The 72,089-nt window shown below is 39.0% G+C and overlaps 1 protein-coding gene, 3 long non-coding RNA genes and 1 pseudogene across 4 annotated transcripts; 3 read left to right on the forward strand and 2 right to left on the reverse strand.

The window, feature by feature from the left end:
- Positions 1 to 290: 290 nt before the first annotated feature.
- Positions 291 to 1,121, reverse strand: LOC114295676 (F-box protein CPR1). Its single transcript, XM_028239975.2, has one exon. It carries the CDS (start codon positions 1,119 to 1,121, stop codon positions 291 to 293), a length of 831 nt encoding a protein of 276 aa, XP_028095776.2.
- Positions 1,122 to 9,752: 8,631 nt separating this feature from the next.
- LOC145797138 (uncharacterized) lies at positions 9,753 to 27,317 on the reverse strand. Its single transcript, XR_014338278.1, has 2 exons — positions 27,189 to 27,317; positions 9,753 to 10,220 (listed from the first exon to the last, which is right to left on the reverse strand). It is a non-coding gene; the product is annotated as an uncharacterized LOC145797138 (long non-coding RNA).
- Positions 27,318 to 45,718: 18,401 nt separating this feature from the next.
- Positions 45,719 to 47,662, forward strand: LOC145797139 (uncharacterized). The gene is made up of 2 exons (XR_014338279.1): positions 45,719 to 46,032; positions 47,300 to 47,662. It is a non-coding gene; the product is annotated as an uncharacterized LOC145797139 (long non-coding RNA).
- Positions 47,663 to 49,412: 1,750 nt separating this feature from the next.
- On the forward strand, positions 49,413 to 61,070 carry LOC114307292 (G-type lectin S-receptor-like serine/threonine-protein kinase SD2-5; annotated as a pseudogene).
- Positions 52,595 to 57,392, forward strand: LOC145797135 (uncharacterized). The gene is made up of 3 exons (XR_014338259.1): positions 52,595 to 55,851; positions 56,320 to 56,368; positions 56,446 to 57,392. It is a non-coding gene; the product is annotated as an uncharacterized LOC145797135 (long non-coding RNA).
- Positions 61,071 to 72,089: the final 11,019 nt, after the last annotated feature.

Consider the following 72,089-nt stretch of genomic DNA (forward strand, 5'->3'; position numbering starts at 1 on the left):
ACACCTAAAATATACCTAGAAGACAGCATGGCAAGAGAAAATATCAAGCAAGTTCATCAAACCTTCATTGGAAAAGGGCTCTCTTTGTTTAATATGTAACTAGTAAGCAAAAAGGACATTAGCCATCTATTTGTCAAAACACTCCACTGTGTATCAAAACCTAAGATACTAGTCACTGGTGTCAAACACAGAGACCAGGATTACTAATCTATTCAGAGAAGAGATAGTCAGATTATGCAGCTTACTACTACCAATACTTACATGTCTATGGCCCAAAAACTAGATTGATCCTAATTCCGAAGTAGGAACTCCAACAGGCTACCAGTCATATAAGAAGCTGCAAAAAGCAAATTCCTCTTCAAGGCTATTTCGAGTGTGCTCTCATCTACTTCTTCCTCATTTGTAACTTTAGGCAAAACAGGATCAGTGCTCACCTTCCCCTGCAAGTCCCCATTTGATCCGTCGAGCAAAACAAGGCTCTTCACATAGGGACTCGCATAAAATGAGCCTTTGACACCACGCAATCCATGTTTCTCAATGCGCTTGCTCTCAGGCTGATACGAAACCATATCTCCACCTCTAGTCCCCATATGCAATTCGCCACTCTCCCTAAAACCAAACACCAACGTTAAACTGCCCTGAAAGTCAACATTATATTGCTTCGTCCACGACTCCACAACACCATAGTCTTTCATCACCCATATGGAAACACATTTAGAGTTTGCACTATTATCAATAAAACTCACCGCGATCATAGTCCCAACTAAATGAACTCCCAAGTGCAACGGGAAAGTAGGAGCCGCTGTTTCCGGGAGCTCAAACTCATGGAACAATTCATCACCAAAACCAAATGATAAAATCACATTATGGAATTTACCATCCCCAACTCGCTTGTATGCAATCCAATGTGCAAAACCATTCAGAAAAACATGTTCCCAGAAATACTCAACCATATTATATGAAGGAACACCACAAGTCAGGGCTTTCCAAGAACCGGTTTTAAGCGAGTAAACCTCAACTTTAGGAAGAGGAATTGCATTTTTTCGCCTCTCAAAGTGAGAAATTCTAACTACCTTATAGTCATTGGTTCGCAAATCGAAGCCAGACCCTAGAACAGACATGTAAGGAACATAGGAATCGACAGAAAGACTGGGTTTTGGAAGGGCCACATACCTGCGAATCACGGGGTTCCAAAGGATTATATTGTGTTTGTCACCAAACCGATCGTCGGAGAGACAAACCAAGCCATTACAAGTACCAACAACCCTGAAATAGAAGTGGGTTTTGAATGGAGAAGTGAATTGGGCGTAGTGGTTGAAGGTTTTGTTGTCGAAACGCAATGAGTAGTGTTCTTGATTGGGATTGAGACAAATGTATCTGAGTAGGAGCAAGCGAGTGAGAGTGTTGTTGGTGGACTTGTTGAGGTGGGTGTTGATAAAACTAGGGCTGGTGATGAGAGATCGTCATGGTTTCGACACACAAGTGAATCGAAGCAAAGATTTTACAGGTAATCTGGAGAGAATTTCGATCAATACCTCTTCGGGAAAGTAGTCCGACATTGTTGAGGCTATCAGAAAGAGAGTGTCTAGCTTTGACTTCGCCTTTTATTTACCCTGATCATTATTTTATTTATTTATGATTATTTTCATGGAGTTGGTTATTAATTCTTTTATCAGCATATTATTTAGGTCAAGTTTGGGAAGACTATGGGTTCGTTTGGAAATAGATTATTTTAGTAATATTTTAGTTTTTTATAAAAAAATGTGTAGAAAAATAAAGAGGTGATGTGACAACTTTTAGTAACTTTTTGACATTTTTGCTAAAATAGTCACTCCCTAAACGAGGCCTAAATAAGTGTACTTTTTGACTTTTTATAAAAAGATGTGTAGAAAAATAGAGAGAAAATATTGATTGATGTGACTCAAAAAAGATAAAAAGATAAAAAATGTAAACTTATTTAGTCTTCCCAAACTTTGCCTTAGTATAGTTTTTTTATTAGAGAAAGTTGTTGAAAAATCTAATTTAAAAAGAGTATAAAGTATTAAGTTTATCATTTGTGAAATAGTTTGGTGAGATGTCATTTTGTTAGTTTTGAAGGATATTTTGTTTTTAATTTTACCTATTAATTTATTTGTTGACTGTTTTTATCTATTGACTTATGTTGAATATCTGTTCAAAATTTTTCTATTTGTTCAAAATTTTCCCTCTTATCTATTCAAATATCTGTTTAAATTTTATTATCTATTTAATTTTTTCACTTATTTGTTCAATTTTTTATTTGTTTAATTTTTTTTTATCTATTTAACTTTTTTATCTGTTCAAATTTTTAACATATTTTATTATTATCTGTTTCTCACATCCTTATCTGTTCAACACAAAAATAAAACAAACAAAAAAAAAATTATCTCTTTAATTTTGACCGTCATAGTCATAGTCGTTATTATCATCATCATCATCATTATCAATAACAACAACACAACCACAACCACCCTATCTATTACAATACCAAGCCAATCCAAACCTACTTGTTCAATTTTTCTTTATCTGTTAAAATCTCTCTGACTCTCTTTGTCTCTCTTCCTATCTGTTACAATTTATTTCATCATTATCTTTATCAATAACTACAAAAAAACAAACAAATAAATAAATAAACATTGAAGATCTGTTTAATGGTATTACAGATTTGTTTCATCATCACCAATAATATTCATCAACAACAACAATAACAAAAGATCAACAACTATAAAAAAAAAAAAAAAATTGTAAATAGAGAGAGAGAGAGAGACAATGCCATCTAGAGGCTCACAAGCAACCCAAAAGCCCAACAATGGCTTCACTCGGCTTTTTGTCGACTTCTTCACTTTTCCTCAATATTCAACACGTCTGACTACTGTATTAACAGTTTGCTGGTGGATACAGCCAACGAGCCGGCGAAAGAGAACCAGTTGATGGCATTAGTCGAGATAGTGGTGAGTATGAAGATACTGCCAAAGCTCAAATGTAGATCTACAAAGTAGAAGTGCAGATCTGGAGACGCTGTTCTAAGCAAAGCCAAGGCTGATGATCTGGTGCCGAGATGCCGATGATAGCGGTGAAGCCAAAGGAGGCATAAAGGACGGCGAAGAAAAATGTCTTCGGTGGTTGTGGTGGTCGTTAAAGCCACCGTTGTTAGCTGCAACAATGTCGAACTCTCTGCTGTTCAGATAGGCGTAGAGGTGAAGTCGAGAGAGAAAATAGGCGAGAGAAGAGAGAAAGGTTTGGGAGAAACATAGATAGAGAGAGAAAGAGAGGTTTGAAGTAGGGGTGAGTAGTGGATATTCCGATCTGCCCAAATCAACCGAACCGAACCGATCCGTAGCATTTTGGACAGATGCTTGATGACGAGTGGACAGTTGCAGATTGATTTTTATCAATCCGCCTAGTTTTGGATGGATGGCGGATTTGAGGTTTCTTTGGACGCAACTGAATCGCCAAACCGCGAGCACATCTAGTAATTTGTAAAACTCTATGTTTTCAATTTGTTTAGATATTCTGTTTATGTTTTCAATTAAAAAGAGTTTAGATATTCTGTTGTATTTTCAATTTGGAAATCCTTTTATCAAATGACAAGTGTCGATATTTGGTATTTTTGTGTGGAAAATATAAAGCTTAATTTTGTCATTAAAAAAAAAAATCAAATTAAATAGTTTTTGAATAAAAAAAAGTAATGAAATAGTTTTGATAATGCATGGTTTTCTTATATGTAATTATTTTTGGTATTTGACAATTTACTTGATAATGTTTTGGTTATGTTGAGTTGGATTGTTATCCAAAAAAAAAAAAGTTGTATTATATTCAAAATTTGTAAAAGTTTAAACCGCCAAACCTGTAATAACCCACATTTATGTCCTAGTCATGTCTGCATGCATTTATATGTTTTGCCATGTTAAGTTGCTGTAACAACCCACATTTATGTCTTAGTCATGTTCATGAGCATTTGTATGATTATGACTCGTTGAGCTTGCATTTGTATGTTTATGACTTGTTTTGCCTAAGTAAGGTCCATGCCTTGTTTTATGTTTATGTGATTTGCCTAAGCGTTGTGTACATGCTTTGTTCCTTCCCTGCTATGTTAAGCCTAGGTCATGTTACGCCTAGATCATTCTAAGCTGAGGTCATCTTCAGTCTAGAATTATCTTGGAACCACTTTGTTTGACCTCCACCTTCGCCCTGACATATTGGCCGAGATGTCATTATCTAGGCCGAGATGTGTATTATCTAGGCCGAGATGTTACCTTTGCACCTAAGTGATCTTGTCCTGGAGTGGTATGACCTAGACCGAGGTGTGGCACATCTAGGCCAAGGTGTGGCATAGCTTAGTTAAGTGTTGTCCTTCCTAGCCAAGGTCATTGTCACCTTAGTTGCCGAAGCTTTGTCCTTAGCCGATGTCATCACTTGCCGGAGTGCCTTACCGGGTAGCTTGTTAGATACACTTTGTCTTACACATGTCTTGTCAATCTATCACCTTTTTGAGGAGAACCAACCAGCCGTTGCCAAGTGTCCGAGCTGAGTGTTAAGTCAGCCAACAGAGAGAGAAAACCTATCATTTCTATATCCTTGTTTTGAAGAGGAGAGAGAAGCTCTAGGAGAGGAAGAGGAGTTCTTGAGGGAGAGAGTGGATTTCTAAGCTTGATCCCTAGAGATCGAACCGTTAGATCCGTGTTCTAAGGTTAGATTCTTGATCTACCCATGTTGTTCTTTATGTTCATGTTATTGCATTGCATGATTGAATATGACTTGTAAGCCATGCATTGCTTTGAAGTTCGGTTTTAGAAAGAGAAAATGGTATTCATGTGTTCTTCAAGAAAAGTCATGTTTTGATCCGAAAGCTCATGCCAAGATCCATGTTTTTGTGTTTGTTTTCACATGATCTTCAAGTATGGGTACCCAGGTCCATGTTTTCGAACTCATAGCATGAAATCCCAGATTTTTGTAATAAAGAAGTTATGATTTTAGCATTTATGTTCTTCATGATCTTCATGTTCATGTCCTTCATGTTTTTCACGAGTGGAAACCCAGATCTCCAGACCTCACTTCCCTAAGTGTAGTCGCTGAGATCACTCTTACCTAGACCTCACACTTAGGCCGAGCATCGTATCTCACCTTAGCCTACCTTGCATGATCACTTACACCTTTAGTTTGTCTTGTGCGCACCTCGGCATGCAGCCGCACGCTGAAGCCTAGATAACCACACCTCGGCCAGGAGGTGTGGGACCTCGGCAAAGACCTGGTTAGTACCCAACATGTCTTCCTGACATGTAAAACAGTGTTTTGACTTCCAACATGTTTCCTGAGATCATTTGCATGTATGTAAGACTTATTTTGAGAAGTACGTTCAGTAGACTTTGCCATGTATTTGTAGGACTTGGACCTTTGCCTTGATCCCGACGTCCCTAGGACTATGTGAGTGGTATTTTTAATAAAACTATGTTATACGTTTTGATAAAGGCTTTGTTTTGCTTTGTTTTGAAAGTATTTGTTAAGCATGAATGATATCCCTATTTTATGTATCAAGTATAAGCTTTGTTTTGGATGACATTCTTGGAACCGTCCTTTCGTGTTAGGGGACGTTAAGCCTAAGTAACACCACCTTTTCGTGTTAGGGGACGTTAAGCCTAAGTAACACCGTCCTTTCGTGTTAGGGGACATTAAGCCTAGGTAACATAGTCCGTACGTGCCAGGGGACTTTAAGCATTTGTGGCACAAGTCCTTCCGTGCTAGGGGACTTTAAGCCTAAGTAGCATAGTCCTTCCGTGCTAGGGGACTTTAAGCCTAAGTAGCATAGTCCTTCCGTGCTAGGGGACTTTAAGCCTAGGTAGCACCGTCCTTTCGTGCTAGGGGACGTTAAGCCTAAGTAGCACCCTTGTTAAGATATCGGCCACCGACAGACTATGAACGGGTGTGCTCGATGCCGAGGTTATGCTTTTGTTTTGCCGGGAATGTCATCACCCCATGTTTTAAGTTGACGTATGTTAAGTATCCCAAGCAAGTTTTGAAAGACCAAGGTTCGATTGATGTTTTATTTCAAGTCAAGCTAAGCTATGTTATGTATGGTTTTGATAAAGATATACTATGTATTGTTTGGAAAGATCTCGGGTATCATTCATTAAAACCTTTATTATTTATACCATTCACTGAGTATCCAAGCTCACCCTCCCTATGTATATATGTAGGTAACAAGCAAGAAGTCGGCTACGCCGAGATGTGTGTTTTGCATGTATGTTATGTCGGCAGTAAGGATGTCGGCAATCTTGAAGATTATGCTTCTTACTTGTATTTCATGTATTTTGTATATGTCGTCTTGAGAAGCCTTTTAGTCAAGATGTAATATGTATTTTATTTTGCTTATATTCAAGTTGTAAAGCTATGCAAGGATGTATGCCATTTCATTTGATCTACGCACTGCTCTTATGGACCACTTGTATTGTAAATTATTGCTTCCGCACTTGTTAGCCCCATATGTAATACTCTGATTGTGTGTGAATTTTTGAAAGTTGGCCTTCGGTAATCTCGGATTACTGGCCATCACGGCACCATTCTACTAGGGGCAGAATGGGGTCGTGACAAAACCGATTCGCATCCATTCGCTAATCCGCTCAATCCGCATCTGTCAATCCGGTGGACGGATGTGAATTGATTTTTTCTAACTCGCCAATCAGGTGGACGGATGGCGAATTGGAGATTTTTCGGCCACAACTGAACTGCAAACACCCCTAGTTTGAGGTAGAACAAAAGGCATGGTTTTAAATGTACGGTTAGTTTAGTAATCTTGTTCTTATGGACATAGTGTTTTAGGGGTAATTTTATTTTCACACACTAATTCCATTCAATTTATACACTTATTGAAAATTTTCATTAATATAATTTTGTCTTAGAATAAAAATGTCATAATTTCATCATCTTCTTCTACTCAAACCCTATTTTTAAAATGCCACAACTATCCTCTATCGCCAGCGCCACCTTTCTCATCCGTAATCCCCTCCCGTCGTCTCTTTTCTTATCTACCTATGATCACTTTTCATCATGAACCATACACTCCCACAAGTCTCTCACCACGAATCACTCAATGTTGACTGTGGATGTCTAGGATGAAGGGGGATGAGCTAGAAATGGCGATGGTTGTGGCGATGGATGGTTGAAAGTGGCGGCAACAATAGTAAAAGATGAATGGATGCATGAAGAAAATATATATATATATATATATTAGACTCTGTTTGGTAAAAAAAAAAAACTGTAAATAGAGAGAGAGAGAGAGAGAGAGAGAGAGAGAGAGACAATGCCATCTAGAGGCTCACAAGCAACCCAAAAGCCCAACAATGGCTTCACTCGGCTTTTTGCCGACTTCTTCACTTTCCCTCAATATTCAACACATCTGACAACTGTATTAATAGTTTGCTGGCGGATACAGCCAATGAGCCGACGAAGGAGAGCCGATTGATGGCATTAGCTGAGATAGAGATGAGCATGAAGATACTGCCAAAGCTCGAATGTAGATCTACAAAGTAGAAGTGCAGATCTGGAGACGCTGTTCTAAGCGAAGCTAAGGCTGATGATCTGGTGTCGAGATGCCGATGACAACAGTGAAGCCAAAGGTGGCATAAAGGACGGTGAAGAAGAATGTCTTCGGTGGTTGTGGTGGTCATTGAAGCCACCGTCGTTAGCTGCAACAATGTCGAACTCTTGGCTGTTCAGATAGGCGTAGAGGTGAAGTCAAGAGAGAAAATAGGCGAGAGGAAAGAGAAAGGTTTGGGGGAAACATAGATAGAGAGAGAAATAGGGGTTTGAAGTATAGGTGAATAGCGGATATTCCGATCTGTCCAAACCGACCGAACTGAACCGATCCGTAGCATTTTGGACAGATGCTTGATGACGAGTGGACAGTTGCAAATTGATTTTTATCAATCCGCCTAGTTTTGGACGGATGGCGGATTTGAGGTTTCTTTGGACGCAACTAATTCGCCAAACCGCGAGCACATCTAGTAATTTGTAAAACTCTATGTTTTCAATTTGTTTAGATATTCTGTTTATGTTTTCAATTAAAAAGAGTTTAGATATTCTGTTGTATTTTCAATTTGGAAATCCTTTTATCAAATGACAAGTGTCGATATTTGGTATTTTTGTGTGGAAAATATAAAGCTTAATTTTGTCATTTAAAAAAAAAAAATCAAATTAAATAGTTTTTGAATAAAAAAAAGTAATGAAATAGTTTTGATAATGCATGGTTTTCTTATATGTAATTATTTTTGGTATTTGACAATTTACTTGATAATGTTTTGGTTATGTTGAGTTGGATTGTTATCCAAAAAAAATAAGTTGTATTATATTCAAAATTTGTAAAAGTTTAAACCGCCAAACTGATTCGCATCCATCTGCTAATCCGCTCAATCCGCATCTGTCAATCTGGTGGACGAATGTGAATTGATTTTTTCTAACCCACCAATCAGGTGGACGGATGCGCGAATTGGAGATTTTTCAGCCACAATTGAACCGCAAACACCCCTAGTTTGAGGTAGAACAAAAGGCACAATTTTAAATGTTCTTGTCCTTATGGACATAGTGTTTTAGGGGTAATTTTATTTTCACACACTAATTCCATTCAATTTATACACTTAATGAAAATTTTCATCAATATAATTTTGTCTTAGAATAAAAATGTCATAATTCCATCATCTTCTTCTACTCAAACCCTATTTTTAAAATGCCACAACCATCCTCTATCGCTAGCCCCACCTTTCTCATCTGTAATGCCCTCCCGTCGCCTCTTTTCTTATCTACCTATGATCACTTTTCATCATGAACCATACACTCCCACAAGTCTGTCACCACGAATTACTCATTGTTGACTATGGATGTTTAGGATGAAGGGGGATGAGCTAGAAATGGCGGTGGTTGTGGCAATGGATGGTTGAAAGTGGCGGCAACGGTAGTAAAAGATGAATAGATGCACGAAGAAAAATAAAATAAAAAATATTAGACTCTATTTGGTATAGTTTTAGAATATGTTTTCAAAATTAAACAAATAAAATGAAAATATTTTATTTCAATATGGTTTCATCTTTTTAGGGGCAAAAAAAATTAAAAATTAAAAAATAAAATAAAAATTGGTATTTATTTTTGTCAAATTAATTTATATTTTTCTCATAAAAATTTCAAAAAATTGATTCAAAAATTGAAACCAAACATAGCCTTAGGGTTTAAAAATTGAAAATGAGGGTAATATTGAAATAAAAAGATGTGTACTGAGAATTTATATTTTTATAATGTGTATATTGAGAAAGTGTTCATTAAGTGTGTATACTGAGGGGAATTAATGTGTGGAAATAAAATTGCCTTATATTTCTTAAAATTTATTTTACATTTTTTACCCATTGATTTAATAAAAATAATTAAGATAATATTGAATATATAGTATATGTACTTATCATATTATCAACAATTTTATTGATGGCTTAGTGATTAAAGTGTTTACTTCTTATGTGATTGATTCCATGTTTACACCCTCTCCACAAACTTATTTTTGTCTAGCAATAGAGGAATCGATCACTAGTGATATTATTCCATAAATGCAACACTCCTGACTGTAAACAGTATCTTATTGTAGGACTTGAAAGGAGAATACCATGAAAAATAATTTCACATGCCAAAATCCAATTTAGAACCAACAAGTGCGTTCGGCTTAGATTGGCCTAATCCAAGTTGAACACTTTTGCCAATTTCTCCTAATAAAAATCATTGCTTCATTTTCGTACCAAAGAAAATCCTTTGCAGATACAAAATGGAAACACTTTCAGACAGTTCCTAGAATGTAAAGGAAAACACATCAATTGAGGCCAAAAAAATATATAGTGGACAGCAAAATGAAGGTAGAATCAGAGTAGGGCACAACACTCACTAATCACAGAAAGCATCTTTTACAAAGATTAGGATATGGGACAGAGCACATGATGTTGTAGTGTCTATGTTCTTCCATCATCATCTCTTGTAAGCATTGTGATTTGGCGATTTGCATTTGAATAACAAATCTCAATAGGAAATAACAAAGTTTACCCGCTGAAATTAGAGGTGCATCCATGGTAAATCAGCAATTTAGGAGCTTGCACTTCCGGTTGTAGCGTGCAACCAAAAGGATATCTTCAGATAATGCAATTTCACAACTTTGTATTAGGCTTTCATCAACAAATCTGTAATTATAACCAGAATTTTTTTTTAAAAAATAAATCATTATCCACACTCCCATATGTTTCCAGGGTACAGTTCTAACTAAAAAGATCACAATTTTTCACATTGAAGAAACAAGACAAATGATTGCAATTCCTAAAGTTATGAGATTTTAAGCAACTTCTGAATTTCAACTAGTGGTTTCTGTTTCAATGAATTGAGTTTGCAGAAAGGACCAATTTTTACAAAGAAAAAGAACAGAGCATCGTAATCTCAGCTATCGTATTCATTAATGGAAAAGAGATGACATACTAGACAACAACTCTCCTCTACCCCTTTTCCTCTACATATATCTTCAGTGGGAACATGTTTTGTGAATGACAGCACGTGGCCAAGGTGACGCCGACGTGTCATCCGGAGTGCTACGTGGCTTGTGGCTTGGTTATGTGCCGAGATGACCTTGGTTAGGCCGAGGTTATCTGCGTAGATATCGAAATTCGAGATGATCGGATAGGGGACAAGAGTCCTAGAATAGGGGAGGATCTCAGTTTGGATAAAGATAAAGCTCTTAAGGAGTTTATCCCTATCTAGCTGAGGGTCCAGGATAGGCATTGAGCCTGAGTCCATTGAAGCTAGGCTTCTATAGGGATCAGGTTAGTGTTGGCTATAAAAGTAAGGCACCCTCGTGCGTCTAAGGTATGCTTTTTGTATTCTGGCTAGTGAGTTAAGCATTGTTTGCTATCTTTCAGAGATAACTAAGTATTGACTTGACTGTCGGAGTGTCCCCGGGTAGACGAACCACCGCCGAAATCTTATCTTTTTGTAATAGGTAGTTCGGGCGTGATTTATTCTGCATGTGCTCTCCTGTTGAGTTCCTATTTGGCAATGTGGTCGGAAATCAGCACCCACAATTTGGCGCTGTCTGTGGGAAAGTAAGGAGAATAGATGGCCAACGACGGACAGAAAGAAAAGATTCGAGGCGACATACCTAGTGGAAGCAGTAAAAACACCGATCCTAACGTTGAGGAAGACAACTGTAATGAAGAACCTCGGGATAAGAATATCGGAGAAAAGGACGTCGGCTAGGAGGGAGACGCACCGAAGAAAGCATGTCAAGGCGGGTATTACAACGAAAGCGACCTCCAAGTATGGAAAGATAGATGCCTGAGGAGGGACGACGAGACGAAGGGAATGACAAACAAATTGGTAGACCTACAATCGGTTATCAACTTCATGATGCAGAATAACTTCATGCAGCCACCGTATCCATTGGAAGACACACCGATTCTAGCGACCAAGAACAATGCCCAGAAAGATGGGTAGAAAGCAATCCTTGCAATCCCTCAGCATAACGGGGCAAAAGAGCAGTTGCATCGGCCTTCACGGGAGGTCGGGAGAGGAGAGTCGAGGAGAGGAGAGTCTTAGAAGATAGCTCGTGCCAAAGAAGCTTATGTCAAGGAACATTGGCATGTTCAAGGGAAAGAACTTTGTTTTGGAATGATGGATGAAGGGAGAACTGGGAGCAGTGCACCAAAGAGGTTGAAGTTCGTTGATAGTCGAGCTCCTGGTCGGACTAAGGAGGATCTGAGGGACTACCTCCAGAGGAAGAGGCAAAATGTCGAGGTCATATCTCCCATGAAACCGAAGACATCGTCCTCAGTAGAGTTGGATAGGTTCGAGGCCCCAAAAAGGTTTCGTACTCCAAAGCTCCAGATACATGATGGTAAGTCCGACCTTAACTTTCACGTCAGCTTGTACCTGAATTCAATGGTGTTGTACACCAGGAATGAAACTTTGCTGTGCAAGGTATTCCCCTCATCCTTTAAGGAAATCGAATCAGATTGGTTTTACAAGTTGCCAAAAGGAACTGTGAAGAGTTAGGAAAGCCTGGCCGAGATGTTCGTGGCCAGATTTGTCACAAACAAATTGCAGCCATTAAAGGACTCCCTGATGGCTTTGAAGATTGGCGAGGGTGAAAGCCTTAGGGCTTATGCCAAAAGATACTACGAGGTGTTCAACCGAATACTAGGATGTAACCAGGAATTAGCGGTCGTGTTTTTTAAGAACGGCCTGGAGGATGATTACATGTTATGGAAGTCATTGCCGAAGACTCTACCAAAGAGTATGAAGGAGCTCATGGCAAGGATAGAAAAAATACGCTAGAGCGGAGGAGGATACGCTAGGAGTAAAGGCACCGAGGCAAAAGTAGAGAAACGGCTCGCCGAAGCGAAGCCGAGGTAATGCTGGATTTAACAAGCAATAAACAGGGCTGAGAGCTGCACAGACAGTCACCACTGTGTTCCGGATCTCGGTTTACAAAGTCCTGGAGAGGATCAGGAACCAACCGTATTACAGAGCACCAGAGAAGGTTCCTGGCGAATTTATGGGAAGAAGCCTTGGAAAGTACTGTGCTTACCACAATGAAGATGGACACCTGACACAGGGCTGTAGAGCCTTAAAAGCACATTTGGAAGATCTGGTAAGACAAGATCACTTAAGGGACATAGTAGATGAGGTCAGAACAAGGGAAGAGCAAGCAAGGCTGCCCCAGGCGCCGGCAGCACCACCTCTATTAGCATCGCAACTACAAGCAAATGGACTTCGAGTGATCAATGTGATCCACTCGAAGGTTAATAAGAGCGAGGTACGTGTGAAGACCTAGAGGGTGAAACATTTACAGCATGTGTATTAGGTCCAGCAAAAGAGGCCTAGGGCAGACGAATACCAAGGACCAATGGTGTCCTTTATTGAAGCTGACCTAGACATGGTGCAACATCCACACAACGATGCGCTGGTGATATCCCTTAAGTATAAAGTTCATAGTAATTGACACCCCCTCCCCGTACAATGTTATCTTGGGGAGGCCATGGTTGCACGCAATGAGGGCTGTTCCCTTAACACTGCACCAGCTATTGTGGTTCCCAACAGAGCATAGAATTGAGGAGATCAGAAGGGATCAGGTGCAGGCAAAGAATTGCTTCATGGCAGCAATGAAATCCACCTGCAACGTACGAGAAGCAGAAATAATAGAGATTGAGGACGAGGACATGGAGGCCCTGGGTGACGTCGGCAAAGAACCGGTCAACAAAAGCGAGGAAGCCTTAAATAAGATCTTGTTCCAACAATGAGATGAAGAACAATTCTTCCTTCTTGGCTCAGGTTTGGTCGAGGAGGAGGAAAGGGAGTTAGAAGCATTCTTACGAGGCAACATTGAGGAGTTTTCTTGGATGCCATACGAGATGCCTGGCATTGACCCCGAGGTCACTTACCATAGACTGAATGTGGACAAGTCGGCTAAACCTGTCATCCAACGAGCAAGAAGGACAACATTGATGCATGTTGAGGCAGTAGAAGATGAGGTGGATAAACTACTGGAGGCCAGAGCCATTCGAGAGGTAAACTACCCAACTTGATTGTCAAACACGGTTGTTGTGAAGAAGAAGAATAAGAAGTGGAGGGTCTGCGTAGACTTCACTAGCCTAAATAAAGCTTGTCCCAAAGACAGTTTTTCACTTCCCAAAATCGATTAATTGGTGGATGCCACTTCAGAGCATGGAAGGATGAGCTTCCTAGACACATGCAGGGGGTACCATCAGATAACAATGTACCCCCTGATGAGGAGAAGACTGCATTTATCACCCCAAAAGGGCTGTATTGCTACAGAGTGATGCCTTTTGGGTTGAAAAATGCAGGAGCAACCTACCAGAGGTCAGTGACCAAGATGTTCAAACATCTAAATGGAAAAACAGTGGAGGTATATATTGATGACATGGTCGTGAAGACCAAAGAACCTAAGAATCACTTGGCCGACCTAAAGGTAGTTTTCGACATCTTTAGAATATATCGGCTCTAACTCAATGCTTCTAAATGTGCATTTAGAGTTGGGTCGGGTAAGTTCTTAGGATACTTGGTTACCAGAAGGGGCATTGAGGCGACCCAGATCAAATCAAGGCCATCCTAGACTTGAAAAGCCCAACATTGGAAAAACAAGTACAGATGTTGACTGGAAGGGCCATAGCCCTGAATAGGTTTATAAGCAGAAGTTTAGACAAATGCAAACCATTTTTCAGTTTAGTAAAGAAGGCCACAGATTTTTTGTTGACAGAAGAGTGCGAAGTCACCTTGGCCGACTTGAAAAAATACCTGACCACTGCTCCGGTTCTCTCAAATCCTGTACCTGGAGAGGAACTTTTCTTATACTTGGCAGTTTCGGAGCATGTAGTGAGTGCAGTTGTAATTAGAGAAGAGAAAGGGGAACAAATGGCAGTTTACTATGTGAGTAAAACCCTAGCGAGCGCAGAGACCAGGTACTTACCCCTGGAGAAATTGACACTTGCCTTATTGATGGCTTCCAAAAAGTTGAATCATTACTTCCAATCTCATAAGATCGTGGTATTAACTGAGCACCCCTTCAAGTCCTTGTTACAACAAGGAGATCTGACAGGCAGGGTAGCTAGATGGGCAGTGGTGTTGGGCCAGTACGATTTAGAGTTCAGATCTAGAACGACAATCAAAGGCTAGGTTTTGGCCGACTTTGTGGCCGAGTTCACACCTAGAGCCATTTCACGTCGGGCTCTAGTGAGTCGCGGTTTAGAATGTCCAAGGGAGCAAGAAAAGACATAGTTAGGAATGAAAAACCCCATAGTAGAGAGGAAGAAAGAAGAGGAACTCAAGCCCTGTGATATTTATATTGGCGATTCCTTCCGCTTGTTTGTAGATGGGAGTTCGAACCGTCAAGGAGCGGAGGCAAGAGTAGTGCTAGTATCGCTAGATGGGCAGATGTTTGAACAATCTATTCGATTGGGGTTTAAGGCCTCAAATAATGAAGCAGAATATGAAGTACTGATCGCAGGATTGAAGTTGACAGTAGAAATGGAAGCCGATGAGGTGGTAGTCTTCTGTGACTCCCAGTTTATTGTTAACCAGGCAACATGTAAGTATGCAGCCCGAGATGAAAGAATGGTAGCCCATATAAAAGAGGTTGTTAGACTGCTAGCCTTATTTCAGGACTGTCGACTACAGTAGGTTAGCCGAGATGACAACAACCATGCTGATGCCTTGGCTAACCTGGCTAGTGTAATGAAATCAGGAGAGGCAAGGACAATAATGGTTGATTATTTGTCTGGCCCAAGTGTGGAACCACTAATCATAGAGTACGAAGCAATATGTGTAGAGATGGGCCCAAGTTAGATGGATGCAATAGTAATGTTCCTTAGAGATGGGAAGTGTAGACGTCCCCGAACACTCCCGGGAGGAACGAGCTCCCGTTCCGTTCATTTGGGGTCACTACAGCTCAGGACTCTCAATTTGTCACGGTTCTTATTCTGAACCAAAGAGTCCAAATCCGACAAATCGTTTTGAGAAACAGATTTTTGAAAAGAAGTGCCAAACATGGACTGCTTTGCGAGATACAGAGTCGCCACCTAAATATTTTTTATGGGGGAATTTAAGAAACCCTGACTCAGTGCCAAAGGCCACGTGTCCGTCATCACCAAAGTTGCCTCGGCTCGGGAACTTGGGTACGATTGGGGAAGGTCACTTCGTGAGCACCCCCGCTCGCCCGATCAAAGATCGGCCTCTACTAACCATGATATCTATTTTTGAAAACATTGTGTGTTCTTATTCCGGTTATTAGCCTAGATTACTATGTGATGCGCACAGCATACAAGTATAGACTGGATCGCCTGAATTGGAACAAAACATTTCATGTTTGTTTGTTTGAAAATGGTTTGATGGTGCTACTCGCAAGTAGGCTGAGACGTGGATTTGCCACCCTCAGGTGGGCTTAGAAAACATGATTTTTGCCACTATCTAGTGGGCTTAAAACACACATTTGATGATTTGTTCCAATCCAAATAACCCAACCTTCACCCACAGGCATTCAGGCAGTTATATCACATAAGCAAATAGACTCATGGTAAGCATGCTATTCATGGCAGTCACTCACACGCATGCAAGGATGCTAAAGCATAAAACTTACCGAGTACTCCAAGCCAAAACAGAAACTATGTTAGAAATCATGCATGGTCCTAAACATACAGAAATGCCTAATGCAACACATGCAAAATGCAACTATAGTAGGCTCGGCTATTCTAAACATGGCATATGGAATGCTACAGCTAACATATATTCAACTTGGAATTGAAAATACAATGCAGTTAGTATGATGCGCCGAGCCCGGTGCATGCAATACAGATGAATGAATGCAAACATGCTGTCATACTGTATGCTAATTGAAACATGCCCTAATCTAACCATCATAAGCGGATAAATAAAAGGGAAGAAAGACGTGGGGTTAGAAGACATACATCACACTCACGCACACTTATTACAGTTTTGCCCTCGCTCGGAGGGTCCGAATAAATATACGGTCCCGAATAAAAGAATAGTACAGTCCAAATAATACAATCCAAATAATGTACAAATTTCTAATTAATTAACGAATTAACTAAAAAAATAAATAAATAAACTGGCATGCAAGCCAGGGACTGCCTTGACTCTTCTCCGGGTGATGAATGATGCATGTGCGGGTTGCCTTTGCGCGGAAATCCATGGCGATGCCCCGATTAGCCTCTGTTTGCACTTTTTCTTGAAATGCGCGCCAAACTCCGAAAAGTTGCTGATTCTTGATTTTTGCTGCAACAGAGAGCAGGAAAGGGGCATAGCAATGTATTTCACAAATATATGCATGCCTCGATCCTCGTGCCACCAATCACACATATCGATGCATGATGGCCGATGAGCCGAATTGCGCAATTCAATGTAGAATGAATGTACATGAAAACACAACAAAACCTAACTCCATCATGGATGATCCGGAGTGTCGGTGATTGGGGAATTGAGACGCGTTCCGTCACTCGAAGTACGAAACGCACCTCGTTTCCCGCGCCCGGGCTAACTCCTATTCCGAACACAATGCAATATGCATGACATGCATGAATGCAACTAAGATACAGCCTAGCATGCACAATGCTATGAAAATGAGATGCCTCGAAATGCGTGCACACGGGTACGCAAATTGAGGAAATGCATGAATGCGATCTAAGATACAACCTAGTATGCACTATGCTGTGAAAATGAGATGCCTCGAAATGCGTGCACACGGGCACGCAAACCGAAAAAATGACATACGCAATGCAAATGACATGGAAATATGATATGGGCTTACACTAACATGAGAGAGCCTTAGCCACACTCACATAAGAGGCCGATGGATGAAAATGAAGTGCCTCGAAATGCGTGCACACGGGCACGCAAACCGAGGCAATGGCATATGCAATGCAATATGGCTAAAATGACATATAGAATGCAACATGGACTTATACTAACATGAGAGAGCCTCAGCCACGCTCACATAAGAGGCCGATGGATGAAAATGAAGTGCCTCAAAATGCGTGCACACGGGCACGCAAACCGAGGCAATGGCATACGCAATGCAATATGGCTAAAATGGCATATAGAATGCAACATGGACTTACACTAACATGAGAGAGCCTCAGCCACACTCACATAAGAGGCCGATGGATGAAAATAAGGTGCCTCGAAATGCGTGCACACGGGCACGCAAACCGAGGCAATGGCATACGCAATGCAATGGCATGGAAAATGATATGCAAACATGCTAATGGAATTTCAGCACTGAAATGTGGGGGAAAACAACCCCGAAATGAGGCGAAAGTGCACCCGATGCATGGAATCTCTCCCGAAATGCAAAATTAGGCACATAGAATGAACTACAGCTATACAAAGCATGCATAATTGGTACATGGAATGAAAAGACAGAAGAAAGGCAGCCCCAAGATAAGCATTTTTACAGTTCAAAGCATGGCCAAACAACAAACATAAATAGGGCAAAACTAGCATGCAAAAATGGCCCTAAATATGAGACAAAGAAGCAACTCACAGCTGCTGACCCCAAACAGGTTAGGGGCCTTCTACAATATTGAAGAGGGGACAAAAATATGATGTTTTACAGAACTATAAAAAGCCCAAAAACAAATATAGGTATGGCTAAGCTCTTATGCAAGAATTGGACCGAAAAATGGACAAAGAAGCAAGTGGTAGATGCAAAGCCCAAACAAAAAAATACTCTTCTACAACACTGAAAAGGGGCTAAAAATATCAACATTTACAGTAGATTGCAAGCCCCAAATCAATATACAAACATGCCCAAAATGCAACGCAAGATATAGGCCAACAAAGGGGTATAACATGAAGTATGCAAAATATTCATCAAACAGCCAAGGACCCTTAATGAAACATGACAAGGGGGTCAAACTATGGCCACTTTCAGTTCTGATCATGTCCGAAAAACAGAAGCAAGATAAACTAAAAAAACATGCAAAAACGAGGACCAAAGAGGGGTATAATGGTAAGTGATACATGGAGGTCCCAAACAAGGATGAGCCCTTCTTCAATGTTGAAGAAGGGCTCAAAATAAGCCTAACCACAGTTTATATCATGCTCGAAAACAGATCACACATAGGCTAAAAGAATCATGCAAAATAATGGCATACAAAGGGGTAATGAAGAAAGTGCCAAAAATAAGCTTCAAACTGTAATAAGCCCTTAATGAAACATGGAATATAGCTCAAAAAAAATGGCATTTTATGTTTTGGTCGGAGCTCAAAACAGTAAGCAAAGAGGCTAAAAAAATGAGGCAAAAATGAGCTAGAAAGAGGGAGAAGAGTGCTCACCCTTGAAGACCCAACCTTTGCTGCCTCTAGGACTGAAAAATGTTGCCTCTTAGCTGCTGGAAATCCACTCCTATCTGCTGGAATGGAGTAGTGGTGGTGGTGCTTGGTGGTGGTGAAGAAATGGGTGTAGGAACTTAAGGATTTTGAAGCATAGAATTATAGAGAGATAGAGATACAACATAGGAGCTCCAAATAGTTTTTTTCTAACCCTTAATACAGACCTGGGGTGCTGTATATATAGGCAAAAGGGGTGGAAAAAGAGGGGGAAAAAAGGGGGGGAAATTCGGATTCAAAATTCCCCCCAAAAAGGCCAAAAGGGTGAGACAAAGGGGGAGGTGGTAGCTGCGGCTCCCAAATGGCCAAGAGCCCTTCAACAAAGTTGAAAAGGGGTTCAAAACAAGGAACTTTGTAGTTTACATCAAGCCACGAAAATAAATACACGTAGGCCTAAACTATCGTGCAAGAAAAGGGAAAAAAAGGAGGGGTAAAGAAGCAAGTGATAGATGGAGATGTCAAACATCAAGAGGTCCTTAATCAAACATGAAAAGGAGCTCAAAATATGACTATGTCAAGTTTGGGTCAAAGCCCAAAAATGCAGAATGAAGGTTCGGGAGCCGAAACACGCAGTTCGGGGCCCCGAAAGTGGGCTGTTAGGCACCGGAAGTGGTGTCCGACCACGAAGTTGGTCTCTCGGACCACAGTGTCCCTCAAAAGGGAGCAAAAAAGATATGTGCCAAAAACTGGGACAAACGGAGGTGGTTAAGCAGTCCCGAACCGAGACACACGGCCTGACGGCTCCGAAAACCGGGAACCGAGCTCCGAAACGGGCAAAATGGCCTACGACCACGAAATGTAGCCCACGACCACTGAGAGATGGTCTACGGGACCTCTCCCTTCCCTCAGGAAAAGAAACAGAGAAAACCGAGTCTGGTTCGCGAACCGAGGCAAGGTACAAAAGAAGGTTCGGGAGTCAGGAGGCAGGGCTCACGGCCGCGACTCTGAGACTTCTGAACGAGCGCGATATGCAACATCACCAAGCACTCAATTGGTGACGTCTGAGTCTTAAGGTCGGTCAAAAATGGGGTGTCTACAGGAAGCTGCCAGATGATCGCAAAGAAGCACACAAAGCCAGACTGAAGTCGGCTAGGTTTAGCCTGACAGCAGAAGGACATCTCTACAGAAGGTCCTTTACTAGTCCCTTTTTGAGATGTGTGCATCCCTCCTAAGTTGAAGACTTCTTGTATGAGATACATGAAGGAGTATGTAGAAGCCATGCTGGGGGCAGATCGCTTGCTCATAGGGTCATTACTCAGGGGTACTGGTGGCCCCACATGCAGAAGGATATTGAAGCCTATGTCAGGAAGTGTGAGAAGTGTCAAAGGTTTGCACCTTTGATATATCAAGCAGCAGCTGATTTGAACTCAGTATCCAGCCCTTGGCCATTTGCCTATTGGGGCATGGATCTTGTTGGACAGCTGCCCCAAGCAACTAGGCAAAGGAAGTTCCTGCTGGTAGCAACTGACTATTTCACAAAGTGAGTAGAAGTTAAACCCTTGTGAAGATTTGGTATATTATTGTGAAGAACTTCATATGGAAGAACACTATCACCAGGTTTGGGATCCCAAGGACAATAATAGCAGACAATGGTATGCAGTTTGACAGCAAGCTAATCAAAAGCTTCTGTGCAAAGTACAAAGTCAAGAATTATTACTCTACTCCAAGCTTCTCTTAGAGTAATGGTCAAGCAGAAGCATCCAATAAAATGATCTTGGATGGGATCAAGAAGAGGCTGAAAGCAACAAAGGGAAAGTGGGTAGAAGAGTTGCTCAATATACTCTGAGCATATCGGACTACGCCGAGAAGATCAATTGGGGAATCCCCATTTGCCATAGCTTATGGCACTGAAGCACTCATCCCCCTAGAAGTCGGCATCCCAGGAATTAGAACCCAAAGAGTAGAGAATGGGACTAATGAGGCATTCATGGCTCGATATCTAGACCTTCTGAAGGAGAAAAGAGAAAGAGCAGCAATTCGGCTGGAGGCATACCAGCAACAACTTGCTAGGGCTTACAATAAGAAGTTTAACCTAAGAGAGTTCAAAATTGGGGACCTTGTGCTGAGGAAAGTGGTCGGCAACAAGAAGGATCCTAGAGAGGGAAAGCTAGGCCCAAATTGAGAGGGACCTTATAGAATCATCTCGGTTGCCAGTAATGAGGCATATCGGCTTGAGGATAGTGATGGCAAAGAGTTGCCAAGACCCTGGAATACTTGCAACTTGAAGTTTTTTCTATCATTAGATTTTTGGTTTTTAAAGTTTATGTCATTAGTCGAAGTAATAATAAAATTCTAGTTTGATTTTTATTTTGGAACTTGTGTATTAGGACTAACCAGTCCTTTGGCGATGTTTTCGATTGAAACATGATGAATAACTTAGACTTATTATATCGCAGAGTTGAATTATACTTGCATATAATAGAGTTAAACTAAGTTGGCGATGCTTCCGATTGAAACATGACAAATAACTTAGACTTATTATATGGCAGAGTTGAATTATACTTGCATATAATAGAGTTGAACTAAGTTGACGATGTTTCTGATTGAAACATGACGAATAACTTAGATTTATTATATAGCAGAGTTGAATTATACTTGCATATAATAGAGTTGAACTAAGTTGGCGATATTTCTGATTGAAACATGATTTGGACTTGTCATATGGCAGAGTAGAATTATACTTCCATATGATAGAGTTGAATTAAGTTGAAAAAAAACCTAGACTTCCTACGTCGACAGAATTAAACTTGGAATGAAACTAAGTACATTCCAGTTAGATTAACAGAGAAACCAAGGTTGAGAACCTCGGTTAATCTTTGTTTGAATATAACTTCGGCGAAAGATTATACATGTTTAATGTGAACATAAGTGAAAGTTAGGTTCACATTAGGGGGCAGAGAGCTGGAGAATGCTAAATAAAAATTTGAAATGCTTGGGACTTGTTGAAATTTTATAAACAAAATTTACAAGTCAGAATGGGCTTAATACTTGTTGAAATTTTAGAAAAATTTACAAGCTGAAGTTAGCCGAGGTTTTATTGAAAAAAGTATCTGAGATACATAATTGCCGAGACGGCCAACCAGGTTGCCAAGCTTGGAAAGGGTAGAAGACAGAAGTCTTGATAAAAGACAATAAGTGAGAGTGAAGTGGCAAGTGTAAAGAAACAACACTTGCAAAATATTTTTAAGTGTTAAGCCAAGGCCAAGATAGACAATAAGAAGATATATCCGAGGTACGTTACTCCGAGGAGATTATACAGTTAAAGGTATACTTTGAAGACAGGCAAAATTATTCTAAGTATGAAAGTGGTAAACATACATGAGAGAAATGAAGGCATACAACACTTTGAAAGAGAAATCAAATTTGCATTCAAAAGGTAAACTTGTTCGAGTACAAAAAGGCACATCGGCCAGACTGAAATTAAAACATTGTTGCAAAGACTACATCGACAACTATTACAAAGTAGAAATAAAGAAAAGCTTCTAAGTAGACTATTCAGCATCATCGGCTGGTTGGGTTTCGGTTTGAGAAGACAACTGGGAGATCTTCTCAGTAGTCTTGTCAGCCTCGATGTCGGCATTAATCTCAAGAAAAGTTCGATCAAGACTCTTCTCAGCGGTATGCACCTCGGACGTAGTCTTCTTGGTGGAGGCACTTTTTGAGACCTCGTCCTCCTCATCCTGAGTCAAGTCTAGGACTTGCTTATTTAGAGTTGGGGACTTGGCCCCAATAGCACCAACTCCATCAGACTTATTGGCTTTGACATCCTCCTCTGTCTCAGCCTCATCCTCGGATTGGCTTGGAGTAAGGGGGAGTGGTAAAACAAGTTAGCTGGCATCGTACAATGGTGAACCTTCAGGGACTGCCAACTCCTTCAGGGCAGCCGTCCAACCAAGGGTGTAAACCCTTGTTGCATGCCTACTTCACTTACTTTTTGTACTTGTCACGTACATCGGCCACCCCCTCGGTGTAGGCCTTTTCGTCGGCTGCCTTGATTTCGACCTCCTTCGTAGCCAGTGCCGTTTGAAGCTCAGTTTGGGCTTCGGCCTCTTTCTCTTTGGCCTTTTTTGCCTCGGCTTGAGTGACGTTGGTGACATTCTCCGTAGCCTCAGCATGGTCCTCGGCTGTTTTCAAGGCCAGCTTGGTAGCCTTGGCATTGTCAGGAAGACCTCGGATGCGGGCCTCGGCTTTATTAAGTGGCGCAAGAAGTTTGGCTGCCTCCTTGGTCTTTTTGGTCAGTTCTTTTTTAAACTCATTGGTCTTGACTACAAGAGAGTGAACCTACTAGATAGGTTGCAAGAATGCAAAGGAAGTTAGTTAGGTATGAAAACCAAAGTTAAAAGTTAGATAAAAAGATGTAAGTATTCAGACTTACCAAGACGCAATGGTGCATCATCATCGCGTAATTTTCATACTCCGATAGCTCAGCCATCCGATTGATGTCTGTAGGGAGCAGAACGACAGTAGAGATGGCGGCACCGACTTCCAGGCTGTCGAGTGCGCTGTCCTCGGCTACACGTGGTCGGTCTCTGACCATAACAGACGGATTCTAGAGAGCATCGGCCTGAAATTTAGAGGGATTAGAAGACCCACTAGACCTCAATTTTTTTGATTGTGGTTGGTCGGATGCCTCGGCCTCTGCAGGCCTCTTCTCGGCCGAGTTCTCTACTTCTGCTAATTTTGAGATGGGTATTGTGTCCTCTGACTCCACCTCAGTGGCGCTGGGCTTGGCCTTGGCCCTTTTAACCCTCTTGGCCTTGGGTTTTGGCTGTGATTGGGAAGGATTGGAGGAGTTGACTGACACCACCCGCGGGATGTCGGCTAAAAGGTCATCCGAAATGATCTTGGTGCGGCTCATTTCTCCAATGGTGGAGGCAACAGTGACCTTGGTACCGAAGCGGATTACTGACAGTGCAACAGGTAGGTGGGTTTGTTAGATCGTTAGCCGACGCCTCAGAGGATTGACATTTTCGGCTACGAGTTCTGCCGGTAGGAGCGGAGATTGGAGCTCGGCGTCAGCGTTGGCGCTGGGCAAGAAGAATCAGTTATGGAGCAAATGTTGATAGGTACCCCGTTGGATTAGAAGTTGAGGCTTGGTCAGGCCGTGGTGATGAAATGGCAGGGGGAGTTATTGCTGAAGGTGGAGACTTGCTCTTCTTGGGGACGTCGGGCAGTGCGGATTTGTAGGTTGGAATGTAGTTGAGTAGTAGAAGGGCTTTGTGATGGTCAACTGGCAAGCCCAGTAGCCTTTTAAAGTCTTTGCTGGGGAAGAAGGTTTTGCGAAAATCTTTTGATGGCTGAGAGAGAGAGTTGCAAGTACAAAATTCGGACATTAGAACATATAAGGGGAATAAAGTGATAAGACTTAAAAGTAGAAAAGTTGACACTTGGTTCTTACCATCACCCTCTTTAAACACTGTTCGGCTTAAGGATAGAGATGGAGGCCGTCATCAGGTGAGAACTCCCAGTTGCCCGAGACGATAAAATAATAATCTTCAGCACTTTTGTTGGAGTTTGGGAGGTCGACTATGAGTTTGTAGGCTGTGGATCTCAGCTTGATGTAATAGATGTAGCCTTTTTCGGATTTCAGGCCACACATGGTATAATAATATTAGATATCGACTAGTGTTATCCTAGCGTTTTCTCGGCTAGCTAGAGCAATTACTCCATTAATGGCTCTATAGGAGTTAATGGCCAGTTGTATTGGGTTGAGCTTATAATAATGAGGGATTTGCCAGAAAAGGGTGTCTAGAGGGAACCTAAGTCCACACTCTATGAATGCAACTACGGAGAAAGGCATGGAGTCCTCATTAGGCATGATGGAATCCTCCTCCCCAACCAACCTAAGATGGACATCGGCTGGGATGGAGAACTCTCTCCTAAAGTACTCAAGTTTCTCTGGGGTATCTACCCTCTACCTGAACATACCCATGATGTCGGCTAAAGGAGTAAGGTGCAAGATTTCAGAGAAGAGTGGTTGATATGGGTTTTAAGGACCTTGGCTGAAACCCTAAACATGAACTGGGGCAAGGGTTTTTCAAGATCTAGGCGAGTTTGTTTCAATTTTCCTAAGTATGTGATTTCTATTTCAAAACCTAAGCCTAAATCTATACGGAAATAGAGAATCAATGGCAAGAATTTGGAAATAAGCAAGAAAAACATAAAAGAGCAATGATTCAGACTCAAGAAAACAAGCAGAAAGTCAAGAACACTGTGTAAGCGTGTGCAGACGTGCAAAAACCAAAGAACAGTGGCAAAAATTACTAAAACATCATGTGCACAGTGTGTGCATATATAAACCTAGAGACAGATTGAACAACACAGTATCGCAAATAAGCATGTTTTACACCCAAGTAATTTAATAGCAAAAAATGGATAGATGATAAGGGGGGAAACGTATTCAAAATCATGGAAGATTGAAACTGAAAATTGAAAAAGAACGAAGAACTCACCAGTTAGGTCCAAGGTTGAGGTTCGCCGGAGTCAGACGGCGGAAATAAGTGGAGCAGAAAGGTGAAAGCTTCGCTGGAGAAGATGAGCAGAGTACAGTTGCAGAGAGCTTGATGAAAACAGCAATAGAGGTAGATGATTTGTTAAGAGAAAGAAAATCTTGAAACGCATAAAGAAGGCAAGAACGTAAAGTGAAGAGACGAAGATGGAGGGAAATGTTTTGTTAAAATGCGAGAAGGTGGCAAACCATAATGATATGCCTTGGACAACATGTCTGTCAGGTAGCGTACGCAGAAGCGACGCGACTTGATGGCGCGTGTCAGGTACGAATCAATGGGAAAAGGACGCGTGACAGAAACGGTTGAGAAAACCATGCGTGACAGCTCATGCGCAGATAGAACTCTTGGAGTTCTTGATTTAATGAAGCAAGAACCTCAGCTAGAGAACTTGAAGAGCTTGGTTCTTAGTTTTTAACCGTTGATCAAGTGGATTGCAGAGTCTTGGTATATTAAGCTGATATGTAATGATATCGGCCATAAAGGTTAGAGTAAGCCAAGGTGCTATGTAGACAAGCGATGTAGGTTTCATCACCTCAGGATGCCGAGGTAATAGAACCTAGGGGGCAATTGTGGGGACATGTTTTGTGAATGACAGCACGTGGCTGAGGTGACGCCGACGTGTCATTCGGAGTGCCATGTGGCTTGGTCATGTGCCGAGACGACCTCGGCTAGGCCGAGGTTATCTGCGGAGATATCGGAATCCAAGATGATCGGATGAGGGACAATAGTCCTAGAATGGGAGAGAATCTCAGTTTGGATAAAGATAAAGCTCTTAGGGAGTTTATCCCTATCTAGCTGAGGGTCTAGCATAGGCATTGAGCTTGAGTCTATTGAAACTAGGCTTCTACATGGATCAGGTTAGTGCTAGCTATAAAAGTAAGGCACTCTCGTAGGTTTAAGTACGCTTTTTGTATTCTGGCTCGTGAGTTAAGCACTATTTGCTATCTTTAAGAGATAACTGCGTACTGACTTGATCACCAGAGTGCCCCTAGGTGGACGGACCACCGCCGAAATCTTATCTTTTTATAACAGGTTGTTTGGGCGTGATCTATTCTGCCTTTGCTCTCCTGCTGAGTTCTTGTTTGGCAGTGTGGTCGGAAATCAGCACCCACATCTTCTATAACCTCCCTCTCCACCCATTTACAAGAATCAATGAGGGCATAAACTATCTTTATAACTAATAAATGATGCTTGAACCAATACAAATGTACCATGTGGCTTATTTATCCTAGCTCAGCACTTAAGCCAAATTATCAGCCACATGTTTTTTTTCCCATTTCAAAATTGCAATGGTCCTTGACCTGTATCAGGCAAGGACCTACAAACTGAATAAAAATCTCACCAGGCTACATATAATTTTGCCAAAATCTATATAATTTTTACTTTGGCCCCTCCAAAATCAAGGTAATTTTAGAACAACCCTCCTAAACTTCATAAAAATTTCCTTAGCCCCATACAATTTTTACTATTTACAAAATAAAATAGCAATTTGGTCTCCAAAATCTATAATATTCTTATTTTGGCATATCCAAAATCTAAATAATTTTATATTGGCATCTTCTTTTGCAAAATTTATGAGTTCATTGTGTGTGTGTGTGTGTGTGTGTGTGAGAGAGAGAGAGAGAGAGAGAGAGAGAGAGAGAGAGAGAAACTTGTGTCTTCCTTACATCCTATAAGTTACAACATACAGACAGAATAGTATCACTTAAATTTGGTTAGACTTTCACCTTACCTTCAATTACGAACCCACAAGGGTTCCAAAGACACAGGCTTCTCATTTCGTGTATGAACTGGTGGAATGCCTAGAGGTGGTGCATGTACAGTTATTGGAAGCACCCACTCGCATTTGTCTCTTCCATCCGTTAGAAGAGGATGCTCAAATCTGGCATAAAAGAACAAAAAGGAGTCGTGGACAAGAATTGAGTGACAGAATACTCAACTACAGCTAAAACAACGAGTGCTTACCTAAATACCAATCACAAAATAGCATTTCAAATTTTAAAGAAACTCAAAATGGTTGAAGTTTTATAAACACTTTATTTTTTTTTCTTTTTGAAATTTTGGTAATTCTTACTGGATTACCCAGCTACTAGTGTTCAGGGAACTGGACTAGTTAAGTAGGACAATTTGGATCAAGATCAAACATGTTTGTCCCTGAGAAGGCTTTTGGCACTAGGTGAACCATGAAAAAATAAAGAACTTGTGAGTGGAATGTAGTGATGACAAGGTTGATCTTCTGAGTTCAACCCAATACACAGGAGCTTCATTGGCAAGACTGATCTGTTAGTAGTAGCTCAGCAACCAACCCAAATGCCACAAAAAGGTTATGATTAGACCCTAGGTAGAACCATTTTTTTGGTACATCAGAGGCTGTAGCCGGGAGAGGGGGAAGTTGTGCCTATGACAAAACTCAAACCCTTAACCTCCTAGTAAGGTGCAAGGGTTTTTTGGCTAACTGGGCTAGCCCTAGTTGGTTTAGATAGAATATATAACCTTTAATGTCCCTGTTTAGTTTTTTTTTTTTTTTTTCCCTCGCTAAACTTTCCATGAGGCATTTGGGAGGATGTCTTTTCCTTTCTTTGTACTCCTTCATCTCTTAATAGTCACATTCATATAAATGAACAAAACAAAGAATTTTCTCCAATTATCAAAAACACTAATATCCTAGCGAATTACGTTTCAAAATGGTAAATTTAGTGATCCGAAGCGATCTAAAAAGTTTTTTCCAATATATTTCTTTAAATGTTGTCTTAGGAGAAAAAAAAATTCAAATATATGAACTAAAATCACTTGATGCAAACCAATACCTTTCTTTAAACAACACCCATAAGAACCAACCACCTTCCTTGACCCCCATTCCCCCCCACTCAAACCATACATACCAGCCACCACCCGTCTCCATACCCGGTTCGGCTCCAAGGCAAAACGCCATAACCACTTACCCAACAAAGCTTTGTTGAACATAACCGACTTCGAACCCCCAATCCTCCTCCCTCTTTTAGTTAGAAAATCTGCTCCCAATCTACCAAATGATAATGGAAAGCATCTCCCCCAGTACCCCACAAAAAATCTCGCTGGAGCATCTCTATCCGCCGCGCCACCGACACCGGAATAACATGCATGGACATAAAGTACGTCGGAATGCTACTCAGCACACTTTTAATCAAAGTCAACCTACCTCATTTTGAAAGATATTGTCGTTTCCAACTTGCCAGCTGGCGTTGAATCCGCTCTAACACTCTATCCCATACCCCTTTGGCCTTAAACGTTGCCCTCAAAGATAAGTAGCTGGCAAAGCTGATTCCTTACAACCCAACACCGCCGTTAAAACTGATAACCTGTCCACAGTTCCCACTAGGATCATCTCCGACTTCCTCAAATTCACCTGAAGGCCTGAAACTACGTCAAAACATAACAGGACACATCTCAAATAACCCACCTGCTTTGTCACCGCCCCACAAAAGATCAAAGCATCATCGACATACAAAAATATATTTGATTTTTTTTTTCTAGGGGAGGGTGAGGTTCCGGGTACGTGATGGGGGAGAGTGTGTTTCTGGAAGGATAGGTGGTGTGGTGAGGCTTTGTTGACGGATCAGTTTCCTTTGATTTTCAGAATTGCAGGGGAGTAGGTGTAGACGCGCCCGCGGGCCTCGCTACAGTTCGGACTCAATTTGTGTCACGGTCCTTAATCTGAACCAAAGAGCCCAAATCCGGCAAATCGTTTTGAGAAACAGATTTTGAAAAGAAGTGCCAAACATAGACTGCTGTGCCAGATACAGAGTCGCCACCTAAATATTTTATTTTGGGAGAATTTAGGAAACCCTGACTCGGTGCCAAAGGCCACGTGTCCGTCATCACCAAAGTTGCCTCGGCTCGGGAGCTTGGGTACGATTAGGGAAGGTCAGCTATGAGCACCCCCTCTCGCCCGATCCGAAGATCGGCCTCTACTAACCATGATATCCAGTTTTGAAAACGTTATGTGTTCTTATTCCGGTTATTAGCCTAGAATTACTATGTTATGCGCACAACAAACAAGTATAGACCAAATTGCCTAAATTGGAACAAAACATAGCATGTTTGTTTTGAAAATGGTTTGCTACTCGCAAGTAGGCTAAAATGCAGGTTTTGCCACCCTTAAGTGGACTTTTAGAAAAAATGGTTTTGCCACTATCGAGTGGGCTTAAAACTCACAGTTTTAATGCATTATTCTAATTTAGGTAATTCAACCTCCATCTACAGGAATTCAAGCAGTTATATCACATAAGCAGCTAGCCTCATGGTAATCATGTTGGTATGGCAACACTCACACGCATGCGGTATGCTAAAGCATGAATGCTTACCAAGTACTCCGAGCCAAAACAAAAACTAGTTAGTAATCATATGCATGATCCTAGTTCATGTTAAGATGGCTAATGCAACACATGCAAAATGCGACTAAGATAGGCTCAGCTAATCTATAATGACATGTGAAATGCTACAACTAATCACGTATTCAATTTGGAATTGAAATACAAATGCAGTTAGAATGATGCGTCGAGCTCGGTGCATGCAAGACATATGTATGAATGCACACATGCATAGCATAAGGTATGCTAATTTAAATATGCCCTAATCTACCATCAAAGCAGGTAAGTAAAAGGGAGAAAGAAGTGGGGGTTGGAAGACAAGCACATATGCACCCACACTTATTACAAATTCACCCTCGCTCGGAAGGACCAAAAGAATAATACAAATTAATTAACCTACAAGCTAACTAATTATTACAGACCACCTAATTAATTAAGCAAATTAACTAAGCTAAGAAAGCAGTAAAGGCCTCGGGAAGAGGATCCAATGCGCGCGTGCTCGGGTTTGCTCGGAAATCCAATGCCATGCACAAGTTTGCCTCTGCTTTGACTGTTCTGCTTCTCTGAAAATTGCATAGCTCCCAAGGTGAACTCTCTGGACATTGGGGAGCATCACCGGCCAAGTGGAATTTTAACCGGCCATTTTGAAGTGGTCATCGACCATAAATTGAAATCTCGGCCAAACATTCTTTGCCGATCGGCACTCAACACTGCCGGCCGGCCAATTCTTCCTGCTGAATCTGTTTTGACAGCAGCAGAGGACAGAACTTGGCATGGCAATGTATTTCAAGCAATGTATGCACCAATCACATCCCTTATCATATTCATGACTCAAAGGGATATGATTCTCGATTCTCGGACCACCAATCGCGCATTTCCATGCATGGTGGCCCAAAGAATCAAGTGTGCATTTCGATTTCAAATGAAATGCAATGCACATAAACAAACCAAGGGGCTTTCAACCTCTATCATGGCTTGATCAAGAGGTGAAGCATGCATGCCAATGCAATGCAATCCTAAGCATGTGAGCCTAAGTGTGCAATATCGGCATGCAAGCAAGTAATGCAAAGGTGCAACTAACCAAGCATGCAAAGTGTAACAACAACAAGCACACATGCAAGGTGCAATATGGACAACATGTTAGATACAAAGCATGCCAAATGCAACAACACAAAAGTGTACAACAATGTGTCATGAGCCAAGTATCTACATATATAAGCATGCATGCAAACATGGCTTAAGACTTTAAACATCAAAAGGTAACTCTCAAGCACACTTAAGAGGATGCAATCATGGACAAATGGCATGCACCATAAGCTTTGAAAATCATGTTAAGAATGGTGCTAAGCCAAGTAAACAAGGTAAGCATGGCATGCGACAATGGTCCAAGATTCAAGGCAAGCCCAAGGGGGATTGAACTACACATAATGCAACCACACATGGCATGAATAAGTGACCAAAACCAGAGTTTTAGCATGCTAAAACAAAGTCAAAAGACCACTTAGATGGCATCTAAATGACTTACACATGGAAGCATACACAATGACCAAACATGGAGCATAGGACACAACCTCTTGGAGCATCAAAGGGGCCATGAAATGCAAGCATACAAGCATGCTAAGTGGACTGAAATGACATGGAAAATGGCTCCAACTCACTAAATCAAAGCAAGTAAAGCATACTCCACACTCACACACTTGGGGCTAACAATCCAAGATGCAAAGGGACTATGCAATGCATGTCTTGGTCGGCCAAAACAACTAAGGACAGGCCTTAAGCATGGCACGACAAACATAAAAGCTTCATAAAGCTCGGCCTAAACATGCTTGAATAAGGGCTCAAAGCATAGGACATGTTAAGGCTAAAATAAGGCATTACAAGGCATGTATGCTAAGAAAGCATGGTGTACCAAAACCAACATACAACAATGCTATATTATGACATAATAAGCATGAAAATCAGTCAAGGCATGGTCAATACACACTCAAACTATATGCTCCCTCAAGAGGCTAAAAATGGCCATTTTCAAGGACAAAAAGGAGAGGGGGTGGCCCTCTCCTTCCTAGGACCTCAAGACACCATCCTCATCACTGAAATCCCTCAAGATTTCAGTGGTGAGGAGGCCCAAACACAATGGTCCCGAAGCTCAACCGAAATGGCACAAAATAAAGGCCAAACAAGCCTTAAGAGGGGTCAAACAACCCCAAAGCTTAAAACACCCTTAACAGACTATTTAGAGCACTAAAAAACAAGACTCTTCTATGTTATATGTTAAGCTCAAAAACAGTTGCAAATATGGAAAAACAAGCTATGAAAACAAGGCTTAAAAGAGGTAAAAGCTCACCCTTGAAGCACAGCAGCAAATCAGCAACTTTTGGACCAAGAAAAGGCTTCAAATCACCCCAAAAATCACCTTCAAGGACCTCAGCTCAATAAAAGGAGTAGAGAACTAGGTGTTTGTATGCAAAAGTGCAAAGAAAATGCACTTTTGAGCACAAACAAGCCCTAAACCTTAGAGAGAGAGGCAGAAAAATGTAGAGAGAGAGGGAGATTTTTGCTCCTTTTTTTATTTCTCCTCCTCTTCCTCTTGTATATCTATTTCCTCTTGAGAGAGCTTGATTGATATAGATATATCAATTTGCAGCCTCTTCAGAAGTCCCACGTCCAGGCATGGGCTTGGGTATGGCCTGGAATGACAGCTGCCAGCTGTCTGCAGAAATATCTGTTGAAAACCACATTTGGCTGGCCGGCCATCAAAGTGGCCGAGCGGCAGTCAAAATGGCCGGCCGGCCATCACACTTGGCCGATTGAAAATCTAGGTGGCCGGTAGGCAGGAGACTTGGTCGACAAGCTCCCCCCTGTCCTCAGGAACACATCCACAAGCTCTTGGTGAAAAACCAGACACAAAGCAGTCGAGTCGAGAGATTCTGAGGCAAGGCGTGCAGCCGAGGCCTCCTGGAACTCAAGACGAACACAAACATGGATGATCACCGAGTGTTCACACGGTGACGTCCAAGTCTTGAGGACGGTAGAAAATGGGGTGTCTACAGTTGCCCCTCTTTGACAGAACTCGAAAGTCATAACAATGACGGGAGTGAATGTCAAAGCCCAGAGACGACCCATTTTTGACAAGGCCGAAGACTTAGACAAACATGCAAGATAGACAAGATATGCGCCTGAAGGCAGGGGCAAAATGCAAGACAATGCACAAAGTCGAACATAACTCATGATCATGCAAAGAAAGCTGTAACGAAGCATAACATGCGACAGTTTTAAGCTAGCATACACCAAACTACACTACCATGCAGAAAGGATGTAAGAGAATTATGTAATTCTCGATACGTCTCACTCGGAGAATACAATACCTGCGTGGTTCGTCTGGTTGCACCAGCTTCAAATGAACCATACATACAATATCATGCCTGAAAGAAAGAAAGCTTAACAGGTACAGATATTGTTAGCAGTATGCAAAATGAATGCAAAATGATATGCGATATACAAAACTATGTATAGTAATGCAGATGAAAATGCAATGCAATTGAATCATAATCAAATCATGAGCGGTTCAAAACCACACAAATGTCAAATAGATTGATGGAAGTAACAAGTCCGTCTACCGTAAAAAAGGTGCCGTAACCCTTAAACCAACATACCAACGTGGAATAGGCGCGTACACATGCAGAACTATGAGTGATGTAGACGGACATAAGAACAAGTAATTGGGTGGAATGACATAGGTGGGGAAATGACCCGCTGAAGAAAGACCAATGATCCTAATGCTGGATGCAAAAATTACACTACAATGTAATATATATAATGGATATGGCAAGTAGCCAAACCAAATCTTGCCGAGGAAAGGCATGGACACACACAAACCACGTCTAACATAGAACGGTCATACATAACTATAAGTGTATAGATGTAAAAAGTATGGGCACATACCAGACCAAGCTCAACATGGAAAGGCGCAAGCCCCTAGATGGAGGTGATGCAATGAATGCATGCAAGCTATAATGCAATATATACAATATGCAATGGAATGGAATATTTACAGTAAAATGCATGACATATGCAATATTTACAGTGATGCATGACATATGCACTATTTACAATGGTATGCATGACATATGCACTATTTATAATGGTATGCATGACATATGCACTATTTACAAAGATGCATGACATATGCACTATTTACAAAGATGCATGACACATGCACTATTTATGAATTTGAATGTGCGATGACGCGAGCTGCTTGAAATGCATGACAATGCACGTGATCTGTGCATATCAACGTACCAAAGGTCTTGCACCTTTCGAGGATTTAAGGTCTCCTAGACCAAGCGTATTTAAGGTCTCGCCAGACCAAGGAGTGTACAAGACAGTGCGAATGATGAAAAAATACAATGTGTACAAGACAGTGCGATGCAGAGTGAATGCACAAAACAGTGCTAAGCAGATGCACAAAATAGTGCGATGCTAAAGGTGTACAAAACAGTACGAGCATGGTAAATGCACAAAACAGTACGAGTATGGTAAATGCACAAAACAGTGCGATACAGATAAGGTGCGCAAGATAGCGCGATGCAATGCACTAACAAGTGCAGGTAAGGTGCGCAAGATAGCGTGATAGAATGCATGCAAAATGCAAGTAAGGTGCACAAAATAGTGCGACGCAATGCACTGACAAATGCTACAAGCATTTTTTATGCAAGATGAGAGAGAGCATGTAATGAAATGCACAAGATAGTGCGATGCCCAAGAGAGCACGAGTGTAAACTGCACAAAATAGCGCGAATGAAACAATGTGATGCACAAAACAGTGTGATGTGCAAGAAAGCGCGAGTGATTTGAAATGCACAAGACAGTGCGATACGCTGACCAGCGCGATTGATTTTGAAATGCAAAAGACAGTGCGATACGCTAAACAGCGCGATTAAAATGCACTAAACAGTGCGATACGCTAAACAGCGCGATTGAAATGCACTAAACAGTGCGATACGCTAAACAGTGCGAGTGATTTGAAATGCACTAAACAGTGCGATACGTTAAACAGCGCGATTGATTTGAAATGCACTAGAATGTGCGATACGCTAAACAGTGCAATTGATATGCAATGCACAAAATAGTGCGAGTGAGATACAACCACAAGATGCACAAGACAGTGCTAGTGAGATACAAAGTGTAAGTGCACAAGATAGTGCGAGTGAATGCATGCTCTATGCAAATGAGGTACATTTTCTATGCAAGTATAGAAGAGTGTATTTTCTATGCAAAAGATACGAGCATTTTCTATGCAAGAAACAGGAGCATATTCTATGCAATATTGAAAGCAAATTCTATACAGAATCGAAAGCAAGCATATTCTATGCATGAATCATAACAATGCGCGGCACGCATGTAACAAAAGTGTATATGAAAGTGTACATTCTATGCAATGGAAGGGCATCAAACACGTACTCTGGTGCCTCTGATTTACCCTTCAGAGGACTTGGCAATAAGCTCAGCTAAAAAGGGGACACCCTGTTTATATTGGCGAGAGATAATATCTGCATGTGAAACCCTCGGGTGCTGCTTGGACTGCCATTTTGACTTGAAGCAGGCTTACACTTGGGGTCGAGATACACTTATACTCTAGAGAAATGGCGAGGCCTGAGAAGGTGCACCTGGAGTGCACTCTCGGAATTTGCCGAAGTTGAAACAAACTAAGATGCTCCAAATTTTCCCTCTTTTCTTTTGCTTTGCAGTCCGGAACCTATATAGCTTCAGATAGGTCCTTGTTCTACTGTTCTCACATGACCTGGGTTGAACCTTGCGGTTTATGAAAGAAAGAATCTTGTTTTGCATAAATGTGCAGAATGACACAGCACTCTGAGCACAAAACAATTTTTTGAAAATGAGAAAAGGGTTCTCAACCGGGTATTGAGCCTACAACTGAACACAGCATACTATGACTAAACAAAAGGTACACGACCTAAACACATCAAGTAACACTAGAAAAAGACTCAAAACAAAAGTTGAGGTAAACAAAACAAAAGACACGACACATAGACATGTTACAAAGACAAGAGACCTCTCAGTTCGCGAGGAGCCAGTTTCTCTGGGTAGTGTTTCCCACATTTTTCTCATTTGTGATTCTCACGTCACTCTGGCACTCAATCTCTGTTTTTCTGAAAAAAGCCATTTTCTCACTTTTTCTCTCAACGCACATCTCTCTATTCTTCAATCTCTCATTTTTTATCCCTCCCCTGGGTGGTTGGTGGATAAACAGAAAGTTGCGGGGTCTTGCCCTTTGCATTCCACTAGATTCTTCTTCTTGTTCACAACAGTGAGTTTCTTCCACAGAGGGGCTGCGCTACAATTGGGTGTGTAGCAAACCTGCAACTGACATTGGTTGATGATGCTCTACTAGAGGGTTTGGACGTGATCAGATCTGTCCAGATGAGGGAGTGGAACATCTTGCTCCATTCCGGTTCGTGCTTCACACTTGGTTTGATACCTTGTTGCTTGGAGGATGTGAGAGCTTTCTGCCCTTTTGCGGTTAGCTTCAGTGGTGCCTTTTTCTAGCAGGTATGGTGCCTTTCTTGGCAAGCATGTTAATAATGGGGAAAAGACAGAACACCTAACTTAACTGTGCCCCTAGTTCATCATTTTGACCATTTTTTGTTTTGGTTTTCTATTAAAACAATTTTGACCAGAATGAGAGTCAGATTAACATACTTGTTCAATTTTCTGATTTAAAATCATGCAAGTCCGACTATGAGCACTGAAAATTTTCCTTTTTTGGATCCAAGAAATGGTCCAGTTTAAAAAAAAAATGGAATACTTTTCGAGAAAATCAGTCAACCTCTGTAAAAATTCTCAAAAACTATTTTTGCAAATGGCTAATGCTCAACAAGCACGGAACCTACTCTTGAGATGCACAACCTCAGATTCGAAGGAAAATTGCCCCTTGCTTGAAGAGAGCTGCACGACAACGGAAAGTTGCCCCTTGTTTGAATGGCTCCACGGCACACTGTATGGCAACGGAAAGTTGCCCCTTGTTTGGATAGCATCGCAGCGCATTGCAATCAGTTCTCAGAGTGACAATGACAACCGAACTCTCGGATACAGAGAAGGCAAAGATGATCAAAACCATTACATGGACACAGTTGATTTTAAAGTGTTTTACGGCTGGACTTCGGAATGCAGTTGCCTACGTATCCCAAAGATGGGAATCAAGCCTTACGTAGTTCGGGGTTAAGGTACACTCGGGTATTTAACCTCTCCTTTTGCGCTCTAACTTTTGCCAAGGCCACCCTTCCGGGTTTTCAATCTTGCGAGCTCTGTTTTTCTTTTCTTTTCATTTCTTTTCTTCTTTTTTCATCTTTTTCTTCTTCTTTTTTTTTTTTTTTTTTTTTCATTTTTTGCATTTTCTTCATTTTCCTTTTTGCATTTTTCTCTTTTGTTTTTGTTTTTTTGTTTTTTTTTTGTTTTTTTTTTTTTTTGTTTTTTTTTTTTTTTTTTTCGCTCTAACTTTTGCCTGGGTCGCCCTTTCGGGTTTTCGGCCCAGCGAGCCTCTCAAGGGTAAACGTGTAGCTTGGTCCATGTCAAATGGTTCTGAGATCTCAAATCCGTCTGAATCTAGGAGAGTGACTGCTGTTCGCTGACAATGCAGGAGTCTATCCCATGGGGGCTGGATTTGCCCCTAGTGTTGTGGATAGGAACTCAGTTGTTCTTCAGCAATACTTTCTTTTTTCTTCTCTTCTGGGGTTTGGCATTCTTACCGATCTTTGTTGATTTGCAGGATGATCCATCTTCGGCTCTTCGAGCACAATTTGGCATCTTTTGCCCCTAGTTCAAAGGGGTGCTTCTGATCTAGCTTTGCAAGCTTCTTTTGGTGACATCTGATCTCCTTGGTCTGACTTTTCTTGCCCCTAGTTCGAGGCTTGCTTTAAATATGGCCACACAGGCCTCCTTTGATAGTTGACCATTGACCATTCTGAATTTAAGTCCAAGGTTTGAAATTGAGGGGTCGAGTCCCGAGGCTGAGAGCGATCCTAGGCTGCACAATCTCAAGAGCGATTCCACACAGGTTTTCGCAGGACTGTGCAAAACATTCTGTTTTTGAAAGTTTTTTTTTTTTTAAAGAAACGACAAATCGCTCGCGCTGAAGATAGTGTGGAACCAGTCTGGATCAAGCCAGGGTCCTTCTCAGTACTCATGCCGACAAGCATGATTTCAATCATTAAAGGCTTGGCATGCCTCTCTTTCTCTCAATTTGATCAAAGTTTGCAAAACCCGAGGAATTCCTTCCTCTTTGTTTTCACCGCAGTGTTCAAAAAAGTTTTGAAAAACTTAGGTCAATGTAATGATTTTTAGGGCACAAGAGAACATGTGGAATGTACTGCTGTTCCATTCAAGCCCCCTGGCACAACTAATTCAGAATAGTAGTAAGCATGGAGACATGATAGCTGCAGCCGTTTCATTCAGATTCCCTGGTTGCAACTAGCTCTATGACAGAGACAGACTCAAAAGAAAGCAAAAGGGTAATTACAAAACAAAACGGTGTTCGAGGCAACAGCTCCGGAATCACCCGACATTCTATACAAAGGGGACTGACTCGCTACAACAAGACAGACCCATAAGCAAAAGGACTGACTCAAGACAATGAGACAGACTCAAAACAAAACAAAAGACTAACTCGACACGCAAGCCAGGATTTACAAAACTAGCATTCGCAGATGCTCCAAAAATGCGTGCCAAACGCCACATCCAAAATACACCAAGTGCCGCCCGCAGGTGGTCCAACCCCTGATCACAAACTTGCAGTATCCTCGAAGTCCAACAGCTCAGTGGTAACAGACTTTGCTGAGGTAAGCGGGAGGATGACCTCATTGTCGATCAAATCTTATACTTCATGACGAAGGCGAAAACAACCATCGGTACCGTGACCGGACTGTTGGTGGTACGCTCAGTACAAGGTAGCATCATGCGAGAGAGGGAGATTCTTCGGAAGGGGCCGAGGCTCGAGGGGTTTAAGATGCCCCTTTTTAGCCAATATTTGAAATGCCCTAGACAGAGGCATGTAGAGGGCATGAAAGGCTCTGCGCCCTCGAGGCAGGTACTTTGAAGTCTGAGGGTTCTTGCTAGACGCACTAGCGAAAGGGTCGGCAGGCACTGCCTTGGCTTTCTGATCTTTTCCTGGTACAGGGTTAGGGATGACAGGGACTGTTTTGGCATGACGGGGCCCATCCCGATTTTCTGCCGGCTTGAACCGCCTTCGGTTGGAGTGGGGAAAGCCTCATCCACAGCTTTAGTCATGACTGCGAATACTTGTTGCTTATTCATTCCCCTGGCTTTCAGAGCCTTGGCTGCCCACAGCAATTGTTCAATGGGATCGACATCTGCCTTCATTTTGTTCTTGTTTCTGGCCTCAGCCTGATCGGGGGTTTGGGTTACTACATCAGAGCGAAGCCCGATTGTTGCTGACACGTCGTTGCCGTAGCTGGAGGCAACCTCTGGTTGGCTAAGCTTGATCACAATCCGCCCCAGTAGCGGGGGCTCCTGTGGTATGAAATTCCCGGCATACGGTGCAGCTGGCGGTGAAGCCGACATTCTATAGGCCAGATCGGCCACGGATCTCTGGAGGTCACTTATCATTCCCATCAATTCGAATGTGGTGGGCTCACGAACCTGATACAACTGGGGGGTCCAGACCGGGTGCGCGACAGGCGACCTGGGTGGATGCGGTACATCGACATTGGTCTCGCTTTGTAGAGTGATTTCTTGATCTGATGCGGCCGTCATAACCACAATCTCCTCTGAATTCTGCGTCATGATAAGCCCGCTGTACTGAACGGTGACTGACGGATCAGATATCTGTCTTGTTTCAGCAAGGGGGAACACTGGCTATTCTGTATCAACTCTCTGAACCTTGAAAGAGAAAACACGCAGCATTTCGGACCAATCAGAACAGACGCTATTATAGCTGAATAACTGTACTCTACTACTGATCACTTTTGCCCGAAATCATTGCCCCCAAAATACTGAATCGGATACCCACAGATATAACTGATTCTCATAAACTGACACTGATGCCCTCAGGTCTGATACTCAAACTTGTGAACTGATATGTGTGTTCCCCTGCATAGATACACTCTAAAAACACATAGCAAGTAAAGAGAGCCAAAACACCCCTATGAAGGGGTAGTGTTTCCTTGTCCAATTTTTCCAAGAGCTAGGGTTTCACTATGCACGTAGCAGTTTTCAAACAACCTAACATCGGGTAAGCAACCTGTCCTAGTTTGGAATGGTCACTATGGATTTCGATATGCACTAGGTCAAATGGTTGAAAAGGGTGCCTCGGTAAAACCGGGGTTTGTGTTCCCATACTGTCAGAGCCCACAACCGGTCAGCCTTATGGCAAGCTTTGACAAAGTTAAGCCTCCGACAAACCGTTCAGGAATGGCAGATGGCAAACACGGTGTCCTAGGCGCACCAATGCACATGCAATGCAAAGAGACACATAAATGAAATCAAAACAGGATATCACGAGTTCAAGTCAAGCTCTCTAAGTCCCCAGCAGAGTCGCCAAAAACTGTAGACGCGCCCGCGGGCCTCACTACAGTTCGGACTCAATTTGTGTCACGGTCTTTAATCTGAACCAAAGAGTCCAAATCCGGCAAATCGTTTTGAGAAACAGATTTTGAAAAGAAGTGCCAAACATAGACTGCTTTGCCAGATACAGAGTCGCCACCTAAATATTTTATTTTGGGAAAATTTAGGAAACCCTGACTCGATGCCAAAGGCCACGTGTCCGTCATCACCAAAGTTGCCTCGGCTCGGGAGCTTGGGTACGATTAGGGAAGGTCAGCTATGAGCACCCCCTCTCGCCCGATCCGAAGATCGGCCTCTACTAACCATGATATCCAGTTTTGAAAATGTTATGTGTTCTTATTCCGGTTATTAGCCTAGAATTACTATGTTATGTGCACAGCAAACAAGTATAGACCAAATTGCCTAAATTGGAACAAAACATAGCATGTTTGCTTTGAAAATGGTTTGTTACTCGCAAGTAGGCTAACATGCAGGTTTTGCCACCCTTAAGTGGACTTTTAGAAAAAATGGTTTTGCCACTATCGAGTGGGCTTAAAACTCACAGTTTTAATGCATTATTCCAATTTAGGTAATTCAACCTCCATCCATAGGCATTCAAGCAGTTATATCACATAAGCAGCTAGCCTCATGGTAATCATGTTGTTATGGCAACACTCACACGCATGCGGTATGCTAAAGCATGAATGCTTACCGAGTACTCCGAGCCAAAACAAAAACTAGTTAGTAATCATATGCATGATCCTAGTTCATGTTAAGATGACTAATGCAACACATGCAAAATGCGACTAAGATAGGCTCAGCTAATCTATAATGACATGTGAAATGCTACAACTAATCACGTATTCAATTTGGAATTGAAATACAAATGCAGTTAGAATGATGCGTCGAGCTCGGTGCATGCAAGACAAATGTATGAATGCACACATGCATAGCATAAGGTATGCTAATTTAAATATGCCCTAGTCTACCATCAAAGCAGGTAAGTAAAAGGGAGAAAGAAGTGGCGGTTGGAAGACAAGCACATATGCACCCACACTTATTACAAATTCACCTTCGCTCGGAAGGACCAAAAGAATAATACAAATTAATTAACCTACAAGCTAACTAATTATTACAGACCACCTAATTAATTAAGCAAATTAACTAAGCTAAGAAAGCAGTAAAGGCCTCGGGAAGAAGATCCAATGCGCGCGTGCTCGGGTTTGCTCGGAAATCCAATGCCATGCACAAGTTTGCCTCTGCTTTGACTGTTCTGCTTCTCTGAAAATTGCACAGCTCCCAAGGTGAACTCTCTGGACACTGGGGAGCATCACCGGCCAAGTGGAATTTTAACCGGCCATTTTGAAGTGGTCATTGACCATAAATTGAACTCTCGGCCAAACATTCTTTGCCGATCGGCACTCAACACTGCCGGCCGGCCAATTCTTCCTGCTGAATCTGTTTTGACAGCAGCAGAGGACAGAACTTGGCATGGTAATGTATTTCAAGCAATGTATGCACCAATCACACCCCTTATCATATTCATGACTCAAAGGGATATGATTCTCGATTCTCGGACCACCAATCGCGCATTTCCATGCATGGTGGCCCAAAGAATCAAGTGTGCATTTCGATTTCAAATGAAATGCAATGCACATAAACAAACCAAGGGGCTTTCAACCTCTATCATGGCTTGATCAAGAGGTGAAGCATGCATGCCAATGCAATGCAATCCTAAGCATGTGAGCCTAAGTTTGCAATATGGGCATGCAAGCAAGTAATGCAAAGGTGCAACTAACCAAGCATGCAAAGTGTAACAACAACATGCACACATGCAAGGTGCAATATGGACAACATGTTAGAGACAAAGCATGCCAAATGCAACAACACAAAAGTGTACAACAATGTGTCATGAGCCAAGTATCTACATATATAAGCATGCATGCAAACATGGCTTAAGACTTTAAACATCAAAAGGTAACTCTCAAGCACACTTAAGAGGATGCAATCATGGACAAATGGCATGCACCATAAGCTTTGAAAATCATGTTAAGAATGGTGCTAAGCCAAGTAAACAAGGTAAGCATGACATGCGACAATGGTCCAAGATTCAAGGCAAGCCCAAGGGGGATTGAACTACACTTAATGCAACCACACATGGCATGAATAAGTGACCAAAACCAGAGTTTTAGCATGCTAAAATAAAGCCAAAAGACCACTTAGATGGCATCTAAATGACTTACACATGGAAGCATACACAATGACCAAACATGGAGCATAGGACACAACCTCTTGGAGCATCAAAGGGGCCATGAAATGCAAGCATACAAGCATGCTAAGTGGACTGAAATGACATGGACAATGGCTCCAACTCACTAAATCAAAGCAAGTAAAGCATACTCCATACTCACACACTTGGGGCTAACAATCCAAGATGCAAAGGGACTATGCAATGCATGTCTTGGTCGACCAAAACAGCCAAGGACAGGCCTTAGGCATGGCAAGATAAACATAAAAACTTCATAAAGCTAGGCCTAAACATGCTTGAATAAGGGCTCAAAGCATAGGACATGTTAAGGCTAAAATAAGGCATTATAAGGCATGTATGCTAAGCAAGCATGGTGTACCAAAACTAACATACAACAACGCTATATTATGACATAATAAGCATGAAAATCAGTCAAGGCATGGTCAATACACACTCAAACTATATGCTCCCTCAAGAGGCTAAAAATGGCCCTTTTCAAGGACAACAAGGAGAGGGGGTGGCCCTCTCCTTCCTAGGACCTCAAGACACCATCCTCATCACTGAAATCCCTCAAGATTTCAGTGGTGAGGAGGCCCAAACACAATGGTCCCAAAGCTCAACCGAAATGGCACAAAACAAAGGCCAAACAAGCCTTAAGAGGGGTCAAACAACCCCAAAGCTTAAAACACCCTTAACAGACTATTTAGAGCACTCAAAAACAAAACTCTTCTATGTTATATGTTAAGCTCAAAAATAGTTGCTAATATGGCAAAACAAGCTATGAAAACAAGGCTTAAAAGAGGTAAAAGCTCACCCTTGAAGCACAGCAGCAAATCAGCAACTTTTGGACCAAGAAAAGGCTTCAAATCACCCCAAAAATCACCTTCAAGGACCTCAGCTCAATAAAAGGAGTAGAGAACTAGGTGTTTGTATGCAAAAGTGCAAAGAAAATGCACTTTTGAGCACAAACAAGCCCTAAACCTTAGAGAGAGAGGCAGAAAAATGTAGAGAGAGAGGGAGATTTTTGCTCCTTTTTTTTATTTCTCCTACTCTTCCTCTTGTATATCTATTTCCTCTTGAGAGAGCTTGATTGATATAGATATATCAATTTGCAGTCTCCTCAGAAGTCCCACGTCTAGGCATGGGCTTGGGTATGGCCTGGAATGACAGCTGCCAGCTGTCTGCAGAAATATCTGTTGAAAACCACATTTGGCTGGCCGGCCATCAAAGTGGCCGACCGGCAGTCAAAATGGCCGGCCGACCATCACACTTGGCCGATTGAAAATCTAGGTGGCCGGTAGGCAGGAGACTTGGTCGACAAGCTCCCCCCTGTCCTCAGGAACACATCCACAAGCTCTTGGTGCAAAACCAGACACAAAGCAGTCGAGTCGAGAGATTCTGGGGCAAGGCGTGCAGCCAAGGCCTCCGGGAACTCAAGACGAACACAAACATGGATGATCACCGAGTGTTCACGCGGTGACGTCCAAGTCTTAAGGACGGTCAAAAATGGGGTGCCTCCAGCAGGAAGCTATGGTGGCATCATATTTGCGGGGTGGGGATGTGGTGGTTTAGGATATTCGTTTGCGATGGTCAGTCCAAGATTGGGAGGTGGATCAATCGTTGGATTTATGGGGTTTCTTGTATGGGTTAGGGAAGACTGGGGTGGGAGAATATGTTTTGGAGTGGAATGTTGTGGGGACTAAAGTGTGCTTCTCTGTTTCGTGTTATTACTGAAGCCTAGTGGGGGAGGTGAGGCGGGATTTTCCTTGGAGGAGTATTTGGGTCCCGAGGGTTCCTTCTAAGGTAGTTTTCTTCATGTGAATGGCGGCTTTAGGACGGAATCTTATGATTGATAATCTGGTGTGACGCTGTCATTTTTTAGTCAATCAGTGTTGTATGTGTTGCACTGACGTTGAGTCGGTGAATCATTTGTTTTTGCATTGTCCGGTGGCTAGTTGTCTGTGCGGACTCATGTGCTCTCTTTTTGGGATGGCTTGGGTTCAACCGCGAAGAGTGGTGGATATGTTGTGGAGTTGGCGTGGAGCTTGGGTTGGTTGATGTTGGCGGCGAGTGTGGTTATTGGTGCCTTTCTGTTTGATATGGTTGGTTTGGTTGGAGTGCAACAGGCGAACTTTTCAAGAGGTCCACCATAGTGTTTCATGGCTTGAGAGTTGTCTTCTTACAGTCTTGTATAGTTGGATGGAGGAGAAAATTGATTTTGATTTGTTTGATTTGTTAGATTTTTAGATGATATCATTGGTTAGGAATTGGTAGTTTCCTTTGCAGTTTTGTATTCTTTGCATCATCTTAATGCTTCATCAATAAAGTTAATTTATTTATCAAAAAAAAATTATGGTGAGTTAAGTTTTGACAAGACAAAAACATAAAAAAAAATGAGTCATAATTTCCATAGGAATGATTTGCTACATGAAAATAAATAAATAATTATTGGATACCTAATAGTTAAAAGAAAATTATTCTAGAAGTATCTTAAATTTTTAAATGTAATATATGTAAGTCTACTCCTCTCGTACCACATTTTAAAGCATGTGGCATACCACGTTCCCATTCCCGTTCTATATACCAGAACGATTCATGTTTTAGGTAACATAGCTCAACAAAAAAAGGCAATTGAGAGATTTGACATTTCTCAAACTCTTAGTAGTAGGAATCATTCAACTTGCTCACGATTCTTCTTCAAAAGCGTGATTCTGCACTTCTAACTCAGATTTGTAGAAGAATCGCGAGTTTGATACGAGAGAAGCGCAATTCTGAGCTATGTTTTGCCCTAAATACAGAATAAATGAAATTTAATTTGAACACTGCATTCTCTATCATTCAATTTTAATTTGAACACAGAACTGTTTTGTTCAGCTGAAATTTAATTCAAATTATCGGACCAGAATATATAAGGGTAAAATTTCTTTTGTAGTTAGTTGTTATGTTGATGGTGAATAATTTTCACCTAAAGCGCTATTATAGGATTGTCAGTATTTTTGAACATTGAAAATTGATATTCATCTTGGCAATTCTAGTTGATTAGCTCCTCACTTAACACTGTTGGCTTGTTCTTCCTAATAAGTTAATATACAACTTTATGATATTCTACTTTAGAAAGTCAAATTGGCTCTTTTAGCTTTGATTCATATACTTCTAGTGTGCATTATGCCAAAGTCATATAATTCCATGTGAGTCCATTTTCAATTTTTTTTTTTTTTTTTGGTTTTGCAATTCTTAGATACCAAAAGCTACAAGAGGGTGAATTTGGTGAAGAGAAGGTGGCAAGGTCATTGACAACCAATCCAGCTGCAAAATATGTTATTATTGAGGTGATGGATGATCAAGATGATGGCCCATGGGAGCTTGGTAATCATATAGTTGAATCTGATAAATAAACTTCGGTAGGCCTGTCAAGCCATATCCTCTTTAAAAGAATGTGATGGTGCATTAGTTGAGCCTTACTCTTTTCTAATCTATTGGTTACTGTAACATGTTTGAGATCGCAAGACTTTTGTGTGCTTTAGGTGCACGGAGTCTTCATTCTTTTCATTTGATAGAAGCTTCAAATTATGAAGAATGCACAGACTCAGTTTCATTTCCACTTTCTACTTCTTATGTACCTGTCTGATTTCGACATACAAAGTAGAGAATGCATCTGTGTTGTCTTAATTTGGTCTTCTCATATACTTTTATATTGTTTCTTTTTTTACTTGTTTGCACTGTGTCTAAAATAACTAGAGATTGGTAGGTGGAACATATTCTGCTCCAAGGATGGTTAAATATACCCACTATAGCACCAGATTGGTGAGCCTCAAACAGCCAAGACTGAGACTCGAACAATTGGGGTCATCTTTCACAGTAGGTCGAAGACTAAGATCCAATTCACATTTTAGCATATTATAGCCATTTTAAAGGGACTAATGTCCAAACAGTCTTGGCCAAACTCCCTTACAATAGAAGACTAACGACTCAAACTGTAATTCATTTGAAGCCTAACCACCTACCTACACTAGGAAAAGCTACCTTCAGTCAAAACAGTATGGCTCATTATGATTTAACGAGTGACAAAGTGGGGCAATCATCGCCAGTGTAAGAAATTGTCTTTTTCTGGAATTGGGAATGTCAGGGGTTCTTTTGAGCCTCAACAGTCAAGAGTTTGGATTTTGTTATTCCTCTTTCTATTTTTGTAAAGAAGGGTGAATAAGAAAGAAAAAATATGACGATTTAAAAAATATATTTGTATCTGAAACAAAAGAAAAAAGAATAAGAATGGAACAAAGAATAGTTTAAAGGAAGGTATTTAAAGTAGAAATTCTTGTCAGAGTGTACATTGAAAAAGTGGATAGCTAAAATAGAAAGTGAGATTTTTGATAACTATTTTGACTAGCATTGCTGGAGTTTCTCAGCATTAGGCATCTAAGGAGATATCCTCACTCCTTTTCAGAGGCTTTAACTGAACCTCAGTCACTCTAATGCTTGGGGACAGATCAAGAGATGCTTTGGACATGGCAATACCCTCTCTTCTCTGAAGCCTTAATAATATTTGATACATATATTGATTTTATTTGTTTTCTGTGGCTTTTCTATGCTCTTTCTCCTAGGCAAGGTTTTTAATGTTTACTTCATTGGTTGTGTGACATTTAGTGATATGTTGTTTTCACTATATAGGACCATACAGACAAAATGTTATCCGGAGGGGGCCGATAATTGTCAGGTTGGCTCAGTGGAGAAGCTTGTAAGATTGCACCGGCATATTGATATCTTCATTCTTCAACCTTTTTATGTTCTGTTTCTGCGGTTCTTCTATCAGATTGGTGGTGGAGGAAAGGAAGTTGTAGATTTAGAGTGTCGAGACAACTTTTATTCAACCATCTGTCCACAGTTAGCTGGTCGAGCCCATTCATTATGGGATAGTTTACTTTATATGCTGTTGATTGTACATTTTATTTTACATTGAGATGCGAAATGCACACTATGATGTTGAGAACTTTTAGATATAGGAATACCTTAAGTGCACTTTTTTTTCCTTTTCCTTTTGTCCTAAATGTTGTTTTGGATCTTGGATTTGAGGGATTTGTGGAGGTTTCTATGTATTTTGCTCATGATATTCTATTGATAAAATTGAAGTAGGGTTAAATGCTATACTCGAAGGCTAGAATTTTTGAATGAGATGTTTTAATTATACAACAAGTAAAAGGTATTTTAATATATGGAATTTTCGAATGAGATGTTTGATATATGGAATGTAAAAGATATTTTTACGAAAGGAAAAAGATAGGAAAGAAAAATTAAAAAATAAATAAAACTGTTTACTTTGTTTGGTTAGATTAATTGAATTTTAAAATGCATATAAATTTTAGTTGTTTATATAACTAGTTAATAGCTGAACTTATAAATAACAGCAAAGAACATAATAGATTGACTTCGGGGTTAATTATACTAGAGTCAATGTTTTTACATTTTTACTTTAACAGAGGACAACTGAATTCCAATTTAAACCTGGAATAAAATCAAGCATTAGTATTAGTCTTTAGAGTAATGAATAATATCTCCTATAAAATGTTATGGTAGCGTTTGCAAAATTCCGTTTTCAGTAGATGAGAGAATAATGTTTGTTTGTTTCTTAATTAGGTTAATTATATTAAAATTCTTTAGCGAATGCCATTTTATCTTTCTCATTTATAATAAACTTGTATATTTTGACACTTTCAATTATAAAAATGTATTATTTTCTCTCCAAATTTCCTCCAAACCACTTCGAAAAAGAAGGTATTTGTACGATTTTTATAATTGAGTTGGTCAATAAGAATTTATAAATAAATAAAGTAAAGTGATATTAGTTGAGGGTATTTTAATGTAATTAATCCGAATATGCAAGAAAAACTAAATTATGTGGTAGACACACAACATTGACTCGAAAAGCGTGTTACCAATGATTAGTAGGAAGGAAATATCTCAAGCACAAACTAAAATTGGTGAAGAAAATATATATACTTTTCAATAATATTCATTCTCTGGTTTTGATTTCTAAAATTTACTTTTCAGAAGATTAATTTTTTTTAATTTTCATATTTTTTTTTGTTTGTACTAAATTTTTAAAAATATTTCTAAGCATTTTTTAATTTTTTTTTAAATATACTTAACATAAATACACTTAAAAAGTATAATATTAGTGATTTTTTTATAGAAAATTTACTAAATACCAAAAATATAAAAAAAAAAACGAGAATTCAATATATTTTTCATATTCTCGTGTATTTATTGATTTTTAAAAATATTTGTTTACAAATATTTTACTTTTTAGATATATCTAAGTACGGTGTATCTAAAAAAATAAAAAAATTACTTAAAATTTTTAAAATATTCACTAAAAATAAAAAAAATATGAAAAACAAAAAAAACTCAATTTGCAAAAAATTGAATCTAAAAAATTAAAATAAAAAACATTGATTATAACTCAGAAAAAAATTTAAAAAATTAAAATATATCTACAGACCATAATTATTCTAGGTATCTACGCCATTCATCTAACTTTCGGAGTAAAATTCGAGACAAAATTTTATAGTGCATAGCATTTTCATATACTTTTCCACATCTTGTTCTTTACCGACCCAATATGTGGGGTGGATATCATTCCAAAAGCACTTGAACTTGCTTTATCTCTTTCCTTAGAGTTTTTTTTTTTTTTAGCTACAGAAATTCATAAGTATATATGTTCTAACTACACCTCCAAGGAGGTCCCCATTGTATATGTCTATCATTCTAATAAGCAAAAGCTGTAATGGATGATCAACCGAGGAGTTGTTTGTGTTGTGCTATTGTTCTGGTTTTAACATCTCTCATGTGTTCCTCCTCCTTCTACTTGGTGAATGCCCAGCATATGGATTATCCAATTGCCACTGTGCCCACTTCATGGACCATTAACGATCCCCCACCGGTCCTCGAAGCTTCGAACTTTGTATGGAGACCAATCCTACGTCGAAGAGGCCTTCAATCGCTTTTTTCTCTCGTCTTCTGCTGCGATTTTGCATACACTGCCTGCATAGTTGGTGTCCAAAAACAAACTTCCCTTAAACAAAAAAAAATAGAAGATGCCCCGCAACTAGTTTGGTCGGCTAATAGAAACCATCCTGTAAAACTTAACGCAACCTTGCAATTCACTCAGGATGGAAACTTGACTTTGGCAGACTCCGATGGCACTTGTGTCTGGTCTACATACACTCACTACAAGAATTTACACAATTGGCGACCACTTTTGCCGACCAAAAAAATTTTTGTCGCAAAAAAATGACATTTGGCGACCAAATATTAATTAGTCACGAATGATCATTATTTTTGGTGACCAAATATTATTGGTCGCAGAAGGTTATATTTTGGCGACCAAAAAATAAGTTGGTCGCAGAAAGTGGTATGCTTTTGCCGACCAACTATAAATTTGGTCGCGAAAGGTCACATATTTTTTGGCGACCAAAATTTTGGTCGCCAAAAACTTATTTTCAGCAACCAAAAAAAATTAGTCGCCAAATTAGCACTTTTAGCGACTAATATTTTAGTCGCCGTTGATTGAGATTTGGCAACTAAAAAAATTTGTCGGCAAAGGGTACATTTTCTGCAACTAATCTGATATTTTGGTTGCCAAAAATTTGGGAGGGAATTTTGAAACGTGTGGCGGGAATTGAAATTTTTGCACTAGGAAAATAGAAAAAAAAATTAAAAAAAAGCCCTGTCCATCTCGCAAGCTCCATCGTAGCTGTAAAAACTCCAGTCTATCTCTCGCAAGCTTCTCTCTCGCAAGCTCCATCGTAGGTCTTCGCTCTGTCCATCTTGAGCTCCATTGCAGATCAGTTAAGATCTACATGCTTCAGTAGATATATATCTCAGACTTCTTTGCTTCACCAACACTCCAGTCTATCTCTCTCTCTATATCTATATCTATATCTATATGTAGAGAGAGAAAACGCATAGTAGAGAGAGTAAGCAAAGGTACAGATCTAGATCTGTGGCGTGTGTGAAGAGGATGAACTCCATTGTAATGACATCAAAGATCTTACTGATTGCGGTCTTCGTCTTCGATGTCATTGCCTTTGCGTTGGCTGTTGCTGCTGAGCAGAGGCGAAGCACTGTAAGCTCTGTTCCAATGGAGTTGATGTTGTGAATTGAATTTTAATTGAAGCTCTGTTCCAATGGAGTCAACTTTATCTGTAACAACAACAACACTCTTCATTTGTCGTCTACACCGTCCGATTCATTGCCAATCCATGTCTCTTCAACTCACACGACCTTTCAATGGCGAGTCTCAGAGATCAAAAGCATTGAATTCAATCTCTCATTCCCCAAATTCGCTCACGACTTTGTGTTCTGTTCGCTCTCGCTAGCACGGTGCTGCTTCGCTCCCTTTCGTAGCCGGCGGTGACACGGTGATTTTGATTTGTCTCTTTTCTCCCTCTTTGTCTCTTTTCTCCGCGTGATTTTGATTTGTTCTTTATAATACTCGTTCAAAGGTTCTGATCACTATTGAAACTCATAATCTGTAATGGGTCTCTTTTGTTTTGATCGATCAATTGGTATTTTTGGGTTTAGATCCTTTGTTGCAGATCGTTCTTGTTTCAATTCCAATTTTGGGAATCTGATTTGGGTTTTGCTGAATTTTTTGTTGGATGATTGTTTAAAGAATTTTAATAAATTATTCGATGAATTATCCCATTTATGATGTAAATATTTGGTTGTGGACAAATTATTCGATGAATTATCCCATAATTATTGCTTATTGCAATGTAATTCCCCATGTTGCAGTTCATGAGGCTTGCATATTTAATTGGTTCAGATATAGAAAGAAGTCCTGTCAATAGGTAGAAACACAACTTTTTAGCATACCAATCCTATTTGAAAGTAGTAGTTAGCATTGCCAAAGAGTTCCTTTGATGTTGCACTGTGGTCCTCCAACTCTCTCTCTAATATATTTTTCTTTTGTGCAGTGCTTCACTCAGCATGCTACCTTGGCCTAAGCCCGCAGTTTGGCCTTTAGTTCCACCTGATGCTTCATCTGAGGTGTTTGAGAAGGAAAAGGTGAGGTTTTTAATTTGGTATTATTGACATGTAACTAGGAAAAGGCTTGTAAATTTGAGCACTGATATAAATTATAATTCACATGTGTAGGGAATGTTTATCCTGAATTGGCTATATTGATGCCTATGACACTTAGTATTCTTTGGCTCAATAAGAATTTATAATTCTATGCAGTGAAATGGGTGCACTAAAGACAATAAATTAATAATATAGCATGTACATGTTGTAGTTTATAAGAAATAATGATGTTTGACGCAGAAGTTTTTGGGTATATTGTTGGCCTTAGACTACACTCTGTCTGATGCCTCCAAGGTGAGGTCTGATGTAGATATCTTGAAGCACAATCCAATGCCTGATTATCATTTTACATTATATGTCTAGTTTTTTATCCTGCATATTTTGTCTTTTTAGTTGACATCTTCCTTAGAAGAGGATGCATAGAAGTTGTTGGGTAAACTATATTAAGGGATGTTGTCTAAAACTTTCAATGAGTCTATGAGGTTATGTGTCTTTGATGGGCAATGATCAGCTGCCACTTAAATCTATGTCATCTTAGAAGGGGGTTTGAATTTGACTAATCACTAAATGCTTAATACACCTAATGAAACTGATTTTATATTAAATCTTAACAAAAAAATTTAATCCATAGATTTTCAATTTCTATTAGCTGTCAAAAGTTTCCGGTTTAATTTTGAATTATGCCAAACAAACCCTTTCTCTCCTCTTTTAAAGCTATGGCTATGTTATCTCCTTGATATGATTTTCTATGAATTAATTTGATTCACCAGATCCTTGTTCTTCATTTATAGAATTAAGATGAGTCTTTTGCACAATTATCATTTTTGGTGTAAATGATATATTTTTTTTTCATTTTTTTTTATTGTTATTTCTGTGATCCTCCTTTCTACTTGTAGGTTTCACTGTTGAGCTCAACCTCAGTGTTGTCAGCAAACCTCAGGAGGCGATTAGTATTTTAGGCAAATCTCAAGGGCAATTACAATCACCCTTTACTTTTCCTAATAATATACGAGAACACCCCTTATGGTAACTAAACATTAAAAAAAAACATAACTAAAGATGGTGTTGTCAGCAATTTGATATTTTAAAATATAAAACAATGCTCTTATTACATATAACTTATAAGATATGAAAAAAAAGAGTCCCAATTAATACACATTTATGTGTCTTTGGGAGGAGAAAGATTGGGTACACACCTTATTTATCAAAAAAAAAAAAAAAAAAGATTGGGTATACACCTAACCTTTGACATAGTGCACAAAGTGATTGCTCCGAGACTTAAACCCATAACCTCAAGGTTATTAAGCCAATGTTATATAACTTATAAGATATAAGAATGCCCTCAATTAGATAAAAATGACAAGACAATTATGTCTTTAATAATAAAATGTAACATCCTAAGTACAATGTAAAATTTATTAGGTTCGCATAAAAAATAAAAATTAAGTTGTGTATGCATCTTAATTCATATCCTCATAAAAAAATCAAATAAAAATATGGTAATAATATACAAATGTATCACACTTTATCAAACCAACAAGAAAAAAGGGGCTAAATTTAGGAGATGTGATAGACCAAAATTAATGACCAATACTATTATCAGGTAGTTTTTGTTTTTGCTAAATAAAATATAAAACATTTGATTCTAAGTTGTCGTATGTTGCTTGGGCAAACACCAGATTAACTTCACATTAGGCAGCCTGATAAATTTATTGAGATTCTCTTTATGTTATTTGATCAGATGCATATGTATCTTGGATAGAGGTTAAGTTTTAATGCCCGTCAATCGACAACCTTGACAAGGGATGTTAGTGTAATTTTTGGTTTGGTTCAGGGTTACCCTGTATTTGTTAGAAACCTCAGGGGGTGTCAATGTAATTTATTTTAATAATTATCTTCAAAATTCTTGCTGCTCATATGTTTGAGTGAGACACTATGGGTAAAATTCTACATTGGGCAGACTTTTCTCTGTTTCTTCCCCACATAGTTAATTATTAACATGAATAGGTTGTCGTAATTTTTAATACTCTAAATTGAAGCTCATTAATTATATTATTCATGTCAGTTTCACCATTTTTTTTGGGACCAAATTTATGGGGGGGTAACCTGTGATTATCATACATTCCGCAACTACATATGTTTAACACAGGAAGTGGCATTTTGAATATGGTGGTATCTTTGCAATGTTCGACCAAATTGACATTGCTATCGTGAGTAGTGAAAGTAATGAGATAAGTAGGAACTCTATAGCTGAATTCACACTTCAGTTTGTAATGAAGAGGCGAGATACACTTTGTTCTTGTGGACATTGTCAGAGTAATAAAAGCAGTGTCTTGTCTTGTTATTATTGTCTAAACTGGTGTTAGATGTGGACATGTTTTTCATGCTATGATTCCAGCAGACCATCAATACGGGGAAGTGTCTCTTATCCAGTGGAAATATTTAAACTATTGAAAAGAGAAGACTAGAGTGTACTATGAATGGGAGGAAACAGAGAACAGAAATAAAATTATTAATTTCTTCCTCGAGAATTTCTTATTATGCATTTACCAAGTTAACGATGTCGAATTTTAATCTAACAGTAGTTTGTAACTTTTTTTTTAACCCCTTGGAGTTCATAATTTTTGTAGATGTTATTACTAGTCTGTTGGTTTCTCATGTCAAATCTTTCAGGTAGATATGGATATAGAAGATGGAGATGCTGCAGGTACCTTATCTGGATCAGAAGAAAGGAGTCAGATCACAGTGCCTCTAAGAGATTTTTCACCTGATGGTATGTTTTAAGCAAACTGTATTTAACACTATATATATATATATATATATTTTTTTTTTTTTTGCCTTTTAATTGGTTATTTTCTATTTTTATGAAAGACCGTGTCAGTCAGTGGTAAGTTTAACAAAGAAGCAATGTTTCAAAACATAAAGACAATAGCCATGGTATGATGGTGTCTGACAACTGCTCTATCTTGGAAACCTATGGTAGGTCAGCCAGATGCTAGGTGATCATTTGCCATGGTAGCAGATGTTTCAGCATCAATTCACACTTTATGTTATGTTATGTTATTTTTGATAATTTTTGTTATAATAATGCTATATGTACTAAATAGTGTACCAATTGATGATGTGACATAATTTAAAAGGTTTTTGGGATTTGTAATGTGATTAATGAGTGGGGTCAATAATAATGTCATAACTAGTGTTGGTACACTAATTAGCACACTAATTGGTGCATGTAGCACCATCATTTTTGTTATAGTGCATGGGTATGGCTGATATTACATAACAGCACACAGATACTACCAATGGGGTCTACGATCACAATTTAAAACCATACTCTATCCCACTGAGTCTTGAACAGGTTTGGCCTTGCAAGTTGAACCCAATGAGTGATCAAGATAAGGAAAACACATGGTTGTATGCATTCTCAATGTCCAGACATTTTATCTTAAATGCTAGAATCCACATACTTATCAGCCACTAGAGCCATTTACAAAGTTTGGTTGTCTTCAATGGACTCATTTTGAGAATCTGTTACTGTATCACCCTCTACCTGTGTCCCTGATCTTAAAGCTAGCATTTGGACCAATGTTTTTTAAACAAATCCCATCAAACTACTTAGAATGAAGTCCCTGGTATCTCCTGCTCCACCTTTTGCAATATGAGTGCTGTTTAAGAAGCGTTTAAAACTCCTATCAGGCTCCTCCTCCTCAAAAATCCTGGCTTGCAGAGAACAATAACATTGCCATAATAAATGAAAATTATTGCACTGAGTGAACAGTTGGAGCGTTATTGCCCATGGGGCTTTGCTTGTTTGTGTATTCCCACATTGACAGGATTATACGTCCAATAGATGTGTGAGAAGGCATTGGGAAATAAATGCTGAGGGCTGTAGTTCCTTGTGATTTATTTTGGCTTCTTTAGATGCTTGTTGCCTTTTTGTGTGTTGTATCTTGTTTGGTGGTTGTGTCCTGGGATTGCAAAATTCCACCTTTGGTGGCTATGGTAGTTTGGTACTATTATAGTTGTTAGACAGAAAACATAAATAAAAAAGCTTGGTACATGTGAGTTATGGAATGGATGATGGAGATGACATCTACATGCGTTCATGGACAGGCACCATTATTGGGCCGCATAATGTAAACAACTTTTTTAAGTTCATTACGTATTCTTTTGGAACTATCTTCTTTTATGCAGAGGCTATTTGGAAGTCTATTAATGTATTATCTTTTTCTAGTCTCCAGTTTCTTCTTCTGGACTAGTGATGCTGCTTGTTGATCTTTAATTTTCCTAGTTTTAATCCTCTGACTGAGAATCTGTCTAGTCAAAAAGAGGGGGGGGGGGGGGGGAAAACTATTCCCCTGTTTTATTTTTCCTAAACTTCGCATCTTATACCTCTCAATTTACGTTCTCAATTTGTAAACATGCAGATGTTCTTCATGACAACAAGTGTAAAATTACATGGCTATCTAATGGAAATGGATAATTCATTGATGAATTTAGTTTATGATATTTTGTGATTTCTTTGTTTTCTATAAGATGAGCATTCCCAAGTGATAATATAACAGGTTCGTGCTGTCGCTTACTAGTTCTTTCCTGTTTTGTAGGAACATTTTGCAAAACGAAATAAGATGGTTCTTACTCTTAAATATACAGGTCAGTAACCTCTCACTTCCCGTTCTTGTTTGTCTTATGTTTCTTCTTGAACTGAACTTGGAGAAATTATCAAACAGAGTGCTGCGAAGGGAAATAACAAGATTTGGACCTGATCAATTTTTCTGACAAATCCTACATACATGATCCGGGCTATTGCAAGCAATGCAGCTGACAATGTGTATTGTACACTCATTGCTCAGAGTGCTGTTCATGGAGCTATGGCCGGGTACACAGGCTACACAAGTGGGCTTGTTAATGGCAAACAAACTTATATTCCTTTCTATGTAAGTTCTTCCGGATCCTATAGTTAGTTCTATGATTGCACTCTGTTAATAATAAGGGGTATTGTCTGTGAAGCTCTTGTATTTACTCGGAGAAGAGTAGGAAAGAAGTAAAGGGTATGGTATGGAATCCAACTCCGAACATAATTGTAATCCCAGATTAATGCTGTTTGTTACGAAGTAATAATGCCCAATCAGAAATGGATAGCTAATTTGTATTAATATTATTATTATTATTTTTTATTTTATCAAATCTTAATTGCCAAAAGACGACAGCTACAATTTTATTGATGTCAATTTGTGAACTTCCTGTGAGCCAATTTGTTTTGATTTATGAAACATTGAGCCCACTTGAAAGGATCAGATGCTTTCTGGTTATTTGAATCTGTTGCAGCCTCCCTTCCTTAATAGTCACAAGAATGCGCTTAGACTTCTATCAGCACCTTATTCTTCTTATTCTTCTTCTTATGTCTATGACAGTTGGTATTATATATTATCTATGAAGTGGAGCATTCTGTAAGGAGGATCTTCATGCAACTGAATAAAAGAATCATAACCGCTGACTGGTAAAATATTTCTCTTAGCCTACTTTGTGGTAAGGTGCTGGGGGAAGAAGTGTGTTGCTTGGGTAACTAACAGAATGCATTTTCTGTCCCAAATTCTGTGCGTGTATGTTTTGTTCTTGTCAATTTCTAGCTGATCAAGACTTACAAGGGGGAGCATTATATGACATTTTTACAGGTTTTAAATGTCCTGAAGGGTATAAGTGATGAAGACTGCAGGTTGTTGGGCTTGAATCCTAAGTATGCTCGTTCAGATTGGATGAAATTGCAATAGGATGTCATTGTGGTATGAGCGTACTACAGAAAGAGTTGAAGAACTGTTCCAATAGTCTCATACCTTGTTATTTTCTTTGATTTCTTTGTTCTTATAATTTTTGGTGAGAGCAAAGTGTAGTTTGAGATTGAATTTTTAGTGATTGTTTTTGCCAAATCACATATTGTACGTACTATTGCTCTTGTATACAAGTTAAATTCTCAAGTTTTCTTCTTAGTTAAATTCTTTGGTTGTGTGTCATGAATTTTGTTCTTCAATTGTGGTACCGAAACTATGAGCAATTTTTAATTTTTTACATGTTATTGTTCCTTAATTGTGGTTGGGTTGAATGAATTTTGTTCGATATTGGATTGAATGTTTAAAAACAAAAATTGAATGTTCTAAAAAAAAAATAAAAAAATAGAGATTTGGCGACTACAAAATTGGTCGGCAAATTCTACACTTTTGCGACTAAAATTATTGGTCGGCAATTCCTTACCTTTTGGCGACTAAATTGTTAGTCGGCGATTCGTTGACTATTGGCGACCAAATTTTTTGGTCGTGAAATGTCACAATTGGCGACCAAACTTTTTGGTCGTTGAATGTAATAATTGGCGACCAAACTTTTTGGTCGCGAAATGTGTCAATTGGCGACTAAGATATTTGGTCGGGAAAATATCACTTTTCGCGACCAAAGTGTTTTAGCGACTAAATGAATTAGTCGCGGTAATGATATATTTAGCGACCAAAAATTTAGTCGGCAAATCCGACTATTCGCGACCAACCAAAATTTTGGTCGCGAATTATTTTGCCGACCCTCAATTGGCGACCAAAGTAGCGACCAAAAAAATTGGTCGCAGATTACTTTTGCCGACCAAAAATAGGCTTTTAGCGACCAATTTTTTGGTCGGTAAAAGTGTTAATTCTTGTAGTGACTGGCGGAGGAAATTACTCTGTTTTAGGCTTAAACTTGACTCAAGATGGAAATCTCGTCCTCTTTGATCGAAACAATGCAATGGTTTGGCAGTCTTTCGATCACCCAACTGACTCCTTACTTGTTGGCGGGTTTGGTTCTTGGGCAGAAGCTCACCTCCAGCACATCAGCATCAAACTGGACTCAAGGTTTGTTTTCTCTTGCTCTTCGATCTTGTAAATCAAAGTATTATAACACAGCGGGAAAAATTTCGGAATCATACCTTTTAGCAGAGTCTGACACGAAGAATCTCATGGGTAAATCACGTGTTTCCAGAATGTGAATAACCAACCCAACAGTGGAGTGATACTACAAAATGAGTATTACCCCCACAAGTCACAGTGCAAAGGCTGGATCGTTCTCTTCATGGGACAGAGCTAGAGAGAGAGTCTGGGAAAAAAGGTTATGGGTAAAAACCACATAACGTATTTGATATGCGTATCTCCCATCATATCAAATATATATTATTAAATATATATCAACCAATATCTATCTATCCATCTATCCATATCTATTGATATGATAGATATAGATATCCTGAATGATTATCCAAATAAGTTTTGAATTCAAATTCAAACTTACACGGATAAGGTTCAAAAGGTTTAGGTTTAAAAGGTTCAAAGAGTCATGCCACATGGGCGCCCAATTTCTAACAGATCTGATCCGGATTTTTACTATCTGTCAGCTTATGTGGAATCCAATCCACCCTTGCCCTATTTCCAAGCCTATTTATTTTTACATGTGAATTATGTTAAATTCAAGAATGAATGCTTTTTGGGCTTGGGGCAGAAAATCCCTGTTGCATCATCATGGTCACCTCAGTTCATAAGGTTGAATCTTGATGGGCATTTGAAGGCTTATGAGTGGCGAGGATACAATTGGACTGAGGTGGCTGATCTGATGACATCAGATATTGATAACTGCGGTTATCCCATGGTGTGTGACAATTACGGCATCTGTTTTTCAAATAGATAGTGTAGTTGTCTTCTGGGAGCCATCGGCAATAGTACTTTCAGGCGAATAAGTTATGGGCAACCCAACCTTGGATGTTCCCTTGTTACACCCATTTCTTGTGACTATTCTCAATATCACACCCTTTTGGAGCTTAAGAATACTAGTTACTCTTACTTTAGCTTCTACGAATACTTGGATGAAAAATTAGCATTAGAGGATTGCAAGACGAGTTGCTTGAAAAACTGTTCATGCAAACTAGCTCTTCTTGTACATACTTTGGCCAATGATTCAAGGTAAGGTTGCTTATTATTGTCTGAAGTCTTTTCTCTTATAAGTAACAAGGGAACAACGTATGAGAATGTTGCTGTATTTCTTATAGTACAGAATCCTATTCCGTCAACAATAAATTCTTCTCAAAAGAAATCAGGGCTAGTCAAGATCATACTGGGTTTCAATCTTGGAGCTTTTTTTGTTGTATTTTTTGTGGTTGCCTCTTGCATTTTCTATTTCAAAAAGAAACAAGAGTCCGAGGATTTTGATGAGTTCTTTGTTGATCAAGTGCCAGGGAGACCTACCAGATTTTCTTACGAAGAATTGAGAGCCATGACAAGCAATTTCAATGATAAGCTCGGGGAAGAAGGATTTGCGTCAGTGTTTCAAGGGACATTAAGCAATGGAACCAAAGTAGCGGTGAAGCGTCTCAATGGTTTTGGTCAGGTTAAGAAGTCATTTTTAGCTGAAGTTGAAACAATAGGCAGCATTCATCAGGTCAATTTGGTGAGATTAATTGGATTTTGTGCTGAAAAATCATATAGGCTTTTAGTTTACGAGTACATGTCCAATGGATCCTTGGATACATGGATCTTCCGAAGGCACCAAGAGCTCACTCTTGGATGGCAATCCAGAAGGAACATTATTCTGGATATAGCCAAGGGACTAACCTATCTTCATGATGAATGTAGGCAAAAGATATTTCACTTGGATGTCAAACCCCAGAACATCCTTTTAGATGAATACTTCAATGCAAACATTTCTGATTTCGGATTGTCAAAACTAATTGATAAAGACCAAAGCCAAGTTGAAACAATGATGAGGGGAACACTAGGCTATTTGGCTCCCGAATGGTTGAACTCAATTATCGCTGAGAAAGTAGATGTCTATAGCTTTGGTGTCGTGGTTTTTGAAATGTTATGTGGGTGCAAAAATTTGGATAGATCTCAGCCTAAGGAAGATATGCATTTGCTAAGTCTATTTAAGAGGAAAGCAGAAGAGGAACGACTTCGGGATATTGTTGATAAATACAATGATGACATGCAGACAAATCGAGCAGAAGTTGTTGAGATGATGAGGGTTGCTGTGTGGTGTCTACAAAGTGATTTTTCGAGGAGGCCTTCCATGTCAGTGGTGGTTAAGGTCTTGGAGGGTTCCATTGATGTTGAAAACAACTTGGATTATAACTTCACAATTCCGGTGATACCAAGATCAATTGCAGCTACAGGTCAACAAGAGTATACCACTGGTCCTACTACTACTCTATTGTTTCCATCAGCCCTGTCTGGACCGAGGTAAGGAAATGAGACTTCAACGAACAATTTTTTGCAGATTGCTTAAGCAATAATATTTTGTTGTTACACTTTTCTTGATGAATGTATATATATGTTTAGCAATTATTGTCGTAGATATATTTGTTTGATGTCATGTGCATTTGTCCACTACAATATGTTAGAGTTTCAGAAACCGTTTTTGATCTTTAAAAGTAAAAATTTTGTTATAGAAGATATTTAGGAACCGATTTCTATCGTTGTGAGGGTAGCCGCTAAAATGTTGTCCTAAAAAATAAAAAACAAGGCTTTTAGTGACAAAATTTTGAAAATGTCACTAATAAATAGACTTTTAGGGACAAAATAATTTGGTCTCAAGATAATTTATTTTTTAAGACAAAAAATTTGGTTCGAAAATGATAATAATTCATCACTAATGTCCAATTTTCGTTGCTAAAAATATAGGGTAAATTATACTTTGCACCCCCACACATTGAACCAAATCTCACTTTGGCCCCTACACATGAAATCATGACAGTTAATCTGTTAGACTTATTTATTTTGATGACTTATTTAATTATGTTTTAATTTATTTGAAAGAGAAAAATAGAATCCAAAATTTATTTTGATGATTTATTTAATTATGTTTTAATTTATTTGAAAGAGAAAAATAGAATCAAAATTAATTTTATCCCACTATTTCTTACCTAAACCTTTATCCTAAATGTTGTCAGAATGTATTTAATATTTGATTAAATCAGGAGTTCAAACAGCACAAAACAGTGGTTCAAACAGCTCAGCATAACAGCAGTTCAAAAGGTTCAAAAGATTCAAGTGGAAGATATTCAAATTTGTAATGATGGAGGGAAAGGTATTCAAATTAGTAATGATGGAGTTACAACGGCTATAAACGGCAATAAATTCAAATGAATAGTTCAAAAGGTTCAAAAGATTCAAGTGGAAGATATTCAAATTTGTAATGATGAAGGGAAAGATATTCAAATTAGTAATGATGGAGTTACAACGGCTATAAATTCAAATGAATAGTTCAAAAGATTCAAAAGGTTCAAATGGAAGATATTCAAATTAGTAATGATGGAGTACAACGGCTATAAATTCAAATGAATAGGTCAAAAGGTTCAAAAGGTTTAAGTGGAAGATATTCCAATTAGTAATGATGACTACAACGGCTATAAACGGCTATAATTTTCATTATATATACCAAAGTCTCTAATGTAAAACATGTTACAAAAAACCTAAAAATATTCTTTGATTTATAATCACTCACATCTATTTTCTGAAAAATTCTTTGAGAAGTATTCTTCAATTTTTGTTTACATCCTCTTAGAAATTATACACTGAGCCTTATAGCTTTAAGCCCATCTTTCTTGTGTGAGGTTTACAGAAAAACCAAAGCTTCATTTTTATATCTATCTTTGAGAGATAATTCTTGTAGCTTTTTGTGAAAGCAAAAACTCCTTCTTTTCAACCTTGTAAGAGTGTAGTACACTCAGTGTTCTTGACTTAGAAAATCTGTGTAAAATTTGTGGAGGCTTGCTCCATTTGTAAAGAGGTTGCTAGCACTCCCGTGAAGCTAGAGCATAGTGGAAAATCTCAAGTGAAGCTTGAGGAGTGGACGTAGGCCGAGTTGAAGCCGAACCACTATAAATTTGTTTGCCTTTCTCTCCCTTATCTCTTTATTTTATTTAAATTGTTGTAGCTATATTTCACATTTACACAGTGCTTAAACCATTAACTGACATAGTTGTTAGAACACTTGTTTTAATTATTTTTATTTCACTAACTATATTTATCTATTGTGCTAGTCATAATTTTTATTAGGGTATTATTAATTTTTAATTGTAAAAACCTAATTCACCCCCTCTCTTAGGTTGTCTTTCGGGTAACATAATCCCCTACACTTTTGGTCAAATCCCACTTTGGTCTTTGCACATGAAATTGTAACAGTCAACCCCCTGTATTTTTTGTCAAATCTCACTTTAGTCCCTACACAAATGTTAATGTCCCCTTTCTGTTACTCAATTGTTTAGATGTTTAACAAAATCTAGTTATGTGATAAGAATGTGACTATGACATGAGGGAAAGGAAAGAAAATCATCTACATTTTCCACAAATACACACTTTATCCTAAAATTTATATCAAAATATAACTATATTAGGCTAAAATAAAATGCAGATTGCGAACAATTAAGAAGATGAACTAGCATTTTGCATAAATTGAAATCATGAAACTCTGTTTTTTACGGTAACCCAGTCTTTCTGTCTATTCATATTTCTTTCTCTTTGATTTCTTTGTCGCATTTTTTATTTTATTTCAAAAGATCTAAATTCTTACCTTGTCGTCCCAATTTTTACCATACGAACATATATATATATATATATATATATATATATTATATAACTCTCATGTGCTTATCACATAGGACAAAGTGTATTGGTGGGAAACATGGATAATTTTCCTCTTTTACTTTCATTTTGTAGTCACATTGTCACATGTCTGAATTTTTTTAAAGATTTAAAAATAGAGTAATAGAAGAGGAACATTGACGCTTGTGTAGGGACCAAAGTGAGATTTTAGTAAAAGTGTAGGGAGTTGACTGTCCCAATTTCCTGTGTAGGAACCAAAATGAGATTTGACAAAAAGTGCAGGGGGTTAACTGTCATGATTTCATGTGTAGGGGCCAAAGTGAGATTTGGTGTGAAGTGTAGGGGTGCAAAGTATAATTTACCCAAAAATATAATAACGACACTTTTTGCAACAAAAATATTTAGTCCCTAAAAAATAATTTTATTCTTAAATTTTGGTTTCTAAAACCTTAATTTTTTTGTAGTAGTCATATATCATAAATCTACCCTACCATCTTATCTTGTGAGAATAAGATAGCCAAGGTTTGAGTATGAGAAGCTGCAAGTAGCTTAGCTACATCATTAATTGTATTATAGGGAAATGAGATCCTAATAAATAAATAAATAAATAGTGAATGCAAATAAAGAGTTAGAAATGTTCCCCAGATAAGAATGAGCTAATATGTCATGAATGAGTGTGATTTTAAAATTTCGACACTTGCTGCACCATCTTTCTTTCTTCTTCTTCGTCTTTTTTTTTTTTTTTTTTTTTGGTCCATGTTGGAATCTTTACTTAATTCGATGGTTTTGAATTCAACATCAGTTGGGTGTATTTTGGGTGTATTTGAGCAGTTTCCCTTTCACAATTTTAAGATATCTTTAGATGAAGGAGCTGCAAATGAAAGAAATAGGAATAATTCACTTCCAATATTATCATTCATTCCAAATGATTGCATTAATTGAATGGCCTGATCAGTATGTCGATGAATGGAGATTCCCAATCATAAGTCTCAATTATAGAGAGAAGAATTGCTCATCACAATGATTCCAATTGGTTTAACCACCATCTTAAAAGGGGATCGAATTGGGGGGCAATTCTATTTCCATAGGGACTCAATTGGGGGTAATTCTATTTTCGAACACTAATTTCCCTCAGTTCATACACTTAATGAAATTTTTATACTAATTTTTTGTCTTAGAATAAAAACACTATAATACTCTTTATCTTTTTGCACCAAAATCCTAATTCTAAAACACCACAACCATCCTTCATCACTAGTGTTACCTCTCTCCTTCGTCATCCCCTCCCATCGCCTCTTTCTCTCTCTGCCTGAGACCACCTTCTGCCATGAACCAAAAACTCTCACAAACCCCCCACCGCAAACCATCCGCTTTCAAGGTTAACTGTGGAGGTCTAGGATAGAAGGGGATGAACTGGGAGTGGTGGTGGTGGCGGTGGAGGGCTGAGAGTGGCGGTAAAGGAGGGGTGGGTGGATTGAAGAAAAATTAGGGTTTTGAAATTGAAGATGATGATTTTATTAGAATAAAGAGATGTGTATTGAGTTTTTATTTATTTATTTATTTTTGTATGTATGTATTGAGAAGGTATTCATAAGTGTTTGTGGACTGAGGAAATTGGTGTGTGAAAATAAACAGCAATGCTAGGAGGCCACAAATTCTGTGGCTCAAATGGCTGAAAACACCCAAAACGACGTCGTTTTGGGTGCAAAATGACGTCGTTTTGGCAGTTTCGGGCCATTTGAGCCACAGAATTTGTGGCCACCAAACATTTTCCGAAAATAAAATAACCCCTGAATTGGTGATGAACTAAGATCCAATAATTCCATCTATACCCTCATCGAACCAATATGGTGATGAATTAAGATGTAATAGTTTGAAGTATTATCTTTATGGTCCATGATATTAATAGAGCTCACAGAACATGTCAAGTTGGGAAATCCTCTCTGCCATGCATGGATCAGACTCATGCTTGAACGAGTTCTGGAACCAATTCAAGATTTCAAAATGGGAATTACTTGCCCAAGCCCCTACTAGATTCCTAAGCATTAATTAGGAGAGGGACATTGTTACATGCTTTGTAAAATTTTCCCTCAATCGTCACACCAGTCTCTGGTACTCACCAGGAACATGAGGCAACTGTCTCTGTCTTTGTGGGGTACTCACCAGGAACCATTTGTTTATTTTATACGCGCTTTCCATTCACATTACGTTGACAGAAAGATCAGAAAAAAAACAACAACTAAACTTTACGGTAATTGCAAGAGCTTAGTTGAGGTTAATCAAGCTAGTTAACAGTGCTCACCAGTTGTGGAATATATCATCTATTTTTTTTCAGAGTATCAATTTACACACACATATTACATAACACTAACATATTATTTACCAATTACATAGTATGTGTAAATTAGATGCTATCTTTTTCATCACTAATTAAGGAGGTGGTATGCAAAGGGATGGCAACGGATAAGGTTTTCAGGTTTTGCGTTCAAATTTTTGCTTTTAAACTCAATTGATACAATTTCATACTTCACTATAAACTTTACAGTTTTGACTTACTTATAATTATATTTTACCCTACCTAATCAATGCTCTTTCAAACTATTTATATTAAAATAGGGTTGGAACAAATACAATCGGGTCAGGGAATTTTGCTATCCCTTGCAGCCATTCAATAATTGTGACCTACCTATTGAATGAAACATCTCAGAGCCTTCTAAATTATTGGCATATATATAGATAAATATTACAGTCAACATTACTTAATGACTCAGATTGATGCATACAATTCCATTTATAGATTGACTAGGTCTATCGTGTTAATTGGATGATGAAAAAGAAGAAGTTTTGGCGGTTGTGTGGACTTGAATGTCATAAACAGAAACAGATTGTTCAAATGTGGACTCGAATGTAATAACAAAAGTGAGTCTGCGTGATTGAAAGAAAGCAAAATATCAGTAGGAATAATTCAAACTCGTGAAAAATTCTTGGAGGCAAATTGGAAAAATATTTAGAGCACAACACACCTAGAAATTTCGTCGAGTCAAGGCAAGTGCACCAAGAAGTAGAAGAAAAAAAGAAGAAGTTACATTAAATTTATTTTTGCTACACTAAAACTACACTAAAGATGGGATATGTATTGGATGAAAAACATATTTTATATCAGTCATTTCTTATTCTATTTTTTAAATTTTGTCATCAAGAAGAAGAGCTCACACATGAAACTAAACTCGTTTATTTGAGCAGTTTCCCTTTCACAATTTTGAGATATCTTTGAATGAAGGAGCCGCAAATGAAAGAAATAGGAATAATTCATTTCCAATATTGTCATTCATTCCAAATGATTACATTAATTAAATGCCTTGATCAGTATGTCGATGAATGGAGATTCCCAATCATAAGTCTCAGTTATGGAGAAAAGAATTGCTCATCACAATGATTCCAATTGGTCTAACAACCAGCTTAAAAAGGACTGAATTGGGAGTAGTTTTATTTTCAAACATTTATTTCCCTCAGTTCACACATTTAATAAAAAAAAAATTTCTTAATACAATTGTCTTAGAATAAAAATACCATAATACTTTTATCTCACCCAAACCCTAATTCTAAAACACCAAACCATCCTTCATCACTAGTGCCACCTCTCTCCTCCATCGCCATTGCCTCTTTCTCCCTTTACCTGCAACCACCTTCCGCTATGAACCATACACTCCCACAAGCCTCCCACAGTGGACCACCCACCTTCAAGGTTGACTATGGAGGTCTAGAATGGAAGGGGATGAGCTGGGAGTGGTGGCAGCGATAATGGTGGCAATGAAAGGTCGAGGGTGACGGCAACTGAAGCGAAGGAGGGGTGGGTGGATTGAAGAAAATTAGGGTTTTAAAATTGAGAATAATGATATCATTGGAATAAAGAGATGTGTATTGAGATTTTTTTTTGAATTTGTGTGGACTAAGGGAAATTGGTGTGTGAAAATAGAATTGTCCCTGAATTGGTGATGAACTAAGATCTAATAATTCGACCTATACCCTCATTGAAACCAATTCAAGACTTGAAAATGGCAAATAGTTGCCCAAGCCCCCAAACCCCCAAGCCCAAGTCCCTACTAGACTCATAAACATTAATTAGGAGAGGGACATAGTTGCCTGCTTCGTCAAATTTTCCCCCAATTCATCACACCAATCTGTGTCTTTGTGGGGTACTCACCAGGAACATGATTCAACGACGAAGACTCTGTGCATGAAGAAGGGGGTGTCCAATATAGCGGCACTAGGTCCCATTGGTATTGATCTACTCTAATCAACACACAAGTTGTATTGTATGGGCTTTTATGATCCGTTCACTGAATTTAGGGACCATTTGTATATTTTATAAGCGCTTTCCATTCACATTGCGTTGACAGAAAGATTAGAAAAAAAAAAAAAAAACTTCATGGTAACTGCAAGAGCTTAGTTGAGGTTAATCAAGCTAATTAACAGTGCTCACCAATTGTGGAATATATCATCTATTTTTTTTTTTTTCAGAGTATCAATTTACACACACATATTACATAACACTAACATATTATAGATCAATTACATGGTATGTGTAAATTAGATGTTGTCTTTTTCATCACTAATTAAGGAGGTGGTATGCAAAGGGATGGCAACATATAGGGTTTTTCGGGTTTTGCGCTCAAATTTTTTCTTTTAAACTCAATTGATACAATTTCATACTTTATTGTAGACTTGACAGTTTTGACTTGCCAATAATTATACTTTACCCTACCCAATCAATGCTCTTTCAAACCATTTATATTAAAATTGGGTTGGAACAAATACAATCGGGCTAGGGAATTTTGCTATCCCTTGCAACCATTCAATAATTGTGACCTACCTATCGAATGAAACATCTTAGAGCCTTCTAAATTATTAGCATATATATAGATAAATATTACAATCAACATTGCTTAATGACTCAGATTGATGCATACAATTCCACTCATAGATTGACTAGGTCTACCGTGTTAATTGGATGAAGAAAAAGAAGTAAGTTTTGGCAGCTGTGTGGACTCTAATGTCATAACCCGAAACATATTGTTCAAATGTGGACTCGAATGTCATAACAAAAGTGAGTCTGTGTGATTGACAAAAGGCAAAATATCAGTAGCAATCATTCAAACTTGTGAAAAATTCTTTGAGGCAATTCGGAAAATATTTAGAGCATGGCACACCTAGAAATTTTGTCGAGTCAAGGCACGTGCACTAGGAAGAAGAAGAAGAAGAAAAAGAAGAAGTTACATTAAATTTATTTTTGCTACACTAACTACACTAAAGATGGGATATGTATTGGATGAAAAATGTATTTTATATGAATAAAAATAAATAAATTTATCGGTCATTTCTTATTCTATTTTTTTAATTATGTCATAAGAAGAGCTCACACATCAAATCTATTAATTGCATCGGCTACCTACCCAAGTTTTTCTGAAATTATTGTGAGATTTGGCTACTCATCATGTGTTTGCTGTCATGGTTGGGATGAAGTTGCAGTTAAGGATTCCGAAAATTTTCAATTCTCCTTTTCTTTTGAGACCTCTTCATTGTCAATGTCATAATTCAAATTTATTGGTTTCATACTCCAATTTAGATTTCCAGTCAATATCAACAAATTATTTACGATAATTCCCTTTTAATACTTGCCAACCACTAAAACCATCTCATCATACATCTCAATCTTCTTGTTAATCAAGAGATAATTTAATTATATATTTGGACTAGTTATTACCATCTTCATGGTCTCATCCCATCCAAATCCTGTTTTGCCTTGGCATCTTCATGGACTTTTCATTGTTCTGTGACAATGTTCGACATGATTTGATAAGCATTACACTCTAATTTCTTTGATATGGAAAAATTTGACACCCGAGTGTTATTTCTTTAACAAGCAAACAATTGTTCTGATCTCATTTTAAGGCTTGTATGAATTATTTACAACCTCACGTGACGAACAAGATTTTTCAACAACACTCTCCCCATTGCTTTTGTCCACCTCAATTGTTTGCTCTTGCTTTCACTTTTTTTGGAGCCTAGGAAAACTAGTTACTTCAACACAAAACACACAAACAGATACTGCTTGGATGAAAAAACAGAGTTAAGGATTGGAAAAAGAGTTGCTTGAAAAATTGTTCATTGCCTCGAGAACACAGCACGGAACCTTATGCCACCCATTGCCTTGAGAAGTGCTAACTACACCATTTGAAAAACCAATTACCACTACCACCCTTCAAGCAAACAATGCAACAACACCAACTATTTAGGAAAGTGAAATTTCTATCCAACATAAGAATAAGATACCATAAAGTAATGAATGAAACTGTCAGCAGAGGCAACCCATTACCTTGGTTTTTTTAATAAGCCACAACAAAAGCAAAGAAATTAGCATCCGAACAAGGTACTAAGAAACGTTTTAACATTTGCATTTAATCCAAAGAAAATAGCATGAATTTAACTAGAAGAAGGTATTCAGCAAACCTAAAGACAAGCTTCAAACCTATTAAACATAACTGTTTGCATGAAGTATGGATGTTGTTCAACTAGACTCTCCTCAGGTCCGCCATCTTCCTCTGGCAAAGCTGGTCCCCCTCCCTATTAACTGCATCAGAAGAATTTGTTGAGCGGCCATCCACGACTTGAGTTCCTTCCTCCAGTAAAACTAGGCTCTCCATGTAATTATCCACCCAAAACACATCTTTGTTGCCACGGACTCCAAGGTTTGTGATTTCTTGGCTCTCAAAATCATACGAGACTAGCTCTTTACCCATTCCCACAGCCATTTCACCGTTCTTTCTCAAGCCAAGCCTCAACACCAATCTTCCATCAAGATCAATCGTATATTGCATCTCCAAGAACCCACCACCCCATATTCTTTCATAACCCACACGGTACAACTCTTACTGTATATCGGTGAATCATACTATAGCACCGAAAGCAATTCTCACACTACAGCAGTCAACATGTTCCTAGGAAACTTATGAACCAGACTCAGTGGCAACTCAGTCTCCCCAAAGACTTCATTACCTAAATCAAAACAACCGCGAGTAACCGGGTCAATCAGCTTATAAGAAACCCAATGAACCTTCCCATTCAAATAAGCTTGTGACCAGAAATTGCAAATTGTAATCCCTTTTCTCAAAATTATACCTTATAATTGACTAGAAATTTATTTAAAAGTGAGAATAAAAAGACAATTTGATAAAGATGAACAACCCATAAGGAATCAAATAAATATTGTCAGTTTGCAACCAAATAAAAATTGCAACATATAGGTATTCTGTATTATTAAAGCAATAATCTCATAACACACAAAACGTATGCTTTTACTTGGCAAAGTACTGAGAATAAATGGTTTAGTTTTAGAAAAGTGCAAAATAAATGTATTCTATTTGTCATTAGCAATAATAGTTCAAAATAACTGAATGTTAAAAAGCACAAAGTTCTTAGTAGTAGAAAGCAAGCAAGGTTCATTGGCATTGTTTGGGTGTCATGACTTCTAATTTTGTTAAAATTAATGCCATATTTACATTAGATATATTGGATACATTGCATGCATTGGATACATTGAGTTCATACATTCTTTGTATTAATGTATTTTTATATTCATGTATTTTATATTTATTAAGTACATTGTCTAGATTATATTCATGTACCTAATTAATTGCAAGGTTGTTTAGGTTCATGGATCTTATTCATTGAACTTATGTATAACCTTCTCTATATAAAAGGATGTAAGCCTATGGGCAAAATATATGAATCAATAAGTGAGAAAAATTCAATACAAAATATAGTTCATTCTAAAGAGAGTTTTATCAAAAGCTAACATAAGTGGTATCAGAGCTTTGGTTGGGTCAAGAGCAAGCTGGGTGTAGAGATCGGATACGGGAAAACAAACCCCGAAGAAGAACAAACCGACGTCCATGGCGAATCCCAACAACCAAAATGTATCCACTTTTATCTTTAACGGTGAAAATTTTGATTTTTGGTATGTGAAAATGAGAACTATTTTTGTCTATACGGAGCTTTGGGATCTTGTTGAGAATGGGTTCGAGGAACCTAAAGATGAAGAAGCTTTGACAAATCCCCAAAAGAACTAATTAAAAGAGCAAAGGAAGAAGGATTCAAAGGCTCTCTCTTTTATTCAACAAGAAGTTTCAGAAGCAATCTTTCTAAGAATTATCAATGCAACAAAAGCGAAGGAGGCATGGGATATTCTTCAGAAAGAGTATAAAGGCAACTTGAAGGTAAGAACCATCAAACTTCAATCATTGAAAAGAGATTTTGAAAATTTAAAGATGAAGGATATGAAATTGTTGAAGGATTATTTTTCTAGGGTTATGGAACTTGTAAACCAAATGAAAATTTATGGGGATAATATTACTAATCAAAGAGTTGTTGAGAAAATATTGATATGTTTGCCAGAGAAATACAATCCCATTGTTGCTGTCATTGAAGAAACTAAAGATCTTGCTGATTTAAGTATTGAAGAATTGATGGGTTCAATTAAAGCATTTGAGCAAAGGTTGAGTAGGCAATCTGAAAGTCAATTGAAAGTGCCTTTCAATCCAAGCTCAATGTTAGTACCTCTAAATCCCAAGGAAGAGGAAGAGGAGGAGGAAGAAATGCAACCGGAAGAGTAAGAAATGCAAGAGGAAGAGGAAGAGGAAGGTCTAATTTTCAAAGAAAGGAAAATGAAGAGTCCACTCAACAAAAGTGTGAAATTTGCAACCGAAGCA

This window comes from Camellia sinensis, chromosome 8, assembly GCF_055761805.1.
Source record: "Camellia sinensis isolate YWXY chromosome 8, ASM5576180v1, whole genome shotgun sequence".
Lineage (NCBI taxonomy): Eukaryota > Viridiplantae > Streptophyta > Magnoliopsida > Ericales > Theaceae > Camellia > Camellia sinensis.

Coding starts and splice junctions, on each gene's coding strand:
- LOC114295676 (XM_028239975.2), bottom strand. CDS start 1,121: ATGTCTGTTCTAGGGTCTGGCTTCGATTTGCGAACCAATGACTATAAG.